This window comes from Cryphonectria parasitica (assembly GCF_011745365.1).
Source record: "Cryphonectria parasitica EP155 unplaced genomic scaffold M406scaffold_13, whole genome shotgun sequence".
NCBI classification, from domain to species: Eukaryota; Fungi; Ascomycota; class Sordariomycetes; order Diaporthales; family Cryphonectriaceae; genus Cryphonectria; species Cryphonectria parasitica.
The window spans coordinates 2,056-74,144 of NW_024468921.1; the positions used below are offsets into that span (position 1 = coordinate 2,056).

General features: G+C 28.7%; 4 protein-coding genes across 4 annotated transcripts; 2 read left to right on the plus strand and 2 right to left on the minus strand.

Annotated features, from left to right (window-relative positions):
* Nucleotides 1-30,057: 30,057 nt before the first annotated feature.
* M406DRAFT_243427 (uncharacterized protein) lies at nucleotides 30,058-30,219 on the plus strand (the record flags this gene model as incomplete). The annotated part of the gene is made up of 1 exon (XM_040916214.1): nucleotides 30,058-30,219. A coding segment is annotated over one exon (162 nt), but the record flags the coding sequence as incomplete, so codon positions are not given.
* Nucleotides 30,220-30,515: 296 nt separating this feature from the next.
* M406DRAFT_270266 (uncharacterized protein) lies at nucleotides 30,516-35,044 on the minus strand (the record flags this gene model as incomplete). Its single annotated transcript, XM_040918068.1, has 2 exons — nucleotides 30,516-30,629; nucleotides 34,955-35,044. Coding segments are annotated over 2 exons (204 nt in total), but the record flags the coding sequence as incomplete, so codon positions are not given.
* Nucleotides 35,045-61,367: 26,323 nt separating this feature from the next.
* On the minus strand, nucleotides 61,368-61,532 carry M406DRAFT_270251 (uncharacterized protein; the record flags this gene model as incomplete). The annotated part of the gene is made up of 1 exon (XM_040918067.1): nucleotides 61,368-61,532. A coding segment is annotated over one exon (165 nt), but the record flags the coding sequence as incomplete, so codon positions are not given.
* Nucleotides 61,533-71,308: 9,776 nt separating this feature from the next.
* M406DRAFT_270247 (uncharacterized protein) lies at nucleotides 71,309-71,524 on the plus strand (the record flags this gene model as incomplete). The annotated part of the gene is made up of 1 exon (XM_040918066.1): nucleotides 71,309-71,524. One exon carries the CDS (start codon nucleotides 71,309-71,311, stop codon nucleotides 71,522-71,524), a length of 216 nt encoding a protein of 71 aa, XP_040770843.1.
* Nucleotides 71,525-72,089: the final 565 nt, after the last annotated feature.

The window sequence follows — 72,089 nt, forward strand, 5'->3', positions numbered from 1 at the left end:
GAATCAAAGCTGTAATACTAATCGTTTCTTAGCTTCTGCTGATTAGTTTCTTTATTTCTTAGTATTCTTTGTAATTACTAATTTTCTTCTTTTAGCAGAGCGTTTAATTCGTAAAAAGTGCAAGATTTTGAGCAAGAAGGCTGAGGCAGAGTTAGCAAATGCTGCTGCTCTATAAGCCTTGCTAGCATTGCAAGCTTATCTTGATTATACATGGAAATAGCGAAAGCTGTTAGAGGAATGTACTGCAGAAATGATTTGTTATAGCTTCAATTTCTTGAAGGGATTTGCTGATAAGGAAAATCGCAGTCTTTGTAAAGAGAAGATCCGTCTGATGTTTCAGAGGCATCTTAAGATTATTAACTAGAGTTTCTTGGATTTGAAAGGTTTTGTAATAGATTAGTCAGGCTTTCTGGAAAGTGAGATTCCTGAAGCTTCCGAGTTTCGGTTTGGGGCGGAGCGATCATCTTAGATACTAGTTTCCTTTCTTCTTCAATACTCAGCTACTTTTTCTTGAGCATTCTTAACATTTTTCTATAATTCCTATGAATTTTTGCTTGCTAAATAATTCTTCCATTTAATGAGATATTCTCTTATGCTATCTGTGCCTCTATGCTTAAGAATCTTCTTCATTTTATATTCTGATTTATTATTTTCTATTTCTGCTATATTATTTGCTAGTATTTTCTGTGCTGCTAATTCCAGTAATAAGATATGGAAAACTAAGTATATTCTTATTTCATGAGATAATACTAACTTGTAATTAACTGGAGAAATCTGCTGCAAGATTTTGAATAATTCTAACTTCTTATAATTAAGTTTATTGCTAAATTTGATTGTTTTGATATTTTTCCGAAGTAGATAAATCTTATCTCTTTTCTATAAGATTAGTTTCTTAATTCTTTTAGAGTTTGTATATTATATCATTTATTCCTGAATGAATTATAGTTCTAATCAGAGTTTCTTCTAAACTTTCTTAATCTTTTTAATCCTTTTATTTGCAGCTTCTATATCTGCTTCTAGCAGTGCTTTATAATAAGCTATTGGATTATATCTGTAGAATATAAAGAATAATAATTTCTTTATTATGCTTATATCTGTATTATTATAAGCAAACTGTATAAGAAGCAATAAATTAACTCAGTTATTCTGTTTCTAATTGATATAGTATTAAAGATATTATTTAATAATCTAATTCATTCTTTCTATCTATTCATCTATTTGCAGATAAAATGCTATAGATATTTTATAGTATATTCCGAGCTGTTTTATAAGCGAAATTCAAAACTTTGAATTAAACTTTCTATCTTTATTAGAGATTACTTCTTCTAATATACTATAATTAGCAATGATTATTCTAAGGAATATATATACAAGTTCCTCTGCTATACTACTTTTCTTATAAGAGAGAAAATAAGTATACTTGCTCAATCTGCAAACTATTACTAGAATGCTATTATATTGCATCTTAGTTAAGAGTTCTTGTAAGAAAGATAGCTTAATAATAAAGTTTAGATTGATGGATTGCTAAATAGTTGTAAGTATTGATAAGGGATATAGTAATCTATAAAGCTTATATCTTTCTGCTTTATTCTTCTTGTAGCTATTGTATTATTATAAGATATTCTCAATTCTTTTTTTAAAGCTTAGTAAGTTTCAGTATCTTTTGATATATTTATAAATTATTCTAACTCTCTAATACTCATATACTGATATACTATATACATTCTTAATATAGTTATTTTGTTTATTCAGAATTATTAATTCTGAATCCCTTTTCAAAGATTCAATTCTGAGAACAGCATTCAGTTCTTTATATACATTAACGAGATTTCCTGATTTATCTTAAGCAAAGATGTTCTATATATTCGAAGAGTCTGCATTTTAATAATCTGATCTTCTGCTAAGAGCATCTGCTTATCTGTTTTCCAAGCTTTTGCAGTATACAATCCTGAAGTTGAATTATAAGAGGAATTCTGCTTATCTAATTTATTGCTTATTCAAAATCTTAGTTGTTATAAATATAATTAGATTCTTGTAATCCGAATAAACTATAATTAGATATTATATGCTAATAAGATAGTATTGCTACTTTTCGAAAGCTTTTACTATTGCTATAAGTTTCTGATTAGGAATTCTATAGTTGATTTCCAAGCTATTCAACTTCTTTGAAAAGTTGCTTATAATTCTTAGATATTCTTAGTTATCTTGCTAGCTAAGTTGTTCTCCGAATGCATATCTCAATACATTAGTTTCAATTTTAAAGAGTTTATAAGGATCTGCTTTATACAGAATTAGCTTTGAGATAATATGCTTGATAATCTTATTAAAAGCTTCTTATGCTTTAAGAATTTATTTGAAAAGCTGTTCTTTCTTGATAAGATTTGTAAGAGAATATGCGATTCAGCTATAGTTCTTAATGAACTATTTGTAGAAGTTGATATATTCAAAAAAAAACTTAATATCCCTAATATTCCTGAAAACTAGCTAATTCCTAATAGCTTCTATCTTGTTTTTCTATAGCTTAATGCATTCTAGCTTAATTATGAATCCGAGATAGTTAATCTTCTGTATATAAAAGTAATTCTTTGCAGATTTTATAAGAAGTTTTGCATTTTAAAGCATTTGCAATACTGTTTTCACATGCTTCTTATATTCTTCTAGTATTCGAGAGTAAATAAGGATATTATTAAAATAAGCAATGATAAACTAATCTAGATATTCGCATAGAATGTAATTAATTATTTTCTGAAATAAAGCTAGAATATTCATTAGATCAAAGAGCATAACTAAATATTTGTAGTATCTATAGCATATTCTGAAAGCAGTTTTCCATTCTTCTTTTTTCTTTACTCTAATCAGATTATAAGCTTCTTTTAAATCTAGAACTGTAAACTATTATACTTCTTGCAGCTTATTTTATAATTCCTTAATAAGTAGCAATAGATATCAGTTTTTAATTATAATATTATTAAGTTGCTTATAATCAATATATAGCTTAAGCTTGCTATTTTTCTTAAATATAAACAGAATAGAATATTCTGCTAATAATTGCAATAATTATATATATTCTTTCTTAAGATTCTCATTAAGATACTTCTGAAGTATCTCTAGCTGCATCTTATCTAATCTGTAGATAAGAAAGAATTTGAGCTGTTTCCCTTCTTATAGCAGAATCTTATAGTTATATAAGCTATATTCTAGCAATCTCATATCTAGTTCTTCCTGAAATAGTTTCTTGAATTTATAGTATTCTCATAATATATCTGCAAGTATTGATTCTGATTTCTGTGCTGTTTCTGCTATCTGAAGGAATAGTAAATACTGTTAAGCATGCTTCTTTTCTAATAGCGTTTCTAAGAGCTTTGAGCATTTGCTTCAGGCTGAACCGAGTGCTTAAAAGCCTGATTTCGAGATTTTTCTCATATAGATTTACAATTTATATTCTAAAGCTTATTCTTATTGCTCTGGAGCGAACTAATTTGCTGAGAATCTTGCTTCCATTATTCTGCTAATCTATTAGCGCTTTAGCATTATTTGGATTTGCTTGTTACTAAATCCTTCTTCTTGAACTACTAGCTCTGCTAGTTTGAAAATATATAGGAAGTTGTATAAAGCTTCTTTTTCTAAGTATTCTTCAATTACTAGCTTTGATTCTGCATTATTAATTATAACTATTTCTTTAGATACAGCTTGTTCTTATAAGATCTAGCTAGTAGTTTAATCAATTCAAGAATTATGCTTCTTGAGCTATAAAAGCTCTATAATCAGCTTATATTATACTATATCTGTAATATCAAAGAAAGCTCTAGTTATATATTCTTGAATTAAAATAAATAGATAATTAGTTTTCTTATTGATTATTCCTTAATTATATGCAATAAGTTGTTCTTTTATAGTACTGAGAATATATAAGCGCTTCTTCTATTTCTATTGTAGTTATGCTTGATTAATAATATATGGGAATATAAAGTTTCTCTAAGCGCTACTATTCAATAGTATGCTGTATTTATATTCTTGAATATATATATTAAACTTAATATAAGCATAATCTGTTCTAAATACTTTATATAGAAACTATTCTAATTTAATTATCTGCAGTTTCTTTATAAGCAATTCTATTCTTTTAGATTTATTAAGAGCTGCTTATTCTTCTAAGCTTACTTTGCTGCTTTCCAAGCAAGCTTCTTAGCTTGTTTTTACTTGTATTATTATTATTCCTGGTTTTTCTTCTGTTAATGCTAATTGCAAATCTTATCATTAATATAAATTATATAGAATATTATCTTATACTGCTATTATTCTATCTTTTTATTTATATATTATATAGAGCAATTATTCGGTAGCTCAATATATGTATTATAATATTGCTTGTTAAGCATTTTCCTAAAGTAAAGTTTCTGTTCTTTAATAGCTTAAAGAATTTATTCTGATTTTTTAATAGGAAATTATTTATATTGCATCTTATTTAAGAAATGCATTCTGCAGCTATAATAGATGCAGAAAATCTAAGCTAGTTTATAATATAGATTGTAAAGTGAACTAATCCGAAGATCTTTGTTTTATTATGCTTCAATATTTTGCAAGAGAATGCAAGTAAAGAGCTCTTCCAGCCTTATTTTATAAACAAGATATTCAATTTATATTGTTTTCTTATTTCATTCAATACTGAAGAGAAACTTTCCTTTAAGCTTATTAAGCATATTGTTTGCAAGAAGCTTCTATAAGCTGCTAGGTTATTTGCTCTAGCTTAATCCTTCTATTGCTTGAAAAGCATTCTTTATATTGCTTAGATATTTATACTAGTAGCTAAAAAAATATTATTCCTTATTCATATTCCTGATTATAATACTTAGTATAAGCAATGAAGAATGTTAAAGAATATTATTGCTAAGCTCTTCTTCCAATGCTTAAATGCTTTATTCTACAATATTAGAACAGTTCGAATTATTATTTGTAGAAATGCTAAGCATGCATTTTCATTCTGCTATTGCTATTTGTTTGCAGTATCTAGATTTCTAAGGAAATCATTCTGAATCTTTCTTACTCAAAAGATGTATTAAGCAGTTATTATTATAGCAGAATGTTTAGCTAAGACTTCTATAATTAACAGAGTTTAATACTTGCTCTGAGAAAGTGTTTTTGCTTAGTTGATTGAGTTCCTATTATTAAGCAATATTCATCTAATATTCTTTCTGAATTAATTGCTATTTATTCTTTTGAAGTTGATAGCAATTATATACAATATATTCTTATTTATTGCAATTATAGCAAATAATACTATTCTTTTTACTATATTGCTTATTAGCTATATTGAGTTTTATAGAATTAGCATATATAGTGCTGCTTTAAGCTATACTGCTATATTAATTGCTATTCTTATTTTGGAGTTTCTTGCTTATATTAGCTAAAAATCTTCAAATTTAGCTTTCTTTCTTCTTAAACTTCTCTATTTATTATTTATATAAACAGTTATTAATGCAGATAGCTTAATTGGAGAATATTATAAAGTTCTCCAGCTAATTCTGCTTAGAGATTTCATTTTTAATATTATTCTTAAATCTCTTGTAATAATGCTTTATAAGATTCTTATCTTTCTATAGAAATTGTACTAAGAATTGCTTAAATCTAATTATATAAGCAGAAGCTAACTTAGTCTGCTTAAGATTTATAAGCTGCTAAGCTATAATACATTCTTTATTGAAATTATCAAAGATTTCCTTGAAAGCTTTCTCGAAGCTTTCAAAAGAATTAAACATATTCTTAGTATTCTGAATATATATATTGAGATTGTTCTAATGCTTCAAGTAATTGTATAAAGAAGGCTTATATTAGATAAGAGCATTCTTTTCGAGATAAATCTCTGCAAGAATAACTTTTTCAGATTTCTTAGTAAACTAAGTCTTATAATGCAGAAAATATACTCTGCAGTAAGTAAAGAATTCATATAGTATCTTTTAATTGCTATTATATATAGTAAGCTTATTCATCTTATATGCTTTTTCAGTACTATTAATAGCTGTAGAAGTGAACTGCGCTTATTAAGCTTATTAAGCTAGCTAAGCTTATTAGTTAGTAATAATAACGCTTTAAGCCTGCTATTATTCATACAGATTCTGAATATACTAGATAAGCTGATATATCTAGTTAATTAGTTCTTTCTGAGTAGAGGTATATAAGAACGAAGAGATTTCTGGAAAAACTATTGTATTTCATATTATTCAAAGGGATAATACTGAACTATTCTTGAACAAGAATTATTAAAATGTAATAAGTACTGCAGCAATCCGAAGATTTCTAAGTATATAAAGAGATTTATACTAATAAGAGCAGTATTAAAATATCAAGTTCTTAAATATGAAACTATATAAGTCTTAATAAGCAATGCAAATATTCATTACTTTTAGAGCTATTCAGTATATAAAACTGAATACTTAGATTAACAACTGAAAAGCTATATATAAGATCTATCTAATAGAAATGAATATATTCTTATATATTGTTATGACTCATTTAACATGCAGATTACGAAAACAGATCACAAGCAAACAAGAACCAGATATTATAACTCAATATCAGACAATTCACAAGAATTATGTAACTCAGAGTTAGAATTACAAGCCAACCAATCAGAAGAGCTCACCTGTGCTTACCAAGCCTCAGTAAGCATCACTGAGTAGCAGTAAGCCTCAGTGAGCATCAGCAAGCCATACTGAAGAGCTGAATATATAATCATATATTCATTACTATTAGATAGATCATCATATATAGCTCTTTAGTTATTAATCTAAGTATTCAGTTTTATATACTGAGTAGCTCTAAAAGCAATAAATACTTGCATTGCTTATTAAAACTTATACAATTCCGTATTCAAGAACTTAATACTTTAATACTGCTCTTATTAGCATAAACCTCTTCGTATACTTAGGAATCTTCGAATTGCTGCAGTACTCATTACATTTTGATAACTCTTGTTCAAGAATAGTTCAGTATTATCTCTTTGAGCAATACAGAACACAATAGCTTCTCCAGAAATCCCTTTATCCTTATGCATTTCTACTTAGGAAGAACTGATTAATCAGGTATACTAGCTTATTCAGCATATTCAGGACCTGCGTGAATAACAGCAGGCTCAGAGCGCTATCATTGCTAATCAACAAGCTCAGCTAGCTCAACAGGCTTAGCAGGCGCAGTCTACCTTTATAACTATCAGTAGCGCTGGAAAAGCATACAAGATGAATAAGCTTGCTATATATGATAGCAACCAGAAAACGCTGCATAAATTCCTTACCCACTGCAAGACATATTTCTTGCATTATACAATTCAGTTCATCATGAAATCTGAAAAGATTATTCTTGCAGAGATTCATCTCGAGAAAGATGCTCTTATTTAATATAAGCCTTCTCTATGCAATCACTTGGAGCATCAGAATAATTTCAATATATATACTCAGAATATTAAGAATATATTTGATTTCTTTAAAAGCTTTGAAAAAGCTTTTAAGAAGATCTTTAGTAATTCTAATAAGAAATATATTATAGCTTAGCAGCTTATGAATCTCAAGTAAACTAAGTTAGCTTCTGCTTATATAATTAGATTTAAGCAATTCTTAGTACAATTTTCATAAGAAGATAAGAATCTTATAAAGCATTATTATAAGAAATTCAAGGATAATATTAAAAATGAAATCTCTAAGCAGAATTAGCTAAAGAACTTTGCAACATTCTTCAATTAAGCTATTTATATTAATAACCATCTATATAAATAACAGATAAAGAAGTTTAAAAAGGAAAGAAGCTAAATTTAGAAGTTTCTAGCTAATATAAGCAAGAAATTCCAAAACAAGAATAGCAGTTAATATAGCAGCATAGCTCAAAGCAGTATTATATATACTGATTCTATAAAACTCAATGCTGCTAATAAGCAATATAGCAAAAGGAATAATATTACTTGCTATAACTATAATAAATAAGAATATATTATATGCAACTGCTATCAACTTTGAAAGAATAAATAGCAATCAGTTTAGAAAGAATGCTAGATAAATATTGCTTAACAATAGAAATTCAATCAACTAAGCAAAAACATTCCCTTGGAGCAAGTATCAGACTCTATTGATTACGGAAATTTTAGCTGAACATTCTACTATAACAATAATTGCTTAATATATCTTTCGAGTAAGAAAGATTCAGAATGATTCTCTTAGAAACCTAGATGCTGCAGATAAATAGCAATAGTAGAACAGAAATGCATATTTAGCATTTCTACAAGTAGCAATTCGGATTGCTTTGATATTGTGAAACAGAGTATTCAGGCATTGAAAGAAGAGCTTAGCAACAATATCCTTTGCTATTCCTCATTATCTGTATTAGATATTATAATTAGAGAAATGAATAAAGAATGATATTCTCTTAGTTATTAGTATGAATATCTAAATAATACTGAAAATATCTTTTAAGCAACAGAAGAATCAAGCTAGAACAAATAATCTAGCAGCTTGCAGAAGCTCTCTGCAAACAACATATTCAATAAGCTTAAAGAAAGATTTCCCTTCAGCATTGAATGGAATAAGAAAACAATACAGATCGAATATCTTGTTTACAGAATAGAGCTAAAAGAGCTCTTTATCTATATTTCTTTGCAAAATATCGAAGCATAAGAAGATGAGAATCCTCGGATCAGCCTACTTCACAACCTATACTACGAATTAGCTTGAATCTTCTGCATCTATCATAGCTGCAGAATGCATTTCTTAGACAAGATGCAATACAAATAATTCCTTATCAAAGAACTAGAACAAATCCTTCAAGCTGTTGAAGAACAGAAATTCTGCTTCAGAGAGATTCTTAATAGATAGCACTATAATGCATACATCAGATTATTAAATAACTACTTTATATAATGTATAAACAAGGAAATAAAATGATAGCAGTATAAGATAATATTCTGCACGATTTACATTAATAATAAGATTTGCAACTAGCATTAACGAAAGAAAGATTAGAAATAATGATGATATGAGCAATAGCAAGCTAAGAAGCTTGCTTAAGAAGTAGCAAGGCAGGCTTAGAAAAACAAATAGTTCTCAATAAATTCAAAAGAATAGGATTGCTTATAAAGAAACTGCAGATAATCAGACTGGAATAGTTTCTATATAAAGCTTTTAGAATGAATTATGCTTATATTAAGTTCAATATATACATTTAAGAATATAAATATAGCATACTATTAAATAGTAGCGCTTAGAGAAACTTTATATTCTTATATATTATTAATCAAGTATAATTATAATAGAAATAAAAGAGATACTTATATACTCTCAGCACTATAAAAGAATAATCTGTTACATATAATTAAGAAATAATTAATAAGAAAACTAATCACTTATCTATTCTAATCCAAGAATATATAATCAGAGCTTTCTTTAACATTACAGATATAGCATAGCATAAGCTGATTATAGAACTTCCATAGCTTAAGAAGCACAATTCTCGAATCGATTGAACTACTAGCCAGATCTCATAAGAACAAGCTGTACCCAGAGAAATAGTTACAATCAACAGCGCAGAATCGAAGCCAGTGATTGAAGAACACTCAGGAAAAGAAGCTTTATACAACTTCATACATATCTCCAAGTCAGCAGAGCTAGCAGTTCAAGGAGAAGGATCTAGTGATAGATGAATCCAAATAGTACTAGAGCGCTAACAGATTAGCAAAATAATGGAAGCGAGATCCTTAGCAAGTTGGTCTGCTCTGGAGCAATAAGGAAAAGCTTCAGAATATGAACTATGAATCTACACAGGAAAAACCTCGAAACCAGGCTCTCGAGCGCTTGGTTCGGCCCGAAGCGAACGCTCAAGACCCTCAAAAACGCTATTAGAAAAGAAGCACGCTCAACGGTACCTACTGTTCCTCCAGGTAGCAGAAACAGCACAGGGGCTTCAGAAACCTCGCTTTCCAGGAAACCCGACCAATCCACCACTGCATTCTCCACATCTACAGAATTCCAGTCGAAACCTCCAGAGGAAGAATTCCCAGGAGCAACAACAGGCCCCGCGGAAACCACAGCCTGCACCTCAGCAGCTACACACTCGCACTCCTCCTCCTTCAGGCCCTCATTCACCAGCTTTATCCCCTTCTCCTGAAGAAAGCGTCGCTGCTTCTTCAGCTGTAACAAACAAGCCAGCGATTCATTCATACAGGCCTGAAATTCCAACAACCGCTCCTCCTCCTCAAGCTCGCACTCATCAATACAGATTAACTTATCAGTAACCCGGAATACTAAGAGGAAAGGCTTTAGTTAATGAAGAAAAGATATTCAGAAGGAAATACTAATAAGAAGAAACGAGCATGCAACCTGCATTGCAGGAACGACTCCGCTTGATGCATTGCGAACAACTCTTTATTCTATTTACCATCTTACATAATACCTCTTCTTCCAAATACAAAGAATATAGCATCACCTCGTATCCATTGGATTCAATATAATCGAAACATTCCCAACAAGCAAGGCTCTTCTTGGAAAGAATAGAGGAAGAAGATTTACCAATGCAAGAATTTAAGATTCTGTTCGATATCTCGATTAGGAAGGCATAACCACGCATACGGAAGACTTGCTGAATACTTACAGAAGATTGTTGAGAATAACAACTGATAGAAGGGAAATGATGTTATAATCCATCCAATATGCAGATCACGAAAACAGATCACAGGCAAACAAGGACCAGATATCATAACTCAATATCAAACAACTCATAAGGATTACATAACCCAGAGTTAGAGTTATAAGCTAACCAATCAGAAGAGCTCACCTGTGCTCACCGAGCTTCAGTAAGCATCACTGAGTAGCAGTAAGCCTCAGTGAGCATTAGCAAGCCACACTGAAGAGCTGAATATATAATCATACGTTCATTACCATTAGATAGATCATCATACATAGCTCTTCAGTTGTTAATCTAAGTATTCAGTTTCATATACTGAGTAGCTCCAAAGGCAGTAAATACTTGCATCGCTTATTAGAACTTGTACGGTTCCGTATTCAAGAACTTGACACTTTGATACCGCTCTTGTTAGTGTTGTGGTGGCCAGGGTGGTAGTCCGTGGAACATGGAGTACAGTGGGTTAAGGGTCCTTATACATATAAAGAATACCACCCACTTTTCAAATTCTTTAGCTATAAGCAACAATGAAGCATCCTTTCTCTTCTTTTCAATTCTGAACCCTTTGGACAGGTCTAAGACAGGTTTTTCACCCTGTTCTTGTGCCCGTGTAGCCTTAGTTTGCTGTCCTCATCTGCATAGGCACGCTTGGATTGTACGAGCTCTTGCCCATTGCTTCAGCAGCTATTTGTCCCTTTTTCTTTCGAGAGCGATAGCGCTCTAGTTCTGGTTTAATGGTGCGGTAAGTGTGGACTTAGCTGTTCAGGCTGATAGCTCAGGACTGTTGTTGTCATAGTTTGTGAGAATCAGCAAAATCAGCAAGTCAATCCTATGAACAGGCATACTCTTTTCCCTGCTAAACTTTTATCTTTTTGTTAATCCTATACTGAACTGACAGTCTGTGCAATATATCCAGGCTTTGAATTATTCCAGAGATCTCTTGCAAAGAGGAGATGGGTGAGCAAAGAAGGAATGATATGAGTTCCAGTTGAAGGTTGGGGAGCGGAGTGCTGAGCTAGCAAGCTAACATTACGAAGAAACGAATTCCCTTATGCAACATTTTATACATCGAATAACATTCAAAGTCTCAGTCCAGTATACTCCAGATCTGTATAGATTGCAGACAGTTTAATTATGCTAGAAGTGAATCTGTAGTTAAATTATAGAGTATGATGCTCTTGGTGGATGGAACTCTGCAAAAGGGAGCAGCATGAGCTGCAAGATCTGTAACTCCTGCAGTAGTCCGATTAGCACGCTCTATCTGGTTACATCTGGCTACATTGATTCTTTGAATTAAAAGCTTGCTGGTTGCATTATCTCGGAGAGAGAGAAAACAAGAGAATGGAAATGAGAAAGTATCAGTGCATACTGGGAATAGAGATTGAGAATTACAACAACATCAGTTGATATCGAACTCTAATTAGTATCTTATACCTGGCTAGAAATGCTTCTATTGATTAGCAGAACTTTTGATAAAGAAAATCCTAGTATAGTACAGAATAACTGATTCAAGCTTTTATTATTTACTGCAAGATCAGCTTCATACATTTCCCGCTCACGGATTGAGTCTTCCTTAAACATCTGAACTTCCTTAATCTGGATAATACTATCTTCCGCAGTATATGGAAAGCATTCTGGCTGTGATGCTCTTAATTCGAGAATCTCGAGCTAGGAAAGTAAAGAAATATCGGAGAAAACGATAATCGCAGAGGAACATAGCTTCTACATCTAAAGAGTTCTTTAATCAGATACCCAGTTTCTCCAACTATCTAGCCAATAACTACTATGGTTAGAACTTCAGATTTCTCTTTCACAGTGAGCTTGCTGGTAGTGGATTGATGTTGTTTGCTTGTATGAAAGTCTTCTTATAGCTGAAGCAATTCAATTAGTGGCATTAGATCAAAGGGATTAATAATACTTAAGTACTCAACTTCATAAAAAGCTTCTATGCAGATACAATTATTGCTGAAGAAGTGGAAAGATTTATTACAAGTATCAAAACTTGGAATGAATAGAAGAAGCGATTATTAGTTGCTTATTGCTCTTAGGACTATCTCCAGGTATATATCTCCAAGCAGAAGCATCTGAATATTATTAATAACTGTTTCATTATCAATGCTGCTAGCTTTTGATTATTCATTATGAACTATAATAATGCTCTTATTTGTTTTAAGATTAGAGATAGTTAATCTATAGCAGAAGCATGAATAAAGCTTTCTTCAATCTGAATCAAGCATCTCCAAGCTAATTATAATATTACTGCTGAAAGCATTAGCAACAAGAAATGATCTTATCTTATAGAAAAGCTATTGAAAGTTCATTGTAAAGCACTCCAAAAGAAGACTTAAGACTAACTTGCTTTTAATACTATCAACCTTCAACTTTATCAACAAGCTTAATTCCAAGATCCTTCTATATCTTCATTTCAGCTAATCCTTAACCAGATATAGCTCATTCCTATTCTATATCCAATACATAATGCTTTCAGTTAATCAATGAATCTATCGGAATAAGCAGTAAGGCTATTATACTATTAATTGTCTTAATAATTAACTTGTAATTAATAAGCTTAGCTTGAACTAACTAAGCAGATCTTAAAAGCTGAATCTACTCAGAAGAGCAACTAAGAATATAACTAGTTAGCTTTAATAATAAAGTAATTCTGCATTAATCAAATTATAATAGCAAAATCCTTAAAGCTGCAAACTAATGCTCTTAAACAGATGCAAAATGTTTTATATAACTAAACTAAAGCTCTATAGAAGATCTTACAACTAATCAGACATTCCCAAACTGTTTCTGCAAGAAATCCTCTCCAGGGAAATACAAATTCCTTGTAGATGAGTATTATCTATACAAGTTCGGAGAATGAGAGGAAGCAGTACTCTAAAGCATAGCAAGCAGAGATTAATGAAATCCTGAAAAAGAATAGAACTCTATGCAGATGCTATAGCTATAGATTAAAGTTCCATAGAGCTCATAAATGCATGGAACTCTGTACTGTTATAAATTATAGCATTTGCTATACTCCAGCATTAGCAAAGCTAGAGTAGCATCTTAGCAATTGCTCGGAGTTTCTAGACTTTAGATTAAAACCAGTATTATATAGCTAGATTATATTCGCTCGAAATAATTCTAAAAGCAGTATAATCCGTCTGATTCTCAATCTTTATAAGGATTAGCAGCTAAAGGGTATTGAAAATCCTTAGATCTCTTGATATGTTAGCTTGATTCAAGAGAATGAGAAATAGCATGAAGATCCTAAGATAGCTAAGAATAAGATACTATAAGAAGAAACTAATCCTATTTCCAGATGCAATAATTAGTATAGAATCAATAATATTGAGATTCTTAGCAATGCTAATAAGATTCAAATGAGGAAGTTATATCTTACTCTAGCTCAAGCTGAACTGTATCTATCAAAGCTTCTTAGCATTAATGCTGTAAATATTGAGCTTGTTCAAGCTTAGATAAATGCGGATGAAGCAAAGAAATGCTGTATTAAGAAAGCTGGATATGATGATAGTAAGATTGGAAAAGATGCAAGTATGAGAACTATTGAGATCCCTATACATTTCAGGAATATTGAATCAGAGGAATTCAATAAGCAATTCAATAGTCTGGATAGAGAGCTAACAGTTCAGGCTATTAATAACAAGCTTCTAAATCAGTTTCTAGATTACTTATTGAAAGTTTTAAGCTGGAAGATAATAGTTATATTATCAGAATGAGAAGCTCATCTAATTTACAGTCTTCAAGGAATTAGCTCTAAAGCTCGAAAAGTTGTTAATCTCAATAATCAAACCAGCTCGGATCTGCACAAGATAGATACTGCTGGATCAGCTAATTTATTGCAGCATAAACCCGGAATCTCAATGCTTTTCCAGCTTGAAGAGCTTATTAATAGTTAGATTATCAATATTTGGGATATTACTGAGTATCTTTCGAGACTAGCTTAACTATCTGCAATTCAAGCTTTATCTCTTATTGCTAAATCTAGCTATATCAAGCTTACTATTAATATGATTCGAGCTTTTAACAAATTCTCATTTCCTTCTATAATAGCTTTCATAACTGCTTTTAGCAGCATCTGAAATAGAAGCATTACTCCGATAGCATATATTCCTTTGCAGCTGGGAGATAAAGAGAATGAATCTGTATAAGCAATGCTAAATACAGATGCTGAAATAAGCTTAGTAGCTCTCTCTCTATATTCAAACATGCGCTTATCTTATGTGCTAATATTAAATATTATCTTACGTATGTATAATAAATCAGATATAGTGCTTATTAGAATTCTTGAAACCGATATTTTCTGTAGCAGTTTCTCTGAATAGGTAATATTCTATATTGTTAACAACAGATTAATATTATCAAATCATTCTATGCTGTTAGGAATGCTATTTGTAATACAGACTAAGCTTTTCTTTGATTACTCCATTCCTGGATTTCTCCATGCAAGCTTTGCCTTTGAAGAAGTATAACTGATTACTACAATTAGCGATCAGAAACTCCTTAAAGGGAAGGATTTATACAGAATTATACCAAAAAACTAAGTGCTAGCAGCTACTCTGAGAGATGCAGAGCTGTTAGCGGAGAAGTTGTTCCAGAGTGAGTGTTGTTAAAGAAAAGAGATACAGCTGTAATATCTATATCTGAACGAGATATTGCAGCTGTTATGAATGAATTAATAGTAGAACTGATGGAAAGGAAGTTGAAAGAGAGTTGCTTCATGGTGAATAAGGAAGGAGCGATCTAAGGGTTTTGCTTATATGGAATGTACAGCAGCTAGCGCTATTCATGCTAGCTATGTTATATAGGAAAGGAAAGAAAAGATATTTTAAGCCTGATTAATACTCTTTACAAGCTCAAAAACAAGAAGATTAAGCTAATTAATAATTCCCAGCCTGATAGTTCAGTATCGAAAGGAATAATCAGATGAAAGTCTGCTAAGGTTGAGGAGATAAAACGAGCTTAGCAATCTACAAAGCCTACTAAGTATGATGAGTGGATTGAACCCAAGTTCAGCAATCTGAATTCTGATCAGCATCTGAGATCTAATCAGTGAGCTGCTATGCAAGAAAAAAACTGTAAAGAGTTTTCTGAAGCTGAGAAGGAAATGTTCAAACATATGTTGAGAAATAGAATCAAAGCTCTTGCATGGAACTTTACTAAGATTGGAAAGATTATTGAGAAAGTAGCTTCCTTGCAAGAAATCAGAACTGTACTCTACAAGGTTTTTCAAGCAAGATATATTCCAATCCTTAATGCTCTCAGGCTAAAGTTGATAGAGCTTCTGAAACAACATATCAAGCGGAAGATCATTAAGAAAAGCTATGCATTATACAGAAACAACTAGTTTCTAATTATTAAAAAGGATAATAGCTTATGCCTGATCAATAATGCTCAAAAATATAACAAGCACAGCTTCAAGAATGCCTTTATACTGCCTGCTTCAGATGAATTCTCGAAGGAGTTCGCTATATGCAAAATTCTTTTATTGCTCAACTTCTTTTCCGGATACAATCAAGTACAATTGCATTCTAATAGCAGAGATATAATGATCTTCTTAACGTTCTTAAGCCTGTTCAGAATGTATATTTTACTTCAGAGTGCTACCAACTCTATTGCTCAGTTTATAAGAATAATGATTAAACTTCTATATAATCTTATTTCTTATATATGCTAGCTTTTTCTTAATAATATTCCTATTTGTAGTTCTATAACAATCTATAAAGATAAAGAGATTCCGAGCTTTTCCGAAATATATAAATATATTGCTGAGTATATTAGAAATCTTAATAAGATTCTTATAAATGCAAAGCTAGCTGAAGCTACAATCTCAGCATTCAAGTTAGAATAGTGCTAAGTGAAAGTTAATATAGTTAGTTATATTATCAGTTCCAGCGGATAATAATCTCAGAACAGAAAGATGGAAAAGCTTCTAGCTTGAATAGAATGCAAGAATATTAAAAATATCCGCTTTTTCATTGAACTGATTATTTATTATACAGCTTGAATTTGGAACTTTGCAATCATTATCTGATTACTCTACAATCTTTTCAAGAAAGATATTGCATGAAGATGGAAGAAGGAATAGAAAGAAGCTGTTGCTATACTTATTCGAATACTCATATCTCATCCAGTTATTATTTCAATTAATTATAGCACTAATGCTAGAAAGATTGTTCTTATGATAGATGCAAGCCTGTTAAGCTAGAGCGCTGTACTAATGCAGATAATAGAGAATAAACGAAAGCTAGTATGTTTTATTAGCGGAATCTGAATAGTTGCAGTACAGAAGTACGATGCTACTAAGAGGAAGTATTGCACTATTCTCTATACTCTACAATCTCTTCAGCAGCATCTCTATAATTGCTATTTCATTCTAGAAACCAATACTTGCATTCTGATAAACCAACTTAATAAAGGAATAAATAATATATCCAGTGCTCTTCTGAACAGATGAGTAGCAGTAATTAAGATATTTAACTTTATTATTAAATATATTTCTAAGTTAAAGAATCCTATAGCTGATATCCTTTCTTAATCTCTATACTTAATGCTATCTAAGGAAGATAAAGATAGCAATATTAAGAACTAGTATAATGCTTAGCTTAATAGCATAAACTCAGATAAAGCTAATCTAGTATTATTGCTAAATCTAATTCTTTAGTAGATGGAATAATTGAAATAGTATGTAGAGTTCTTATGCTACAAAATCATTCTATTAAAACTCTCTAAGAGGGATTGCAAGAACTTCATAATAGAAGCATTAAAGCATTAAGTACTTGATTAAGCTCTGTAGCGCTATACTGATACGAAACTCCTATGCTGATAAATAGTAAATGATTCTGATCTTTATTGCTGAATCATTAGAGAATGTTATACTAAGTTTGAATATTGAGATTGAGACTTTATAGTAGCTTGTATCAAGCAATTCTATTACTAGAGAGGTTTCTGAACAGATGTAGCTAATGCTGTTTCGGATTGCAAGAAGTATGCAAAGTTTGATCCAAAGATGTGAAAGAAAGAAGTAATCCTAACTCTTTCAAGTTAATTCTTTATAAGAATCAGTATTAATATTCAATATATAGCTGAGAATAGCGATTATAGATATCTTGCAGAAGCTTGCTATGATCTGATCAGCTATATACTTGCAAGATCTCTCAAGAAAGCTATAGCTGCAGAAATGAGAAAGTTTATTTTGAAAGAAATTATTCTTATATTCGAATACTCTCTCAAAATTACTGTTGATAGAAAACTAGAAAACAAGGCTGAGATAGCTAAGACCATTAGAGCTCTTGAGATCCTGCTTATTCAGATCTTCAGTTACAATTCCCATATCTAAAGATAAGTAGAAGCTAATTATCTTTCCTTAGCAAGTGCTCTTGCTAAGCTAGCTAATGCTTAACTCTGGAGATAGAAGCAGTATTTGAAACTCGCACTTTTTACTGAAAGAACTACAATCCGCTAGTTGTATAGATATAGCTTCTTCTATTTGATTTTCGGTTGAAAGCTGCTTATTCCAATTGAAACTGAAATCTTAATATAAAGAGTTCTTATATGAACTGGAAACTAATTCCCTCAGAAAGCATTTGAAATGCAGTTGAGGATAATTGCAGCTAAGGAAGATGATATGCAGAAGGCAATTGAAGCTGTTCAAGCATACTATCAAAAGATTGCAGCTAAAAGTTAAATGCAGAATCTAATACGAAAATCTCAACTAAATATTAAAGATCTCATGCTTATCTATAATTATATTCGGAAAATAAGCTACTCGCATAATACTAAGATTTCTTATAAGTAAAAGAATCCATATCTAATTGCTCAGATCCTAGATAAACATGCTTATAAGCTCAAGATTACAGACAGAGTTCTGCTAAAAAGCATATATTCAGCTATTAATTTCAAAAAGTTTATATGAAATATGAATAGCATTTGGGAATTCAAAATGCTTATGCTCTGAGAAGAAGATATTGAGCTTCAATTTAGCTAATTATTAGCAGAAAAGCTAGATTCGATGAAAGCTCTCTAGTAAGAGGAACCAGATAATAATATCCTCGAAGTTCAGAAAGCAGATTCAAGTAATAATATCATATTCTGAGTTCCAGATATTATTAAGCACAATCTTACATCTAGCTAGATCAGTTCTGATTCAGAAACTATTAATCTAGCAACTGAAGCGGATAATAATGCTGAGAATGGAAATGGAGTTAGTAATAGTAAACATTTTACACAAACAGCAGAGAAGGAAAAACGAGAATAGAAGAAAGCAGATAGAAGTAGAATATTTATACCAATCCTAACTAAATCAGCGTTTTTAGCTTATAAGGGAGGTTGATTTCTTTCTATTCATATTTCCTTTTTGTTTGCAAAATACGTTTTCTTTTTATCTTTTCTATTCCATCTTGTATATTTTGCTAGGAAAGAAGGAACGAAATATCGTCTGCTATCACTTGCTATAGAATACTATAAACCCATTTAAAAATTTCAAAGCATTCAGCACAGAGTATGTTGACTAGCTCTAAAGCTATTTTCATTGTTCAAAAATTGCAGTATATTGGAATGCAATGCATGAAAAATGCAGAGCGCTAAAGAAATACTGCAATCTATAAAGATTCCTTACTTTTATATATTATTCTCATTACTAGAATATCTGTAAATATCATCTAATAGCTTTCTTCTTATTCTATTCAGATCCATATTATTCGTATCATTCGCTGAAGAATTATTATTAAAAATAGAGAAAGAATCTTGAGACTGAATAAACTTAGCTCATTTCTCGATACAAGATCCTACTACAGCTTTGCTCTTGCCTTTATTCTTGCTGCAAGATATAGATTGTGGAGCTATCTGTCCAGATCTAGATACTCCCTTCTTGAGAGCAGAAGGAGCAGTACTCTTCTTACTAATCTATACAGATAAAGTTAGCAGTAATCTTCTTAAGTATTGCAACTATAGTTGATTATAAGACTTATAATATCCTGTGAATATCATTTTCTTAATATAAGAGAAACTTATTTGATCTAGTTATATATAATATCTTTATTCCGTATAAGCTTGTATTAAGCTTTGATAATATGCTTAATATTAGCATTGAAGTTAACTTGAGAATCTATCTCGATTATATATTGAGAGCTAAGTTAGTAAAACAAGTGCTAATACTGCAAGAAGAATAATAATTAGTATATATTCAAATTTAATTAAAGATATTGGAATAGAAATCTTATTCGTATATTGTGCTTTTTAATACAAAAGAAGTTTTTAGTATAGTTATATCCAGATTTTGTATAATAAATGCAATTACTATATTTCCTATTGAAGAAGCTCTCTATTGAAATGCATTCTAGGAAAAGCTAGTTAATATTAATCTGCTATTTCTGTATAAGCATATAAGCAGTAGCATACTAATAGGAGCAGCAATTGCAAAGGATTAGATTATGCTAATTATAGAACTGAACGAGAAGGGAATTTACTTGCTTAGAGCGGGAGAAGATGCAGATAAGATATTTGCTAAAGAGCTTCCAACTAGCTTTATATATCATAATAGGATTCAGTTTAATAGAATTCTTATTATTCAGCTTTGTGAAATAAGCAGCAAAGCTAGAGCTTGATAGTAAGTTGTTTCAAAACATGATATCGCTTTGAATATTCCAAGAAGTATATATCAAGCTAAGATCTTCCTTAATAGTATTGAAATCTATAATATTAAGAAAGTTAATATGAATATTCTTAAGCTAGTAATAGTTGCTGCTCTGAGAAGAAGAAACCGAAGAAGAAAATCAGATTCAGATCTTATCAATCTCTTGAAGAGCAGTATTTACCTGCAAAGAGAAAACAGCATCAGTAATAATTCGAGATATCTTAAGTGTATTGCAGAGCTGAGCAAGGGAAGATTGATAGAAGGAGAAGTTGTTATACAAAGAATGAATTGAAAGGCAAGATAAACTGAAGGAGAGATTGTTGAACAGTTTGCTGAAGGTTGATAAGATAGTAATGAATAACAAATATACTCAATTGAGTTACTATGTCTTCTATTCAGTTTATTGCTGAACAGCTTCTATCTGGCTAAGGATAAAGCTGTTTGCTTTGTAATAAACGGAAAGCAGTGAATTACTTGAGTAGTTACTAAATAAGATAAATTGACTATTTCATTTATACTTGCAGCTAGCTATTCTTCTTCCTTCTTCAACCTCTTTACAATTATTTTTCTTAAGTATATACACACTCTTTTTCTTTCTTATTAACGCTGCTCCAAATCTGTATACTGATATTAGAGCAAATTATTAACTGCTCTGCTTATATAATATTATCTTTCTTAACAGATCCTTAGGCTGAAGCTGCATTCTTTTCTATCTTTCTTTCTCAGTTAATACCCTCTCAGTTCCTTGATTTTATATCTTTGCAAATCCTTCTTGCAATTGCTTATCTTCTGATAAAGCTATTCTTCTCTTTTCACTTTTCTTTCAATTCAGCAGCAATAGCCGAATTCAAGTACTCTCTATTCTCATCTATTCAGCATAGCTGAGGAAACTGAATAATTAAGATTTACTGCTTTCGAACTATCTTTCCCAGAGCGCTATATCCAACTGAAGTAATTAAAAGTCATTCGCTCTACTTCAGTCTAAGGGATGAAGAAAATTATCTGGCAGCAGGATTTGTTAAGAAGTACTTTCCAGGATTATCCTCTTGCAAGTCGTACTTGCCTATAATCTTCAGCGCTAATTCTTCCAGATATCTTCTCGATATCTATAATCTGGTTGGATTCTTAGATGCAGAAGTTTCTCAAGATATTAGTTTGCAGTATACTGTAGCTGCCTTTTGTTATTACGCTCAGTATAATCAATAAGATATATTCTTGATAGAATGCTTTTATATTCTATCAATAGCTCATCTATTTAGCTCTTCTGATATTCTTAATAAGCAGAATCTGCTTAAATATAAAGCTAGATAAAAGCATTTATAAGTTCTTCTCTCAGTTAATACAGCAACTTCAGCTTATACTCTATCTTAGCTCAATATAAAGACTGAAAAAGGATTTTATATTGCTATATACAAATCCAACAATATTCTACTAGCTTATACAAGCAAGCATTATTTGAATAGTTAGCTCAGAAGTATTAAAGCTAATCAGGATTGGGATTTCGAGAATATTCCAACTATGCTGCTAGATAACGATTCGAATGCAGCTCTGCTTTATGTAATCGAACTGTTTCGCCTTCAAATTCTGAAATCTACTGATTTCTATCAATCATCTAGTAGCTATTCAGACTAGAAGCAAGCTCTCTATCTTAATTATAGAAAGATTGTACAAAATGTGAAAGAATGGAGTGCAGAGATGGCTATAATGAGCTTGCATTGCTAAGCTTTCTCCTATAAGCTGGGATATAGTAATTATATGCGATATTCTAATTAGCTATTAAGAAGGAGTGCTTTATTTCAAAAATATAAGGCTGTATAAGTAGAAGCTGATAGGGTACTGAATATAATCTATAAGCTGAATATTATCTTCTTCGTAGGAGGAGTTACAAACTTGCCTGAACTGTTTATTGAAAGCGATTTTGATAGAATGAGAAGAGATATATCAGCTTTTGCTCTGAAAGATTTCAGAGCGAGTAGAGCATCTAGCTTAGTTCTGTTAAAACAATAGTTCTGAGAGAGCATAGCTTCAGCTAGCCTGATCTTGCATTTATCAAGAGGATATAGTATCAGCTCAGAGTTAAGTTAACTCCTATCCGGAACTTCTACTAATCTTTACTTCTCTTTACCTTAAGGAATGCCTGTTGATTCAGAACTGATAATCAATCTGTTAATGCAGCAAATAGCTAGGCTTGGATGTATTACTGAAGCTCTATTGCATCAGAGACTGAGAAGCAGTAATATCATGCTTTTCAGTTTTTCTAATAGATCTTAGGAGCTTTGTATGCTTCTATGAAATAAGCTTTATAGCTTTAATCCTATTAGGCTCTCAGTGGATTCTCCGAACTGAATAGAGTTCGATTATACTATCAAGATGGATATGTATGAAGCGGACTATAAAAGAATCTGTTGAATAAGAATGCAGAATCAGAAGAGAACTGCTGCTGCTGCTGCTGCTTAAGCAGAGTTTAAGAGCAGATGAGAATAGAGAAGAGATCAGTATTAGAATCTATCCAGATCGTACTTGTATTACAAATAGACTGAAGATGAATACTAATACTTCTACATTGATTTAAATAATAGCTTAAGCAATAGAGAAAAGCATAAGGATTGAATTGGGAAGATGATTTGATTTGCAGTATTTCCTTTAGCAGTTTGCAATGAATTCTTTATTTCTTTACTTCATCTCTCTCTGATCAAACCTAGCATACCATTGGATTTGTTGCAACTTTGGAAGAAAGTTGCTAGGGAAGAACTGTTGTAGTAGCCAGAGTAGTAGTTCGTGGAATATGGAGTACAGTGGATCAAGGGTTCTCATACATATAAAGGATACTATTCACTTTTCAAATTCTTTAGCTATAAGCAACAATGAAGCATTCTTTCTCTTCTTTTCAATTCTGAACTCTTTGGACAGGTCTAAGACAGGTTTTTCACTCTGTTCTTGTGCTCGTGTGGCCTTAGTTTGCTGTTCTCATCTGCACAGGCACGCTTGGGTTGCACGAGCTCTTGCCCATTGCTTCGGCAGCTGTTTGTCCCTTTTTCTTTCGAGGGCGACAGCGCCCTAGTTCTGGTTCATTAGCATAAACCCCTTCGTGTACTTAGGAATCTTCGGATTGCTGCAGTGCTCATTACATATATTCTACTCTTTAGTCCTATTAGTAGTATTGGTTATTAGATCTCTTGGATTATCTGAATAATCCAACTGATTCGGATTATCATGGATTAGCTACTGATTCATTCTGATCCTGTAATCCTAACCCTTGCTTATGTAAGCCTTAGTTTTTGAGATGTTGTATTCTTCTCTGTTTTTTCGAATAGTTGTTCCGGGTGTTCTGGCTGGTGATCTGCATGTTGGATGGGTCATAACATTATAACTCATCCAACATGCAGGTCATGAGCAAGCAAGGATCAGGTATCAGGAACCCAGCGCTCTAACCAAGCGCTGACTACGCAATCCAGGGTTAGAGTTATAAGCATAACCAATCAGGATGAATAGCTTTGAATATGTGCTATTCAGAGCTAGCGGAATAGCTTGGATATATTGCTATCCAACATATCCCTACTGAAGAGCAGAATATATAAAAATACATTCATTACTACTAGATAGACTATTAGAATATAGCTCTTTAGTAATCAATCTAAGTATTTATTTGTTGCATATTTGAATAGCTTCAAAAGCAAATGATTAGCACTTGCACGGATTACAGTACTCGTTCTGTATTTCAGTAGTTATCATTTCAATATCGCTCTTATTAGCATAAACTTCTTATATATATCAGAATCTTCGGATATTGCAATATATTATTATATTTTAATTACTCTTGTTTAAGAATAGTTCAGTATTATTCCCTTGAGCAATACAGAATATAATAGCTTCTCAAGAATCCTTCTTATCCTTATGCATCCCTACTCAGAAAGAACTGATTAATCAGATATACTAGCTTACTCAGCATATCCAGAATCTGTGCAATCAGCAGCAGGCTCAGAGCACTATCATTACTAACCAGCAAGCTCAGCTAGAGCAGCAAGCTCAACAAGCTTAGCAAGCATAGCTCATCTCTATAATCATCAATAATGCTAGAAAAATGTATAAGATGAACAAGCTTATTATATATAATAGCAATCAAAAGATACTGCATAGATTTCTTACTCATTGCAAGATATACTTCTTGCATTATATAATCCAGTTTACTAAGAAATCTGAGAAAGTTATTCTTATAGAAACTTATTTCGAAAAAAATATTCTTATCTAATATAAGCCTTTTCTATATAATTATTTAGAGCATCAGAATAATTCCAATATATATACTCAGAATATCAAGAATATATTCAATTTCTTTGTAAGCTTCGAAAAAGCTTTCAAGAAAATCTTTAATAATTTTAACAAAGAATACATTACAGCTTAGCAGCTTATAAATTTTAAATAAACTAAGTTAGCTTCTGCTTATATAATTAGATTTAAATAACTCTTAGTATAATTCTTATAGAAAGATAAAAATCTTATAGAGTACTATTATAAGGAATTTAAGAATAATATTAAAAATGAAATCTTTAAACAGAATTAGCTAGAGAACTTTGCAATATTCTCGAACTAAACAATTCATATTAATAACTGTTTATACGAATAATGAATAAAGAAGTTTAAAAAGAAAAGAAGCTAAACTTGGAGATTTCTAGCTAATATGAGCAAGAAACTTCAATACAAGAACGAAGCTCAATATAGCAGCACAGCTCAGAGCAGTACTACGCATTGAATCAGAACTAGGGCGCTGTTGCTCTCGAAAGAAAAAGGGATAAACAGCTGCTAAAGCAATGAGCAAGGGCTTGTGCAATCCAAGCATGCTTATACAGATGAGGATAGCAAACTAAGGCTATACGAGCACAAGAATAGAGTGAAAAACCTGTCTTAAATCTGTCCAAAGAATTCAAAATTGAAAAGAAGAGAAAAGAATGCTTGATTGTTGCTTATAGCTAAAGAATTTGAAAAGTGGATGATATCCTTTATATATATGAGAATCCTTTAACTCACTATACTTCATGTTCCACGGACTACCACCCTAGCTACCATAACAGCATGCTAATCTCATAAAGCTCAACACTGCTAATAAGCAGTATAGCAAGAAGAATAATATTACTTATTATAACTGCAATAAACAAAGGCATATCTTATATAATTGCTATCAATCCAGGAAAAGCAAATAGCAATCTGTTCAGAAAGAATGCTAAATAAATATTGCTTAACAACAAAAACCCAATCAACTAAGTAAAAACATTCTCTTGGAGCAAGTATTAAATCCTATCAATTATAAAAGTCTTAGCTGAATATTCTGCTATAATAACAATTGCTTAATATATCTCTCAAATAAGAAAAGCTTAGAATAGTTTTCTCAAAAATCTAAATACTGCAAGCAGATAGCAATAGAAGAATAAGAGCATATGCTTAATACAACTGCAAATAATAATAATTCAAATTATTCTAATATTATTAAACAAAGTATTTAAATGCTGAAAATAGAACTTAGCAATAATATTCTTTATTATTTCTTATTACTAATGCTAAGTATTATAACTAGAGATATGAATAAGAAATGATATTCTTTTAGCTATTAATATAAATATCTAGATAATATTGAAAATATTTCTCAGATAATAAAAGAATCAAGCTAGAGCAAATAATCTAGCAATCTATCAGAGTCTTTTATAGATAGCAAATTTAATAGCTCTATAGAAGTTTGAAAAGAAAGATTTTCCTTTAGCATCAGATAGAATAAGAAGATAATATAGATTGAGTATCTTATTTATAGGATAGAATTAGAAGAGCTCTTTATCTGCATTTTCTTGCAAAACATCGAAATGCAATAGAATAAGAATTCTCGAATTAGCTTATTTTATAGCTTATATTATAAGCTAGCATGGATCTTCTGTACTTATTACAGTTATAGAGCATATTTCTTGAAGAAAGTATAATATAAATGATTTCTTATCAGAGAATCAGAATAAATCCTTTAAGCTATTAAAGCAGAAAAGCTTTGCTTTAGGAAAGTTCTTAATAGATAATATAATAATATATATATCGAACTACTAAACAACTGCTCTAGATAATATATAAATAAGAAAGTAGAATAGTAGTAATGCAAGATAATGCTCTGTATAATTTATATCAATAATAAGATTTGCAACTAGTATTGATAGAAAGATGATCAGAGATAATAATAATATGAGCAGAAGCAAGCTAAAAAGCTTGCTTAAGAAGCAGCTATGCAAGTATAAAAGGAGAATAAGCAATTCTCAAAGATTTCAAAAAGCTAGAATTGCTTATAAAGAGACTGCAGATAATCAGATCGAAACAGTTTCTATATAAAGCTTCTAAAGCAAACTATACTTATATTAAACTCAATATATATATTTATAAATATAAGTATAGCATACTATTAGATAGTAGCGCTTAAAGAAACTTTATATTTCTATATATTATTAATTAAGTATAACTACAATAAAAATAAAAGAAGTAATTATATATTCTCAGTATTATAAAAGAACAACTTATTGCATACAACCAAGATATAATCAATATCAAGACTGATTATCTATTTATTTTAATTTAAGAATATATAATCAGAGTTTCCTTTGATATTACAGATATAATATAGCATAAGTTGATTATAAAGCTTTCATAGCTTAAGAAGTATAATTCTCAAATTAATTAAACTATTAGCTAGATCTCATAAGAACAAGCTATATCCAGAAAGATAGTTGCAATTAATAGTATAGAATGGAATTCAGTTATTGAAGAATATTCGAGGAAAAAAGCTTCAAATGAATTCATATATATCTTCAGATTAGCAGAGCTAGCAGTTCAAGAAGAAGAATCTAGTACTAAGCGAATCCAAATAGTATTAGAATACTAACAGATTAGCATAATAATAGAAGCGAGATCCTCAGCAAGTTGATTTGCTCTGAAGCAATAAGGAAAAGCTTCAGAATGTGAATTGCAAGTTTACAAGAAAATCTTGAAACTAAGCTTTTAAACATTCAGTTTAGCTTAAAGTAACTACTTAAAGCTTCTGAAAGCGCTACTAATAACTAGCAAAAAGAAGCATGCTTAATAGTACTTATTATTCCTCCAAATAGCAGAAACAGAATATGAATCAGAATCAGATATATTATAAGAATATTATAAATTTAAGAAATTATTCTAAGAAGAATTAAATATAGAATTATTAGAATATAGCTTATATAATTATAAGATCTTATTATAAGAAGAAAAATAGCTTAAGTTTTTCCTTATTTATAAATTAAATAAAATATAACTCGAAATATTTAAGAAATATCTTAATAAGAATCTTAAAAAGAAATATATATAATTATTGCAATTATTAATAGAATATTCTATCTTATTTATATTTAAAAAGAATAGCAAGCTTAAGCTATATATTAATTATAAATAACTTAATAATATTATAATTAAGAATTAATATCTATTACTATTTATTAAGAAATTATAAGATAGATTGTAAGAAGTATAATAATTTATAGCTCTAGATCTTAAGCATGAGAGCGAAATAAGGAATAATAATGCTTTACTAGTGCATGCATTCTAAGCAATCCTATTATCTAGCTTTAGAAGCTATTCCGAGATTGCAATAGCATAAATAACTGCGCTAAGCTGCGCAATCTTCGTAATCATGCTGCATCTGCACTGCGCTAGCGCTAGGGCAACCTTCATAATATCATATAACTTACTGGCAGAGGGAAACTTGGCTCTCTAGAGCGAGACATTTCAATAATAAGGACTAACTGATGAGAGAACTATTGATAAGTATGAAGGGATCTGTGGATTTGTGCAAGAGCAGCTCGGGCGTGTAGTTTCTGGGGATAGGAATCTGGAAGAGGGAGGATTCTGTTAGGGCTTGTATGCGTATAAAGGAAATAGGTAGCTCTTGCGATCTCTGATAGCAGTTCAGAGCTGCTGCAAGAGCTTTGCTCTGAAGCAGCGCTCTCGTATAATGCTGCATAGCTATCAGGCTATTGTTATCTCATCTAGTCTAGGCTAATTGTATATATAAGAGAAAGGGGAATAACAGATCTAGCAGCGAAAAAGAGGAGGAGGGAGATAGGTTCAGTAGTCCCTTTGAATGGAAGCGTTAACAGAGCAGCTTGGGAGCAGCTCACACCCCTTCACCTCACTTGTGTGCCCTTTTTACCCTGACATTACTATTCTTTATACTCTATAGATATAATTCAATAGCTTACTATAAAGTATTGCTAGAAGTAGATACAGAAGCTGCAGATAAGAGAATTAAGAAAATCAGAAAAGTTTAGAAAGAATTCTAATTAGAACTATAATTCATTCAAGAACGAATAATACAGTATACAAACTCTAAAAGAATTAAGAAATTAATTCTATAAAAGAAAGATAAAGCTTATTTATTTCGAAAAAATATTAAAATAACTAGATCTAATAATAAACTTAATTATAAGAAGTTAGAATTATTCAAAATCTTGCAACAGATTTCTCTAATTAATTATGAATTAGTATTATCTTATAGAATGAGAATATATCTAATATTTTATATCTTATTGCTAGAATTAGCAGCATAGAAAATGCTAATAAATAATACAGCAGAAATAGAAAGTAATAAACTAGAGTATGAGATTGAAAGAATTCTCAAGTATAAAGATATAAATAATATGCAAGAATATCTTATTAAGTAAAAAGAATATTCAGCAAGCAAGAATTCATAAAAACTATAGGAAAATGTTGAAAATGCTTAGAAAAAGATAGCTGAGTATTAAAAAAGGAAAAAAACTAGCATTTAGAACGATTATTCTGCTTTAGACCGAAATCTAAAAGCTTTAGAAATCTTGCTTTTCAGAAAACTAGACCAGTTTATTACAAAATTCCTTATATCTACAGAATTTCAATCAAACCTTTCAAAAGAAGAATTCCTAGCAGCAGTAGTGTAATGAGCACTGCAGCAATCCGAAGATTCCAAAGTACACAAAGAGGGTTTATGCTAACAAGAGCGGTATCAAAGTGTTAAGTCCTTGAATACGGAACCGTATAAGTTCTCAATAAGCGATGCAAGTATTCACTGCCTTTGGAGCTATCAGAGTAGAGAGTAATCTGATACTTAGATTAACAACTAAAGAGCTATATACTGTATCTATCTAATAATAATGAATATATTCTTATATATCCGGCTCTTCAGTATAGCTCACCTTAGCTTACTACTGATTCAGATGATTCAGGCTTACTGAATTATCTAATAATTCAGTAATCCATCCCTGTTATAACTCTAATCCTGAGTTGTATAATCAATGTTTAGTTAGAACGTTGGATTCTTGATATCTGGTTCTTATTACTTGTAATCTGTTTCGTAATCTGTATGTTGGATGGGTTATAATATCATCTCCCTTCTATTAGTTGTTGTTCTCAATAATCTTCTGTAAGTATTCTAGCAAGTTTTCTGTATGCATGATCTTGCTTTCCTAATTGAGATGTTGAACAGAATTAACAAATCTTATATCTTCAAGCTTCATTCTCGAAAAACTGAGAAATGTAAAAGTCTCCTTTCCGCTATTCTTTAAAATCCTTTTATTATGCCTTCCTATTCTTTCTATAAGGATTGGGGCATTCTTTCCTATTAGATTTCTTCTCTCGATTCTTTCTATTACGCTGAATGCATTCAGCTCAATTATTCCCAATGCAATGTTCAGAGCGTTAATCCCTCAGAACTGTACAAGATTGCTATCTAGCATCAAGAGCTGAAGGATAAGTTGCAGGCTGCTAAGGAAAAGGTTCTTCGGTTGCATAAGCAGAAAAGGATGTGGTTTGAAAAGATGATGCGCGCTGTCCGCTGCAGCATTAACAATGTGGAAGAGCTGGATTGCATCGAGGCGGAGGAGGCTGAAGAGGAATGTTGCTGCGCTGTTATCGCTGTGCAGGAGGCTGTGCTTAAGGAGTTAGCTGTAGCTGCTGAAGATTCTTTCTTCGAGGGTTTTAACTGAAATTCTGTGAATGTAGGGAATGCAGTAGTAGACTGATCGAGTTTCCTAAAGAGTAAGATTTCTGAAGTTTCTGGGTTTCGATTCGGAGTGGAGCAATCGTTCTAGATGCTGGTTTCCTTCCTTTTCCAATACTCAGCTACTCTTTCCTGAGCGTTTTTAATGTTCTTTTGTAGCTTTTATGAATTTTCGCTTGCTGAGTAATCTTTTCATTTGATAAGATATTTTCTTGTGCTGTTTGTATTTCTATGCTTAAGGATTTTTTCTATCTTATACTCTAGTTCGTTATTTTTCACTTCTGCTATATTATCTGCTAATATTTCCTATATTGCTAGTTCTAGCAGTAAGATATGGAAAACCGGATATATTTTTATTCTATAAGATAATGCTAACTTATAATTAACTGAGGAAATCTATTGCAAGATTTTGAATAGTTCTAACTTCTTATAATTAAGTTTATTGCTAGATCTGATTATTTTGATGTTTTTTCGAAGTAGATAGATCTTATTTCCCTTCTGTAGAGTTAGTTCTTCAATTCTTTTTAAATTTGCATATTATATTATTCGTTTCTGAACAAATTATAGTTCTAATCAGAATTTCTTCTGAATTCTCTTAATCTTCTTAATTCTTTTATCTATAGCTTCTGCATCTGCTTTTAGCAGTACTTTATAATAAGCTATTAGATTATATTTGTAAAGTATAAAGAATAATAATTTCTTTATTATACTTATATCTGCGCTATTATAAGCAAACTGTATAAGAAGTAATAGATTAATCTAATTATTCTATTTCTAGTTAATATAGTATTAAAAGTATTATTTAATAACTTAATTTATTCTTTCCATTTATTCATCTGTTTGCAGATGGAATATTATAAATATTCTATAGTATATTCCAAGCTATTTTATAAGCGAAGTTCAAAACTTTAAGTTGAACTTTCTATCTCTATTAGAGATTACTTCTTCTAGCATGCTATGATTAGCAATAATCATTCTGAGAAATGTATATGCAAGTTTCTTTGCTGTATTGCTTTTCTTATAGAGAAGAAAGTAAGCATATTTGCTCAGTTTGCAAACTATTACTAGAATGCTATTATATTATATCTTAGTTAAGAGTTTTTATAAAAGAGATAGCTTAATAATAAAGTTTAGATTAATGAATTGCTAAATAGTTATAAGTATTGATAAGAAGTATAGTAGTTTATAAAGCTTGTATTTTTCTGCTTTATTCTTTTTATAGCTGTTGTATTGTTATAGAATATTCTTAATCTTTTTTCTAAAGCTTAATAGATTCTAATATCTTTTAATGTATTTATAGATTACTCTAATTCTCTGATGCTTATATACTAGTATATTATATATATTCTTAATATAATTATTTTATTTGTCTGAAGTTATTAATTCTAAATTCTTTTTCAAAGATTTAATTCTAAAAATAGCATTTAGCTTTCTATATATATTAATAAGATTTTCCAATTTATCTTGAGCAAAGATGTTCTATATATCTGAGGAATCTATGCTTTAATAGTTCGATCTTCTGCTAAAAGCATCTGCTTATTTATTCTCTAAGCTTTTGCAGTATATAATCTTGAAGTTAAATTGTAAGAGGAATTCTGCTCATTTAACTTGTTGCTTATTCAAAACTTTAATTATTATGAATATAGTTAGATTCTTGTAATCCGAATGAACTATAATTGAGTACTGTATGCTGATAAGATAGTATTGCTACTTTTCGAAGACTTTTATTATTGCTATAAGCTTCTAATCAGAGATTCCATAGTTGATTTCTAAGCTATTTAACTTTCTTGAGAAGTTGCTTATAATTCTTAAGCACTCTTAATTGTCTTGCTAATTAAGTTATTCTCTGAGTATATATTCTGATGCATCAGTTTCAATTTCAAAGAGTTTATAGAAGTTTGCTTTATACAGAATTAGCTCTGAGATAATATACTTGATAATCTTATTGAAAGCTTCTTATGCTTTGGAAGTTTATTCAAAGAGTTGATTCTTTTTAGTAAGATTTATAAGAAGATGTATAATCTAGCTGTAATTCTTAATGAACTGCTTATAGAAGTTAATATATTCGAGAAAAGATTTAATATTTCTGATATTCCTGGGAATTAGCTAATTTTTAATAGCTTTTATCTTATCTTTCTGTAGCTTAATGTATTCTGGTTTGATTATAAATCCAAGATAATTAACTTTTTGTATATAAAAATAGCTCTTTGTAAGCTTTATAAGAAGTTTTGCATCTTGGAATGTTTACAATACTGTTTTTATATACTTTTTGTATTCTTCTAGTATTTAAGAGTAAATAAGAATATTATTAAAATATATAATAATGAATTAGTTCAGATGCTTGTATAGAATATGATTAATTATTTCCTGGAATAAAGCTGAAGCATTCGTTAAACTGAAAAGTATAATCAAGTATTTATAGTATTTGTAGTATATTCTGAAAGCAGTTTTCCATTTCTTTTCTTTCTTTACTCTAATCAGATTATAAGCTTCTTTCAGATTTAGAATTATAAACTACTATACTTCTTGCAATCTATCTTATAGCTTCTTAATGAGTAGTAATAAATATTAGTTCTTAATTATAATATTATTAAATTGCTTATAATTAATATATAGCTTGAGCTTGCTATTCTTCTTTAGTATAAATAGAATAAGATATTCTGCTAGTAATTGCAATAATTATATATATTTCTTTTTAAGATTTTTATTAAGATATTCCTTAAGTGCTTCTAGCTGTATTTTGTTTAGTTTATAGATAGAAAAGAACTTAAGCTATTTTTCTTCTTATAATAGGATTTCGTGATTGTATGAGCTGTATTCTGATAATCCTGTATTCAGTTCTTTTTAAAATAATTTCTTGAACTTGTGATATTTTTATAGTATGCTTGCAAGTATTGGTTCTAGTTTATATGCTGTTTCTGCTATCTGAAGGAATAGTAGGTATTGTTGAGCATGCTTCTTCTCTGTTAGCGTTTTCGAGGGCTTTAAGCGTTCGCTCTGAGCTGAACCGATCGCTCGAGAGCCTGATTTCGAAGCTTTTCCTTGTTGCTTCGGAGCGGACCGATCTGCTGAGAGCTTCGCTTCCGTTGTTTTGTTAACCTGTTGGCGCTCTAGCACTATTTGAGTTTGCTTATTACTAGATTCTTCTCCTTAAACTGCTAGCTCTGCTGGTTTGAAGATAGATTTGAAGTTGTCTAAAGCTTCTTTTCCTGAATATTCTTTAATAACTAGCTTCGATTCTGCATTATTGTAATGAGCACTGCAGCAATCCGAAGATTCCTAAGTATACAAAGGGTTTATACTAACAAGAGCGGTATTAAAGTGTTAAGTTCTTGAATACAGAACTATACAAGTTCTAATAAGCAATGCAAGTATTCACTGCCTTTGGGGCTACTCAGTATATAAGATCGAATACTTAGATTAATAACTGAAAAGCTATATACTAAATCCATTTAATAGTAATGAATATATTCTTATATATTTAGCTCTTCAGTTCTAACTAATCTGATTATATTATAATTTCTTATAATTATTTTTCCGAATATATTAACTATATCTATAGCTAATATAGTTGCGCTAGCAATTCTAATTCGGATTATATAATTCTGATTAATATCCAATATTGGATTGTAATATCTGATTTCTTAATTAATAAAGCTTATTCTATAATCTGTATATTGAATAAATTATAACATTATTTCTCTTCTATTAGTTATTATTCTTAACAATCTTTTATAAGTATTCTAGCAAGTTCTTCATATATATAATCTTGTTTTCCTGATTGAAATATTAAACAGAATCAACAAATCCTATATTTGCAAATCTTCTTCTGTTCCAAAGAGTATTTAAGATCAAGATCTCTTGATTTCCTGCTTCTTGGAAAATTTTATTAAGATGCTTATCTGTTTCTATTGCAAGGATTATAGCTTTGGATTCTGCAAGATATTTTCCGGAAATTCTTCTTATTGTATTAAATGCATTTGATTGAGCTGCTTTAAGTGCAATATTATAAGCTCTTTCTTCAAGAAGCTTTGCAATATTGCTACTTAATATTGAAAGTTGGAGAATGAGATTGAGAAGAGAAAGACTAAGCTTCTCTGTTTATGCTAATAAAAGCGGATATAGTTTGAGAAGATGAAATGTGCTTTATATTGTAGTATTATTTATATAAAGGAATTGGATTGTATGAAAGCTGAGGAGATTAAGGCTGAGAAGGTGCATATTGCTGTTGAAGTGCAGGCTGTAGTAGCAGAGGAATCTGCTGTTATAGCTAGAGATTCTTCTTTTAAAAGTTTCGATTGGAATTCTGTGAATTTGAAAGGTTCTGTAGTAGATTAGTTGAGCTTTCTGGAGAGTGAGATTCTTGAAGCTTCTAAGTTTTAGTTTGGAATGAAGTGATTATCTTAGATACTAGTTTTCTTTCTTTTCTAATACTTAGCTATTCTTTCTTAAGCATTCTTAATATTCTTCTGTGATTTCTATGAATTTTCGCTTGCTGAATAATCTTTCTACTTGATAAGATATTCTCTTGTATTATTTGTATCTTTATACTTAAGAATTTTTTCTATCTTGTATTTTGATTTATTATTTTCTACTTCTACTATATTATTTATAAATATTTTCTATATTACTAATTCTAGCAGTAAGATATGAAAAACTGAGTATATTCTTATTTTATAAGATAATACTAACTTATAATTAACTAGAGAAATCTGTTGCAAGATTTTGAATAGTTTTAACTTCTTGTAATCAAGTTTGTTACTAAATCTGATTATTTTAATATTTTTTCGAAATAGATAAATCTTATTTCCTTTCTATAGAATTAGTTTCTTAATTCTTTTAGAGTTTGTATATTATATTATTCATTCTTGAATAAATTATAATTCTAATTGGAGTTCTTTCTAAACTTTTCTGATCTTCTTAACTCTTTTATCTGCAGCTTCTATATCTGCTTCTAGCAATACTTTGTAGTAAGCTGTTGAATTGTATTTATAGAATATGAAGAATAATGATTTCTTTATTATACTTATATTTATATTATTATAAGCGAACTATATAAGGAATAATAAATTAATTCAGTTATTCTATTTCTAATTAATATAGTATTGAAAATATTATTTAATAATTTGATTCATTCTTTCTATTTATTCATCTATTTGCAGATGAAATGCTATAGATATTCTGTAGTATATTCCAAGCTATTTTATAAGTAAAATTCAAAACTTTAAGTTAAACTTTCTATTTCTATTAGAGATTACTTTTTCTAATATGCTATAATTAGCAATAATTATTCTGAGGAATGTATATGCAAGTTCTTCTGCTATACTGCTTTTCTTATAAAAGAGAAAATAAGCATACTTGCTTAATCTGCAAACTACTACTAGAATGCTATTATATTATATCTTAGTTAAGAATTCTTATAAAAGAAATAGCTTAATAATAAAGTTTAGACTAATGAATTGCTAAACAGTTATAAGTATTAGTAAGAAATATAGTAATCTATAAGATTTATATCTTTCTGCTTTATTCTTCTTACAGCTATTGCATTATTATAGAATGTTCTTAATTCTTTTTCTAAAGTCTGATAGATTTCAGTATATTTTAATGCATTTATAAATTGCTCTAATTTCCTAATATTCATATGCTAATATACTATATATATTCTTAATATAATTGTTTTATTCATCTGAGATTATTAATACTGGATTCTTTTCCAAGGATTTAATTCTGAAAGCAGCATTCAGTTCTCTGTATGCATTGATGTTATGACTCATCCAATATGCAGATCACAGGATAAGCCCTACTAACCAAGGAACCAGATATTACAATCTAACATTGGATATCAATCAGAATTATATAACCCGGATTAGAATTGCTAGCGCAACTATATTAGCTATAAACATAGTCAACATATTCGGAGAAATAACTATAAGAAATCATAATATAATCAGATTAGTTAAAACTGAAGAACTGAATATATAAGAATACGCTTATTACTATTAAATGAATCCAGTATATAGCTCTTCAGTTATCAATCTAAGTATTCAGTTTCATATACTGAGTAGCTCCAAAAGCAGTAAATACTTGCATTGCTTATTAGAACTTGTATAGTTCTGTATTCAAGAATTTAATACTTTAATACTGCTTTTGTTAATATAAATCTCTTTATATACTTAGAAATTTTTGGATTACTGCAATGCTTATTATATTTTGATAATTCTTGTTCAAGAATGATTTAGTATTATTCTCTTAAGCAATACGGAATATAATAGCTTCTTTAGGAATCTCTTTGTTCTTATGCGCTTCTATTCAGAAAGAACTGATTAATCAGGTATATTAGCTCATTCAGCATATTCAGAATCTGTACGAATAATAGCAAGCTTAGAGCATTATTATTGCTAACTAATAAGCTTAGCTAGCTTAATAAGCTTAGCAAGCGCAGTCTATTTCTGCAATTATCAATAGCGCTGGAAAAGCATATAAGATGAATAAGCTCGCTATATATAATAGCAATCAAAAGATGCTACATGGATTCTTTATCTACTGCAGAGCATATTTCCTGTACTACAAGACTTAGTTCACTAAGGAATCTGAGAAAGTTATTCTTGCAGAAACTCGTTTCGAAAAGAATATTCTCATCTAATATAAGCTTTCTCTATATAATTACTTAGAGCATTAGAACAATTCCGGTACATATATTCAGAGTACTAAGGATATATTCAATTCTTTTGAAAGCTTTAAGAAAGCTTTTAAGAAAATCTTTAATAATTTCAATAAGAAATATATTACAGCTTAGCAGCTTATAAATCTCAAGCAGACTAAGTTAGCTTTTGCTTATATAATTAGATTTAAGCAATTCTTAGTACAACTTTTATAGAAAGATAAGAATCTTATAAAGCATTATTATAAGGGATTTAAGAATAATATTAAAAATAAAATCTTTAAGCAGAATTGATTAGAGAACTTTGCAATATTTTCTAATCAAGCTATCTGCATTAATAACTATTTATATAAATAATAAATAAAGAAGTTTAAGAAGGAAAGAAGCTAGATTTGAAGATTTTCAGCTAATATAAGTAAGAAATTCCAAAATAAGAATAGCAGTTGATATAGCAGTATAGCTTAAAGCAGTACTATACATGCTAATTTCATAGAACTCGATATTGCTAATAAGCAATATAGCAAAAAGAATAGCATTACTTGCTATAATTGCAACAAATAAGAATATATTACATGCAACTATTATTAACTCTGAAAGAACAAATAGCAATTAGTTTAGAAAGAATATTAAATAAATATTGCTTAATAATAGAAATCCAATCAACTAAGCAAAAACACTCCCTTGAAGCAAGTATTGGATTCTATTGATTATGGAAGTCTCAGCTGAACATTCTGCTACAATAACAACTGCTTAACATACTTCTTAAGTAAGAAAAATTCAGAATAGTTTCCTCAGAAATCTAAGCGCTGCAAATAAATAGCAATAGCAGAATGAGAATGTATATCTAGCATTCTTATAAGTAGCAATTCGGATTGCTCTAATATTGTAGAATAGAGTATTCAGGTATTAAAAGAAGAGCTTAGCAATAATACTCTTTATTATTTCTCATTATCTATGCTAAGTACTATAATTAGAGATATGAATAAGGAATAGTATCCTCTTAATTATTAATATGAGTATCTAAATAATACTGAAAACGCTTCTTAAGCAATAGAAAGATCAAGCTAGAATGAGCAATTCAATAGTTTATCAGAATCTCCTATGAATAATGAACTCAAGAGATTTATAGAAAAGTTTCCCTTTAGTATTGAATGAAATAAGGAAATAATATAGATTAAATATCTTATTTATGAGATAGAACTAGAGAAGCTCTTTATCTGCATTTCCTTGCAGAATATCGAAATATAAGAAGATAAGAATCCTTGAATTAGCTTACTTCACAATCTATACTACAAATTAGCTTGAATCTTCTGCACTTATTATAGCTGCAGAATGCATTTTTCAGACAAAGTGCAATATGAATAGTTTCTTGTTAGAGAATTAGAACAAATTCTTTAAGCTGTTGAAAAATCAGAACTTCGCTTCAGAGAAATTCTTAATAAATAGCACTATAATATATATATTAAGCTATTAGATAACTATTCTATGCAATATATAAATAAGAAGATAAAATGATAATAGTATAAGATGATATTCTGTATAATTCATATTAGCAATAAAGTTTGCAATTAGTATTAATAGAAGAAAGATTAGAAATAATAATGATACAAGCAAAAGCAAGCTAAAAAGCTTGCTTAAGAAGCAGCGAAGTAGGCTTAGAAGAATAAGCAGTTCTTAACAAATTCAAAAGAACAGAATTGCTTGTAAAGGAACTGCAGATGATCAGATTAGAACAGTTTCTATATAAAGCTTCTAGAATAAATTATGCTTATATTAAGTTTAATATATATATTCAAGAATACAAATACTGCATACTATTAGATAATAGCGCTTAGAGAAACTTCATATTCCCATATATTATCAATCAAGCATAACTACAATGGAAATAAAAAAAGCGCTTATATACTCTCAGTACTATAGAAGAATAATCTATTGCATATAATCAAGAAGTAATTAATAAGAAGACTAATCATTTATCTATCTTAATCCAAGAATGCATAACTAGAGCTTCTTTTAATATTATAAATATAGTATAGCATAAGCTGATTATAAAGCTTTTATAGCTTAAAGAATACAATCCTCGAATTAATTGAACTACTAGCCAGATCTTATGAGAATAAGCTATACTCAGAGAGATAGTTACAATCAACAACGCAGAATCAAAGCTAGTAATTGAAGAATATTCAGGAAAAGAAGCTTTATACAACTTCCCATATATCTCCAAGTCAGCAGAGCTAGCAGTTTAAGAAGAAGAATCTAGTAATAAGCAAACTCAAATAATGCTAAGGTGTTAATAGATTAGCAAAATAACAGAAGCGAGATTCTTAGCAAGTTAGTTCGCTCCGGAGCAATAAGGAAAAGCTTCAGAATATAGATTGTAAACTTATATAGGAAAAATCTCGAAACCAGGCTCTCGAGCACTCGGTTCAGCCCAGAGCAAATGCTTAAGGCTTTCGAAAATGCTATCAGAAAAGAAGCATACTTAACAGTATTTACTATTTCTTCAGATAGCAGAAACAGTATAGAAACTAGAACTAATACTTGCAAATATACTACGAGAGTATTACAAATTCAAGAAACTGTTTCAGAAAGAATTGAATACGAGATTGCTAGAATATAGCTTATACAACTACGAAATCTTGCTATAAGAAGAGAAACAGCTTAAATTCTTTCTTATTTATAAACTAAACAAGATATAGCTAGAAGTACTTAGGAAGTATCTTGATAAGAATCTTAAGAAAGAATATATATAATTATTGCAATTATTAGCAGAATATCTTATTCTATTTATATCTAAGAAAAATAGCAAACTTAAGCTATATATTAATTATAAGCAATTCAATAATATTATAATCAAAAACTGATATCTATTGCTATTTATTAAAGAACTACGAAATAGATTGCAAAAAGTATAATGATTTACAGTTCTAAATCTGAAAAGAGCTTATAATCTAATTAGAATAAAGAAAGAAGAAGAATGGAAAACTGCTTTCAGAATGCGCTATAAATACTATAAATATTTGATTATGCTCTTTAGTTTAATGAATATTCTAGCTTCATTCCAAAAAATAATCAATTATATTCTATATAAGCATCTGAATCAGTTCATTATTGCTTATCTCAATAATATTCTTATCTACTCTCGAATACTTAAGAAATATAAGAAATATATAGAAATAGTATTACAAATGCTCTAAAATGCAAAACTCCTTATAAAACCTGCAAAGAATTACTTTCATATACAAAAGATTAACTATTTCGGATTTATAATCAAGCTAGAATGCATTAAGCTACAGAAAGATAAGGTAGAAGCTGTTAGGAATTAGCTAGTTCCTAGGAATATCAGAAATATTAGATCTTTCCTCGGATATATCAACTTCTACAAGCAGTTCATTAAGAACTATAGCTGAATTGCACATCCTCTTACAAATCTTATCAAAAAAGAATAGCTTTTCGAATGAATCTCTAAAGTATAAGAAGCTTTCAACAAAATTATCAAGCATATTACCTCAGAACCAATTCTGTATGAAGCAGATCTCTATAAACCCTTTGAAGTTAAGATTAATACATCAGAATATGTGTAATGAGCACTGCAGCAATCCGAAGATTCCTAAGTATACAAAGAGGTTTATGCTAATAAGAGCAGTATCAAAATATCAAGTTCTTGAATACAGAACCATACAAGTTCTAATAAGCAATGCAAGTATTCACTGCTTTTGAAGCTACTCAGTATATAAAACTGAATACTTAGATTAATAACTGAAGAGCTATATACTGAATCCATCTAATAGTAATAAACGTATTCTTATATATTCAGCTCTTCAGTTCTAACTAACTTAACTATATTATAATTCCTTATAATTATTTCTCTGAATATATTAACTATATTCATAATTAATATAGTTATGCTAGCAACTCTAATCCGAATTACATTATCCTAATTAATACTTAATATTGAATCATAATACCTAATTTCTTGATTAGTAGAGCTTATTCTATAATCTATATATTGAATGAATTATAATATCATCTTCCTTCTATCAGTTATTATTCTTAATAATCTTTTGTAAGTATTCTAGCAAGTTCTTTGTATATATAATCTTGCTTTTCTGATTGAGATATTGAACAGAATTAACAAATCCCGTATTCGCAAATCTTCTTTTGTTTCCAAGAGTATCCAAGATCGAGATCTCTTGATTTTCCGCTTTTTGAAAAATTTTATCAAAATATCCATCTATTCCTATTGCAAGGATTATGATTTCAAGTTTTACAAGATATTTTCTGAAAACTCTTCTTATTATATTGAATATATTCGATTAAGCTATTCCAAGTGCGATATTATAAGCTTTTTCTCCGAGAAGCTTTGCAATATTGCTACTCAATATCGAAAGTTAGAAAACGAGATCAAGAAGAGAAAAACTGAGCTTCTCCGTTTGCATTAGCAGAAGCGAATATAATCTAAGAAGATGAAATATACTCTGCATTGTAGCATTATTCGTATAAAGGAATTGGATTGTATGGAAGCTGAGAAAGCTGAGGCGAAGAGAGTGTATATTGCTGCTGAAGTGCAAGCTATAATAGCAGAGGAGTCTGCTATTGTAACTGAGGATTCTTTCTTTGAAGATTTCAATTGGAACTCTGTAGATTTAAGAAGTTCTGTAGTAAATTGATCAGGCTTTCTGGAGAGTGAGATTCTTGAAGCTTCTAGATTTCGGTTTGAGGCGGAGCGATTATCTTAGATGCTAGTTTTCTTTTTCCAATATTCAGCTATCTTTTCCTAAGCATTTTTAACATTTTTCTGCAGTTCTTAAGAATTTTCGCTTGCTGAATAATCTTTCTATTTAATAAGATATTCCCTTATATTATCTGTACTTCTATACTTAAGAATCTTCTTTATTTCATATTCTGGTTTATTGTTTTTCATTTCTGCTGTATTATCTATTAGTATTTTCTGTACTGCTGATTCCAGCAGTAAGATATAGAAAACCGGATATATTCTCATTCTATGAGATAATGCTAACTCGTAATTAACTAGGAAAATCTGTTGCAAGATTTTGAATAATTTCAACTTCTTATAATTAAGTTTGTTGCTGAATCTGATTGTTTTGATATTTTTTCAAAATAAATAGATCTTATCTCCCTTTTATAGGATTAGTTTCTCAATTCTTTTAAAGTTTGTATACTGCATTATTTATTCTTAAACAAATTATAGTTCTAATTGGAATTCTTTCTAAACTTTCTTAATCTTTTTAACTCTTTTATTTGCAGCTTCTGCATCTGCTTCTAGCAGTACTTCATAATAAGCTATTGAATTATATTTATAAAGTATAAAGAATAATAATTTCTTTATTATGCTTATATCTGCATTATTATAAGCAAATTATGCAAGAAGTAATAGATTAACTCAGTTATTCTATTCCTAGTTAATATAGTATCAAAGATATTATTTAATAATCTGATTCATTCTTTCTATCTATTTATCTATCTGCAGGTGAAATGCTATAAACATTCTGTAGTATGTTTCAAGCTGTTTCATAAGCAAAGTTCAAAATTTTGAATTAAACTTTCTATCTCTGTTAGAGATTACTTCTTCTAGCATATCATAATTAGCAATAATCATTCTGAGAAATGCATATATAAGTTTCTCTACTATACTGCTTTCCTTATAAAGAAGAAAATAAGCATACTTGCTTAATCTACAAATTACTATTAAAATGCTATTATATTACATCTTAGTTAAGAGTTCTCATAAAAGAAATAACTTAATAATAAAATCTAAACTAATGAATTGCTAAATAATTATAAATACTAGTAAGGATTGTAGCAGTCTGTAAGGCTTATATCTTTCTGCTTTATTCTTTTTGCAGCTATTATATTATTATAGAATGCTTTCAATCCTTTTCCTAAAATCTAATAAATTCCAATATCTTTTAATATATTTATAAATTGCTTTAACTCTCTAATATCTATATGCTAATATATCATATATATTCTTGATATAGTTATTTTATTTATCTGGAATTATTAATTCTAAATTCTTTTCTGAAGATCCAATTCTAAAAGCAGCATTTAGTTCTCTATATGCATTAATAAGATTTCCTAACTCATCTTAAGCAAAGATGTTCTATATATCTGAGGAATCTGCATTTCGATAGTCTAATCTTCTGCTAAGAGCATCTGCTTATCTATTCTCCGAGCTTTTGCAGTATACAATCTTGAAATCAAATTGTAAGAGAAATTCTGCTTATCTAACTTATTGCTTATTCAAAATCTTAGTTATTATAAATATAATCAGATTCTTATAATCTGAGTAAATTATAATTAGATATTATATGCTAATAAGATAGTATTGCTATTTTTTGAAAGCTTTTACTATTATTATGAATTTCTGATTAGGAATTCTATAATTGATTTTTAAGCTATTTAACTTCTTTAAAAAGTTGCTTATAATTCTTAAATATTCTTAATTATCTTGCTAACTAAATTATCTTTCAAATATATATCTTAATGCATTAGTTTCAATTTTAAAGAGTTTATAGAAGTTTGCTTTATATAGAATTAGTTTTAAGATAATATGCTTAATGATCTCATTAAAAACTTCTTATGCTTTGGAGATTTATTTGAAAGATTATTCTTTTTTAATAAGATTTGTAAGAGAATATGCAATTTAGCTATAGTTTTTAATGAACTGCTTATAGAAGTTAATATATCCGAGAAAAGATCTAACATTCCTGATATTTCTAGAAACTAGCCAATTTCTAATAGCTTTTATCTTATTTTTCTATAGCTTAATATATTCTAGCTTGATTATAAATCCGAAATAGTTAACTTTTTATACATAAAAATAACTCTTTGCAGATTTTATAAGAAGTTTTGCATCTTAAAGCATTTGCAATACTGTTTCCACATATTTCTTGTATTCTTTCAATATTCAAAAGTAAATAAGAATATTATTAAGATAAGCAATAATAAACTAATTCAGATGCTTGCATAGAATATAATTGATTATTTTCTGAAACAAAGCTGAAGTATTTGTTAGACTAAAAAGCATAATCAAATATTCATAGTATTCATAGCATATTCTGAAAGCAGTTTTCCATTCTTTTCCTTCCTTTATTCTAATTAGATTATAAGCTCCTTTCAGATTCAAAACTATAAACTATTATACTTCTTGTAATCTATCTCATAATTTCTTAATAAGTAGCAACAAATATCAGTTCTTAATTATAATATTATTGAATTGCTTGTAATCAATATATAGCCTAAGCTTGCTATTCTTCTTAGATATAAATAGAATGAGATATTCTGCTAGTAATTATAATAATTATATATATTCTTTCTTAAGATTCTTATCGAGATACTCCCTAAGTACTTCTAGCTATATTTTATCTAGTTTATAGATAAGAAAGAATTTGAGCTGTTTTTCTTCTTATAGCAGAATCTTGTAGTTATATAAGCTGTATTCTGGTAATCCTGTATTCAATTCTTCTTGAAATAGTTTTTTGAATTTATAATACTTTCATAATATGTTTGCAAGTATTGATTCTAGTTCTTATACTATTTCTGCTATCTGAAGAAACAGTAAATACTATTGAATATGCTTCTTTTCTAATAGCGTTTTCGAGAGCCTTGAGCATTCGCTTCAAGCTGAACTGAGTACTTAGAAGCCTAGTTTCGAGATTTTTCCTGTATAGTTCTACAATCTACATTTTAAAGCTTTTCCTTGTTGCTCCAGAGCAAGCTAACTTGCTGAGAATCTCGCTTCTGTTGTTTTGCTAACCTATTAGCACTCTAGCACTATTTGAATTCGCTTATTACTAGATTCTTCTTCTTGAACTGCTAGCTCTGCTGGTTTGAAGATATATATAAAGTTGTATAAAGCTTCTTTTCCTAAGTATTCTTCAATCACTAGCTTTAATCCTGTACTGTTGATTGTAACTATCTTTTTAGATACAGCTTGTTCTTATAAAAGCTAGCTAGTAGTTCAATCAATTTAAGGATTGTGCTCTTTAAGCTATGAAAGCTCTATAATCAGCTTATGCTATACTATATTTGTAATATCAAAGAAAGCTCTGATTATGCATTTTTGAATCGAAATAAATAGATAATTAGTCTTCTTATTGATTATTCCTTGGTTATATGCAACAGATTATTCTTTTATAATACTGAGAATATATAAGTATTTCTTCTATCTCTATTATAGTTATGCTTAATTAATAATATATAAAGATATAAAGTTTCCCTAAGCGCTACTATTTAATAATATACTATATTTATATTCTTAAATATATATATCAAACTTAATATAAATATAATCTATTCTAGAAGCTTCATATAAGAACTGTTCTAATCTGATTATCTGCAGTTCCTTTATAAGCAATTCTGTTCTTTTGAGTTTATTAAGAACTATTTATTCTTCTAAGCCTGCTTCACTGCTTCTCAAGCAAGCTTCTTAGCTTGCTTTTATTCATATCATTATTATTTCTAATTCTTCTTTTGTTAATACTAATTGTAAATCTTATTATTAATATAAATTATACAGAATATTATTTTGCACTGCTACTATTTTATTTTCTTGTTTATATATTGCATAGAGCAGTTATTTAGTAGTCTGATATATATATTGTAGTACTATCTGTTAAGAATCTCTCTGAAGCAGAGTTTCTGTTCTTCAATAGCCTGAAGGATTTATTCTGATTTTCTAACAGAAAATCATTTGTATTGCATCTTATCTGAGAAATGCATTCTGCAGCTATAATAGATGCAGGAAATCTAAGCTAGTTCATAGTATAAGTTATGAAGTAAGCTGATCCGAGAGTTCTTATCTTCTTATACTTCGATATTTTGCAAGGAAATGCAGATGAAGAGCTTCTCTAGCTCTATTCTATAAATAAGATATTTAATTTATATTGTTTCCTTATTTTATTCAATGCTAAAGAGAAATCTTCTTGTAAGCTTCTTGAGTTCGTTGTTTATAAGAGACTTCAGTAAATTATTAGATTGATTATTCTAGCTTAATCTTTCCATTGCTTAAGAAGCATTTTCAGTATTATTTAAGTATTTATATCAGTAATTAAGAAAGTATTATCTCTTATTTATATCTCTGATTATAGTGCTTAGCATAAGCAATAAAGAATATTAAAAAGTATTATTGCTAAGCTCTTCTTCTAATGCTTAAATACTTTATTTTATAATATCAGAGCAATTCGAGTTGCTACTTGTAAGAATGCTAAGCATGCATTCTTGCTCTGCTATTACTATTTATCTGTAGCATCTAGATTTCTAAGAAAACTATTCTGAATCTTCCTTATTCAAGAAGTATATTAAGCAGTTATTATTATAGCAGAATATCCAGCTAAGATTTTCATAATCAATAGAGTTCGATATTTGCTTCAAGAAGATGTTTTTGCTTAGTTGATTGGATTTCTATTATTAAGCAATATTTATCTAGCATTCTTTCTAAACTAATTGCTATTTATTCTTTCAAAGCTAATAGCAGTTACATATAATATATTCTTATTTATTATAATTATAGCAAGTAATATTATTCTTCTTGCTATACTGCTTATTAGCTGTATTAAGTTCTATAGAACTAGCATATATAATGCTGCTTTAAGCTATATTGCTATATCAATCATTATTCTTGTTTTGAAATTTCTTGCTTATATTAGCTGAAAATCTTTAAATCTAGCTTTTTCTCTTCTTGAACTTCTTTACTTATTATTCATATAAATAGTTATTAATACAGATAGCTTAATTGGAGAATATTGCAAAGTTCTCCAGCTAATCCTGCTTAGAGATTTCATCTTTAATATCATTCTTGAATCCCTTATAATAGTATTTCATAAGATTCTTATCTTCCTACAGAAATTGCACTAAGAATTGCTTAAATCTAACTATATAAGCAAAAGCTGACTTGATCTGCTTAAGATTCATAAGCTGCTAAGCTGTAATATATTCTTTATTAAGATTATCAAAGATTTTCTTGAAAGCTTTCTCAAAGCTTTCAAAGAAATCAAATATATCCTTAGTACTCTGGATATGCATATCGGAATTATTCTAATACTCCAAATAGTTATATAGAGAAAGCTTATATTAGATAAAAGCATTCTTTTCGAAACAAATTCCTGCAAGAATAACTTTCTCAGATTTCATAATAAACTAAATTGCATAATACAAGAAATACGCTTTATAGTAAGTAAGGAATTTATGCAGCATTTTCTAATTGCTATTATATATAGCAAGCTTATTCATCTTGTATGCTTTTCCAGCGCTACTAGTAATTGCAGAGATAAACTGCGCCTACTAAGCTTATTAAGCTAGCTAAGCTTATTAATTAGCAATAATAGCGCTCTAAGTCTGCTATTATTTGCACAGATCCTGAATATGCTAAATAAGCTAGTATACCTGATTAATCAGTTCTTTCTGAATAGAAGCACATAAGAATAAAGAAATTCCTGAAGAAGCTATTGTATTCTGTATTGCTCAAGAAGTAATACTAAACTGTTCTTAAATAAGAATTATCAAAATATAATAAGCACTGCAACAATCTGAAGATTTCTAAGTATACAAAGAGGTTTATACTAATAAGAGCAGTATTAAAGTATCAAGTTCTTGAATACAGAACTGTACAAGTTCTAATAAGCAATGCAAGTATTTACTGCTTTTAGAGCTACTCAGTATATAAAACTGAATACTTAGATTAATAACTGAAAAGCTATATACTGAATCCATCTAATAATAATGAATATATTCTTATATATTCAGCTCTTCAGTTCTAACTAATCTAACTATATTACAATTTCTCATAATTATTTCTCTGAATATGTTAACTATATCCATAATCAACATAGTTGCGCTAGCAACTCTAATCCGAATTATATTATCCTGATTGGTATCTAATATTAAGTTGTGATACTTAGTCTCTTGATTAGTGAAGCTTATTCTGTAACCTGCATGTTGGATGAGTTATAATAATATGCACTTGGAGAATAACTTAGCTAGCAAAATGATTAAGAATATCTAAGGATTATAAGCAACTTTTTAAAGAAGTTGAATAGCTCGGAAATCAACTACAGAATCCCTAATCAGAAACTTATAGCAATAGTAAAAGCTTTCAAGAAGTAGCAATACTATCTTATTAGCATACAACACTCGATTATAATTCACTTGGATTACAAGAATCTAATTACATTCATAATAATTAAGATTTTGAATAAGCAACAAGTTAGATAAACAGAATTCCTTTTATAATTCGATTTCAAGATTATATACTGCAAAAGCTTAGAGAACGAATAAGCAGATGCTCTCAGCAGAAGATTAGACTATTAAGATGCAGATTCTTTGGATATATAGAATATTTTCGTTCAAGATGAATTAGGAAATCTTGTTAATGCATACAGAGAACTGAATGCTGCTCTCAGAATAGAATTCTCGGAAAAGAATCCAGAATTAATAACTCCAGATGAATAAGATAATTATATTAAGAATATATATAATATATCAGCATACGGATATTAGGAAGTTAAAGTAACTTATAAATGCATCAAAAGATACTGGAATTTATTAAATCTTAGAAAAAGAATTGAGAGCATTTTATAATAATGCAATAGCTGCAAGAAGAATAAAGTAGAAAGATATAAGTCTTATAAATTACTGTATTTCTTACTAGTATTTATAATTATTTAGCAATCTATCAGTTTAGACTTTATTATTAAGCTATTTCTCTAGAATTCTTAACTAAGATATAATATAATAGTATTCTAGTAGTAATTTGCAAACTAAGCAAGTATGCTTATTTTCTCTTCTATAAGGAAAGCAGTATAGCAGAAGAACTTGTATATGCATTTCTTAGAACGATTATTGCTAACTATAGCATACTAGAGAAAGTAATCTCTGATAGAAATAGAAAGTTTAATTCAAAGTTTTAAACTTTATTTATAAAATAGCTTGAAATATATTATAGAATATTTATAGCATTTTACTTATAAATAGATGAATAAATAGAAAGAATGAATTAAATTATTAAATAATACTTACAATACTATATTAATCAGAAACAGAACAACTAAGTTAATCTATTACTTCTCATATAGTTCGCTTATAATAGCACAGATACAAGCATAATAAAGAAATTGCTATTCTTTATACTCTATAAATATAATCTAATAGCTTATTACAAGACATTGCAAGGAGCAGATGCAGAAGCTGCAAATAAAAGAGTTAAGAAGATTAAGAAAGTTTAGAAGAAACTCTAATTAGAATTATAATTCATTCAAGAATAAATAATGCAATATGCAAATTCTAAAAGGATTAAGAGATCAATTCTATAGAAAGAAGATAAGATTTATCTATTTCGAAAAAATATTAAAATAACTAGATTTAGCAATAAGCTTAATTATAAGAAGTTAGAACTATTCAAAATCTTGCAATAGATTTCTCCGATTAACTATAAATTAGTATTATCTTATAGGATAAGAATATATTTAATTTTCCATATCTTACTGCTGAAATCTGCAGCATAGAAAATATCAGCGGATAATACAGCAGAAGTAGAAAACAATGAATCAGAGTATGAGATAGAAAAGATTCTCAAGCATAGAAGCATGAACAGCACGAGGGAATACCTTATCAAATGAAAAGGCTACTCAGCAAGCGAAAACTCATGAGAACTACGGAAGAACATCGAAAACGCTCAGGAAAAGATAGCTGAATATTGAAAGAGAAAAGCTAGCATCTAAGATCTCTCTGCTCCGAACCGAAATCCAGAAGCTTCGGAAATCTCACTCTTCAGAAAGCCCAACCAATCTACTACAGAACTCTCCAAATCTACAGAATTCCAGTCGAAATCTTCAAAGGAAGAATTCCCAGCTATAATAACAGATTTCTCTGCTATTACAGCTTGCACTTCAGCAGCAATACATACTCTCTTAGCCTCAGCTTTCTCAGCTTTCATACAATCCAATTCCTTCATGCAAGTAATATTATGATGCAGAATACATTTTATCTTCTTGAACTATATCTGCTTTTATTAGTACAGATAGAGAAGCTTGATTTCTCTCTTCTCAATCTCATTTTTCAACTTTCGATATTGAATAGCAATATTATAAAGCTTTTCGGAAGAAAAGCTTAGAATATTATACTTAGAACAGCTTAGTTAAATGCATTTGATATAACAAGAAGAGTTTCCGGGAAATACCTTGCAGAATCCGAAACTATAATTCTTGCAATAGAAACAAACAAGCATTTTGATAAAATTTTCCAAGAAGCAGGAAATCAAGAGATCTCGATCTTGAATACTCTTTGGAATGAAAGAAGATTTGCAAATATAGGATTTGTTAATTCTGTTTAATATCTCAATTAGGAAGGAAAGATCATGCATACGAAGAACTTGCTAGAATACTTATAGAAGATCGTTGAGAATAATAATTGATAGAAGAAAGATGATATTATAACTCATTCAATATGCAGATTACAGAATAAGCTTTACCAACTAAGAAACTAGATATTACAATCCAATATCAGATATTAATTAGGATTATATAATTCAGATTAGAATTACTAGTACAATTATATTAGCTATGAATATAATCAATATATTCAGAGAGATAACTATAAGAAATTATAATATAATCAGATTAGTTAGAACTAAAGAGCTGAATATATAAGAATACGCTTATTATCATTAGATAGATCTAGTATATAGCTCTTCAGTTATTAATCTAAGTATTCAGTTTCATATACTAAGTAGCTTCAAAGGCAGTGAATACTTGCATTGCTTATTAGAACTTGTATGATTCCGTATTCAAGGACTTGATACTTTGATATCGCTCTTGTTAGCATAAACCCCTTTGTATACTTAGGAATCTTCGGATTGCTGCAGTGCTCATTACAATTGATAAGATTTTCTAACTCATCTTGAGCAAAGATGTTCTATATATTCGAGAAATCTATATTTTAATAATCTAATCTTCTGCTAAGAGCATCTGCTTGTTTATTTTCTGAGCTTTTGCAGTATACAATTCTGAAATCGAATTGCAAGAGGAATTCTGCTTATCTAACTTATTATTTGTTCAAGACTTTAATTGTTATGAATATAGTCAGATTTTTGTAATCTGAATGCACTATAATTGAATATTATATGCTAATAAGATAGTATTGCTATTTCTTAAAAGCTTTTATTATTGCTATAAGCTTCTAATTAGGGATTCTATAGTTGATTTCTAGCTTATTCAGCTTCTTTGAAAAGTTGCTTATAATCTTTAGATGTTCTTAGTTATTTTGCTGATCAAGTTATTCTCCAAGTACATATTCTGATATATTAGTTTCAATTTCAAAGAGCTTATAGAAATCTACTTTATATAGAATTGGCTCTGAGGTGATATATCTGATAATTTTATTGAAAGCTTCTTATATCTTGGAGATTCATTTGAAAAGCTGCTTCTTTTTAGTAAGATTTGTAAGAAAGTATGCAATTCAGCTATAGTTTTTAATGAACTGCTTATAGAAGTTAATATATCTAAGAAAAGATCTAATATCTCTAATATTCTTAGAAACTAGCTAATTTCTAATAGCTTTTATCTTATCTTTCTATAACTTAATATATTCTAGCTTAATTATAAATTTAAAATAGTTAATCTTTTGTATATGAAAGTGATTCTTTGCAGATTCTATAAGAAGTTTTGCATTTTAAAGCATTTGCAATACTATTTTTATATGCTTCTTATATTCTTCTAGTATTCAAGAGTAAATAAGAATGTTATTGAAATAAGCAATAATAAACTAATTTAAATACTTGCATAGAATATAATTAATCATTTTCTGAAATAAAGCTAGAGTATTTATTAAACTAAAGAGTATAATTAAATATTCATAGTATTTGTAGCATATTCTGAAAGCAGTTTTCCATTCTTCTTTTTCTTTTATTCTAATTAGATTATAAGCTTTTTTTAGATTTAAAACTATAAATTATTATATTTCTTATAATCTATCTTATAATTTCTTAATAAATAGCAATAAATATTAATTCTTAATTATAATATTATTGAGTTATCTATAATTAATATATAATCTAAGCTTATTATTTTTTTTAGATATAAATAGAATAAGATATTCTGCTAATAATTATAATAATTATATATATTCCTTCTTAAGATTCTTATTAAGATACTTCTTGAGTACTTCTAGTTATGCTTTATTTAGTTTATAGATAGAAAAGAACTTAAGCTGTTTTTCTTCTTATAGCAGAATCTTGTAATTATATAAGCTGTATTCCGATAATTCTATATTCAATTCTCTCTGGAATAGTTTCTTAAACTTGTAATATTCTTATAGTATATTTGCAAGTATTGGTTTTAGTTCTTGTATTGTTTCTGCTATCTGGAGAAATAGTAGATATTATTAAGCATACTTCTTTTCATTTATTGTTTTTAATAATATTTTTGAAAGCTTTAAGCATTTGCTCTAAGCTGAACTGAGCGCTTGAGAGCTTGATTTCGAGATTTTCCCTGTATAGATTTATAATCTATATTCTAAAACTTTTCCTTGTTGCTTTAAAGCAAACTAACTTGCTAAGAATCTCGCTTCTATTGTTTTGCTAATCTGTTAGTACTCTAGCATTGTTTGGATTTGCTTATTATTAGATTCTTCTTCTTGAACTGCTAGCTCTGCTGATTTAGAAGTATATATAAAGTTATCTGAAGCTTCTTTTCTCAAGTATTCTTCAATAACTAGCTTTGATTCTGTATCATTGATTGCAATTATCTCTCTGAGTATAGCTTGTTCTTATGAGATCTAGCTAGTAGTTCAATTGATTCGAGAATTATGCTCTTTAAGCTATGAAAGTTTCATAATTAGCTTATATTATACTATATTCATGATATTAAAGGAAGCTCTAATTATATATTCTTGAATTAAGATAGATAGATAATTAGTTTTCTTATTGATTATTTCTTAATTATATATAATAAGTTATTCTTCTATAGTGCTGAGAATATATAAGTATTTCTTTTATTTTTATTGTAGTTATATCTGATTAATAATATATAGAGATATAAAGTTTCTCTGAGTATTACTGTTCAATAATGCGCTATACTTGTATTCTTAAATATCTATATTGAACTTAATATAAATATAATCTATTCTGAAAGCTTTATATAGGAACTATTCTGATCTGATTATCTGCAGTCTCTTTATAAGCAATTCTGTTCTTTTGGAATTATTAAGAACTGCTTATTCTTCTAAGCTTGCTTTGCTGCTTCTCAAGCAAGCTTCTTAGCTTGCTTTTACTTATATTATTATTATTTCTAATCTTTCTTCTATTAATGCTAGTTGCAAATCTTATTGCTAATATAAATTATATAGAATATTATCTTATACTGCTACTATTTTATCTTCTTGTTTATATATTATATGAAATAATTATCTAATAGCTTAATATATACATTGTAGTACTATTTATTAAGAACTTCTCTGAAATGGAATTTCTTTTTTTTAATAGCTTAAAAGATTTGTTCTGATTCTCTGATGAAGAACTATTCGTATTGCATCTTATCCGAAAAATGCATTTTGCAGTTATAATAAATGCAGAAAATCCATGTTAGTTCATAGTGTAGATTGTAAAGTAAGCTGATTCAAGGATTCTTATCTTATTATGCTTTAATATTTTGCAAAAGGATATAGATAAAGAGCTTTTCTAGCTCTATTTTATAAATAAGATATTCAATCTATATTGTTTTCTTATTCTATCTAATGCTGAAAGGAAATCTTCTTATAAGCTTCTTAGATTTATTATTTATAAGAGATTCTAGTAAATCGTTGAGCTATTTACTCTAGTTTGATTCCTTTGTTATCTGAAAAGCATTTTCAGTATTAATTAGATATTTATACCAATAATCGAAAAAGTATCATTCTTTATTCATATCTCTAATCATAGTGCTTAGCATAAGCAATAAAGAATATTAAAGAATATTATTGCTAAGCTCTTCTTTCAATATCTAAATACTCTATTCTGCAATATTAAAGCAATCCGAATTGCTACTTATAGGAATGCTGAGCATACACTCTCATTCTGCTGTTGCTATTTATTTGTAGCGCTTAGATTTCTAAGAGAACTATTCTGAATCTTTCTTATTCAAGAGATATATTAAGCAGTTGTTATTATAGCAGAATATTCAGCTGAGACTTCTATGATTAATAGAATTCGATACTTGCTCTAAGGAAGTATTTTTGCTTAGTTGATTGAGTTTCTGTTGCTAAGCAATATTTACTTAGTATTCTTTCTGAATTAGTTGCTATTTGTTTTTCCGGGATTAATAGCAATTGTATACTATATATTCTTATTTATTATAATTATAGCAAGTAATATTATTCTTCTTGCTATACTGCTTATTAGCTGTATTGAGTTTTATAAGATTGGCATATATAGTGCTGCTTTAAGCTATACTGCTATATTGATTGCTATTCTTGTTTTAAAATTTCTTATCTGTATTAGCTAGAAATCTTTAAGTTTAGCTTTCTTTCTTCTTAAACTTCTCTATTCATTATTTATATAAATAGTTATTAATATGAATAGCTTAATTAGAGAATGTTGCAAAGTTCTTCAGCTAATTCTGCTTGAAAATTTTATCTTTAATATTATTCTTAAATTTCTTATAATAATGCTTTATAAGATTCTTATTTTCCTACAGAAATTATACTAAGAATTGCTTAAATCTAACTATATAGATAAAAGCTAATTTAGTTTGCTTGAGATTTATAAGCTGCTAAGCTATAATGTATTCTTTATTAGAATTATTAAAGATTTTCTTAAGAGCTTTTTCAAAGTTTTCAAAAAAATTAAATATATTCTTAGTATTCTGGATATGTACATTGAGATTATTCTAATGCTCTAAGTAGTTGTATAAAGAAAGCTTGTACTAGATGAGAGTATTCTTTTCGAGATAAATCTCTGCAAAAATAATCTTTTCAGATTCTCTGATAAATTGAGTCTTATAATATAAAAAATATGCTCTGCAGTAAGTAAGGAATCTATGCAGCATTTTTTGGTTGCTATTATATATAGCAAGCTTATTCATCTTGTATACTTTTCTAGCGCTACTGGTGATTGCAGAGATAGACTGCGCCTGCTGAGCCTGTTGAGCTAGCTAAGCTTATTAGTTAGCAATAGTAGCGCTCTGAGCCTGCTGTTGTTCGTGCAGGTTCTGAATATGTTGAGTAAGCTAGTATATCTGATTAACTAGTTCTTCCTGAATAGAGATATATAAGGATGAAGAGATTTCTGAAGAAGCTATCATATTCTGTATTGCTCAAGAGAATAATACTGAACTATTTTTGAATAAGAGTTATTAAAATGTAATAAGCACTGCAGCAATCCGAAGATTTCTAAGTATATAAAGAATTTATACTAACAAGAGCAGTATTAAAGTATCAAATCCTTGAATATAGAACTATATAAGTTCTAATAAGCAATGTAAATATTTACTGCTTTTGAAGCTACTCAGTGTATAAGATTGAATACTTAGATTAACAACTGAAAAGCTATATACTAAATCTATCTAATGATAATAAATGTGTTCTTATATATTTAGCTCTTCAGTTCTGACTAATCTGATTATATTATAATTCCTTATAATTATTTCTCTGAATATGTTGACTATGTTTATAGCTAACATAGTTGCGCTAGCAATTCTAATCCGGATTATATAATCCTGATTGGTATCCGATGTTGGGTCGTGATATCTAGTCCCTTGGTTGGTGGAGCTTATCCTGTGATCTGCATGTTGGATAAGTTATAACAATTATTGATTGCAATTATCTCTCTGAATACAGCTTGTTCTTATAAGATCTAGCTAGTAGTTTAATCAATTTGAGGATTATACTTCTTAAGCTATAGAAGTTCCATAATCAGCTTATGCTGTACTGTATTCATAATATTGAAAGAAACTCTGATTGCATGTTCTTGGATTGAGATAGATAGATAATTAATCTTCTTATTGATTACTCCTTAGTTATATGCAACAGATTGTTCTTTTACAGTGCTGAGAGTATATAGTTGCTTCTTTCATTTCTACTGTAGTTATGCTTGGTTGATGATATATAGAAATATAAAGTTTCTCTGAGTGCTACTATTCAATAGTGCACTATACTTATATTCTCGAATATATATATTGAACTTAATATAAGCATAATTTGCTTTAAAAGCTTTATATAGGAATTGTTCCGATCTGATTATTTGCAATTCCTTTATAAATAATCTTATTCTTTTAAATTTATTAAGAACTGCTTATTCTTCTAAGCTTGCTTTACTACTTCTTAAGTAAGCTTCTTAGCTTATCTTTACTTATATCATTATTATTTCTAATCTTTCTTCTATTAATGCTAATTGCAAATCTTATTATTAATATAAATTATACAGAACATTATTTTGTACTGCTACTATTCTATTTTCTTATTTATGTATTGCATAGAACAGTTGTTTAATAGTTTGATGTATATATTATAATGCTATCTATTAAGAACTTTTCTGAAGCAGAGTTTCTGTTTTTTAATAGCTTGAAGGATTTGCTCTGATTCTCTAATGGAAAACTATTTGTATTATATCTTGTTCGAGAAATACATTTTGCAGCTATAATAGATGCAGGAAATCTATGCTAGTTTGTAATATAGGTTATGAAGTAAGCTGATCTGAAGATTCTCGTCTTATTATATCTTGATATCTTGTAAGAGAATGCAAATAAAGAACTCTTTTAGCTTTATTCTGTAGATAAGATACTCAATTTATATTATTTCCTTATTTCACTCAATACTAAAGAGAAACCTTTCTGTAAGCTTGTTAGATTCATTGTTCATGAGAAGCTCTGATAGATTGCTAGATCATTCGTTCTAATCGGTTTCTTTTGCTGCTTGTAAAGCGTTTTCGGTATTATTCAGATATTTATACTAATAACTAAGAGAGTATTATCTCTTATCTGTATCCCTGGTTATAGTGCTTAGCATAAGTAATAATAAATGTTGAAGAGTATTGTTGCTAAGCTCTTTCTCCAACGCTTGAATGCTACATTCAATAATATTGAAGCAGTTTAAGTTATTACTGCTTGTAGTAATGCTGAGCATATATACTCGCTCTGCTATTGCTATCTATCTGCAGCACTTAGATTTCTAGAAGAATCATTCTAAGCTTTCCTTACTCAAGAGATATATTAAGCAGTTATTATTATAATAGAATATTCAGCTAAAACTTCCGTAATTAATAGAATTCGATACTTGCTCCAAGGGAATATTTTTGCTTAGTTGATTGAGTTTCTATTGCTAAGCAATATTCATCTAGCATTCTTTCTGAACTAGTTGCTATTTATTCTTTCGGAATTGATAGCAATTATATGCTATATATCTCTGCTTGTTGCAGTTATAGCAAGTAATACTGCTCTTCTTGCTGTATTGCTTATTAGCTGTATTGAGCTCTATAAAGCTAGTATGCATAATGCTGCTCTGAGCTATATTGCTCTGTTAACTGCTATTCTTATATTAGAGTTTCTTGCTTATATTAGCTGAAAATCTCTAAATCTAGCTTTCTTCTTTCTTAAACTTTTTTATTTATTATTCATATAAACAGTTGTTAATGCAGATTGCTTGATTAGAAAATATTGCAAAGTCTTCTAGCTAATTCTGCTTAAAGATTTCATTCTTAATATCATTCTTGAATCTCTTATAATAGTATTTCATAAGATTCTTATCTTTCTATAGAAGTTTTGCTAAGAGCTATTTGAATCTAATTATATAAGCTAAAGCTAATTTAATCTATTTGAGATTTATAAGCTACTAAGCTGTAATATATTCTTTATTAGAATTATTAAAGATCTTCTTAAAAGCTTTCTTAAAGCTTTTAAAGAAATCAAATATATTCTTAATACTCTAAGTATGCATATTGGAATTATTCTGATACTCTAGATGATTGTATAGAGAAAGCTTATATTAGATAAGAGCATTCTTTTCGAGATGAGTTCCTACAAGGATAACTTTCTCAGATTTCCTAATAAACTGAATTATATGATGCAGAAAGTATGCTCTACAGTAGATAAGAAATCTATATAGTATCTTCTAATTGCTATTATATATAGCGAGTTTGTTCATCTTATATACTTTTTCAGTGCTACTAGTGATTGCAGAGATGAACTGTGCCTGCTGAGCCTGTTAAGCTAGCTAAGCTTGTTGGTTAGCAATAGTAGCGCTCTGAGCCTGCTATTGTTCGCGCAGATTCTGAATACGCTAAGTAAGCTGATACATCTGATTAATCAGTTCTTCCTGAGTAGAAGCGCATGAAGAGATTCCTGAAGAAGCTATCGTATTCTGTATTGCTTAAGAAGTAATACTGAACTGTTCTTGAACAAGAGTTGTTAAAATGTAATAAGCATTGCAGCAATCCGAAGATTTCAAAGTATACAAAGAGGGTTTATACTAACAAAAGCAGTATCAAAGTATTAAGTTCTTGAATACGGAACTGTACAAGTTCTCAATAAGCGATGCAAGTATTCACTGCCTTTGAAGCTATTAGAGTAGAGAGTAATCTGATACTTAGATTAATAACTGAAGAGCTATATACTGCATCTATCTAATAGTAATGAATATATTCTTATATATCCAGCTCTTCAGTATAGCTCATCTTAGCTCACTACTGATTCAGATGATCCAGGCTTACTGGATCATCTAATGATCCAGTAATCCATCCCTGTTGTAATTCTAACTCTGAGTTGTATAATCAATGTTTAGTTAGAACGTTGGGTTCTTGATATCTGATCCTTGTTACTCGTGACCTGTTTCGTGACCTGCATGTTGGATGAGTCATAACAAGTAGCAAACTCCTTTGCAATTACAGAACAAACTCCAGCAGCAATACAAGCTCGCTTCTCTCTAGCTTTCTCATGCTTTAGCTTCTTCATACTGAAAAAGCCTTGATAAACAGCTTTTATTATTCTTTCAAATTACAGATGCTTTTGCTTTCGCAAACATTCCATCTCTGTAGCAGCATTGCATAGCTGCTTCTCAGTATTCTCGAGTTAGTTCTCCAAGTATTAATATTGGATGCCTATCTAATGAATTTCCGCTATACTCAGCCTCTGAATGTTGTACTGGGAGCAGCTTAGGCGAATACATTCAGTGCAACAGAAGGAATCTTCAACAGAGATTTAACAAAACTGAATACTATAATCCTTGCAGAAAGAATAGAAAGGCATAATAATAGCATTTTGAAGGATTAAGAAAAGAAGAGAATCCTTTTATTTAGTCTTCTCAGCACAAGAATAAGATTTGTTAATTCTATTTAATATCTCAATTAGGAAAGCAAGATCATATATACGGAAGACTGATTAGAATACTTATAAAAGATTATTAAGAATAATAACTGATAAAAGGGAAATAATATTATAATTTATTCAATATGCAGATTATGAATAGATTATAAGTAATAAGAACTAGATATTAAGAATTCAATATTCTAATAAAATATTAATTATATAGCTCAGAATTAGAGTTACAAGCATAACTAATCAGAAAGAATAGCTTTGTATATATGCTATTCAAAGCTAGCAGAATAACTTAAATATATTGCTATTCAATATATTCATACTAAAGAGCTGAATATATAATCATACATTCATTACTATTAAATAGATTATTATATATAGCTCTTCAATTGTTAATCTAAGTATCAGATTACTCTCTTACTCTAATAGCTTTAAAGGCAGTGAATACTTGCATAGTTATCCCAGTTGTATTTCTGTATTCAAGGCTTATACTTAGCACTGCTCTTGTTAGCATAAACTCTTTGTATACTTTGGAATCTTCGGATTACTGCAGTGCTTATTACATACTTGCTCTAAGAAAATGTTTTTGCTTAGCTGATTGAATTGCTATACTTATATTATATTAAGCTATTATTCTTTAGAAACAGATTTTTATTATTAAAGCTTTTTAAGCTAGCAATAATCTTATATAATATAGCTTAGTGTAATGAGCACTGCAGCAATTCGAAGATTCCTAAGTACACGAAGAGGTTTATGCTAATAAGAGCGGTATTAAAGTGCCAAGTCCTTGAATACGAAACTATACAAGTCTTAGTAAGCGATACAAGTATTCACTGCCTTTAAAGCTACTTAGTATATGAAACTGAATACTTAGATTAACAACTAAAGAGCTATATACTGAATTTATCTAGTAATAATGAATGTATTCTTATATATTCAGCTCTTCAGTATAGCTTATTAAGATCGCTAGCAAGTCTAGCAATTCAAGATATAAAGCTTATTAGGATTACTAGCAAGCTTAACAATCCTTCCTTCTTTACAATTCTAACTCTGGATTATATAATCAATATTTTATTAGAATATTAGATTCTTAATATCTGATTCTTATTATTTGTAACTTATTTTCATAATCTGCATATTAGATAGATTATAATATTATTTTCCTTCTATTAGTTATTATTTCTAATAATCTTCTATAAGTATTCTAGCAAATCTCCATATTTATAATCTTGCCTTCCTAATCAAGATGCTGAATAGAATTAATAAAGTTGCAAAACTGAAATTCTCGAATTCTCGCTTTAATAAAAAGAAGCAGAAAGATTTCCTTCTTCAGTTTATTCTTTCAAATAGTTTCGATATACATCCCTATTCTTATTGTAATAATTAAAGCTTGCAATTATATATCGTTTTTTCTTATAATTCATTCTATTGCTTGGAATGCATTTCTCAGAATTGCATCAAGTATAATATTCTAAAGCTAACGAATGCTGCTGAATTCCTTCTTATCTCTACTTAGTATTAAAAGCTAGAGAATGAAATAGAAGAGTTGGAATTGAAATTGCTTTAATTATATTAATAAAAGAAGATATAATATAAGAAGATATCTTAAGCTATTTATTGAAATCTTAAGAATCTTAAAGAGCTTAAGAAAGAGAAAGCTGAGAAAGCTGAAGCTAAGAAAGTGCATATTGCTGCTGAAGTGCAGGCTGTAGTAGCTGAGAAATCTGCTATTGTAGCTAGAGATTCTTCTTTTGAGAGTTTTAACTGGAATTCTGTGAATCTGGAGAATTCTGTAGTTAACTAATTGAGTTTCCTGGAGAATAAGATCTCTAAGAGCTCTGGATCTCGATTTGAGATGAAGCGATCATCTTAGATGCTAGTTTTCCTTTTTCAATATTCAGCTATTTTTTTCTAAGCATTTTTAATATTTTTCTGCAGTTCTTAAGAATTTTCGCTTGCTAGATAATCTTTTTATTTAATAAGATATTTCTTTGTATTATCTGTACTTCTATGCTTAAGAATCTTCTTTATCTTATATTCTAATTCATTATTTTTCACTTCTGCTATATTATCTATTAATATTTTCTATACTGCTAGTTTCAGCAATAAAATATAAAAAACTAAGTATATTCTCATCTTATAAGATAATACTAACTTGTAATTAACTGAGAAAATCTGTTGCAAGATTTTGAAGAATTCTAACTTCTTATAATTAAGTTTGTTGCTGAATCTGATTGTTTTAATATTTTTTCAAAATAGATAAACCTTATCTTCCTTCTATAGAATTAGTTTCTCAATCCTCTTGGAATTTGTATATTGTATTATTCATTTTTGAATGAATTATAATTCTAATCGGAGTTCTTTCTGAACTTTCTTAATCTTTTTAATTCTTTTGTTTGCAGTTTCTATATCTGCTTCTAGTAGTACTTTGTAATAAGCTATTAGATTGTATTTATAGAATATAAAGAATAATGATTTCTTTATTATACTTGTATCTGCATTATTATAAGCAAACTATATAAGAAATAATAGATTAATTCAGTTATTCTATTTCTAATTAATATAATATTATAAGTATTATTTAATAACTTAATTCATTCTTTCTGTTTATTTATCTGTTTATAAGTAAAATGCTGTGAATATTCTGTAGTATATTCCGAGCTGTTTCATAAGCAAAGTTCAAAACTTTGAATTGAACTTTCTATTTCTATTGAAGATTACTTTCTCTAGCATGCTATGATTAGCAATAATCATTCTGAGGAATGTATATACAAGTTCCTCTGCTATACTGCTTTTCTTATAGGAGAGAAAATAAGCATACTTGCTTAGTTTGCAAACTACTACTAAGATACTATTATATTGCATCTTAGTTAAAAGTTCTTATAAAAGAAATAGCTTAATAATAAAGTTTAAACTAATGAATTGCTAAATAGTTATAAGTACTGATAAGAAGTATAGTAATCTATAAAGCTTATATCTTTCTATCTTATTCTTCTTGCAGCTATTGCATTATTATAGAATATTCTCAATTCTTTTCCTAAAGCTTAATAAATTTTAATATCTTTTAATACATTTATAAATTGCTCTAATTCCCTGATATTCATATGCTAGTATACTGTATACATTCTTAATATAATTATCTTATTCATCTGAAATCATTGATTCTGAATTCTTCTCTAAGAGTTTAATTCTGAAGATAGCATTCAGTTCTCTATATGCATTAACAAGATCTTCTAACTCGTTTTGAACAAAAATGTTCTATATATTCGAGGAATCTGTATCTCGATAGTCTATTCTTCTGCTAAAAGTATCTGCTTATTCGTTTTCCGAGCTTTTGCAATATACAATTTTGAAATCGAATTGTAAAAGGAATTCTGCTTATCTAACTTATTGCTTATTCAAAACCTTAGTTATTATGAATATAATTAGATTCTTGTAATCTAAATAAACTATGATTAAATATTATATGCTAATGAGATAGTATTGCTATTTCTTGAAAGCTTTTATTATTATTATAAGTTTCTAATTAGGGATTTTATAGTTGATTTCCAAGCTATTCAACTTCTTTGAGAAGTTGCTTACAATCCTTAGATACTCTTAGTTATCTTGCTAGCTAAGTTGTTCTCTGAGTGTATATTCTGATATATCAGTCTTAACTTCAAAGAGTTTATAAAAGTCTGCTTTATACAGAACTAGCTCTAAGGTAATGTACTTGATAATCTTATCAAAAGCTTCTTATACTCTGAAGATTCATTTGAAGGATTGATTCCTTTTAGTAAGATTTGTAAGAGAATATATAATTCAGCTATAATTCTTGATAAACTGTTTATAGAAGTTAATATATTCGAGAAAAAACCTAATATTCCTAACATTCTTAAGAATTAGCTAGTTTCTAATAGCTTCTATCTTATTCTTCTGTAGCTTAATACATCTCAGCTCAATTATAAATCCGAGATAGTTAACTTTTTGTATGTGAAAGTAGCTCTTTGCAAGCTTTACAAGAAGCTTCGCATCCTGAAGTGTTTGCAATACTATTTCCATATATTTCTTATATTCTTCCAATATTCAAGAGTAAATAAGAATATTGTTAAGATAAGCAATAATAAACTGATTTAGATATTTGTATAGAATATAATTAATCATTTTCTGAAATAAAGCTGAAGTATTCGTTAAACTAAAAAGCATAATCAAATATTTGTAGTATCTGTAGCATATTCTGAAAGCAGTTTTCTATTCTTCTCCTTCTTTTATTCTAATCAGATTATAAGCTTCTTTTAGATCTAGAATTATAAATCATTATACTCCTTATAGCTTATCTTATAATTCCTTAATAAGTAGTAACGAATATTAGTTCTTAATTATAATATTATTGAATTGCTTATAGTTAATATATAGCTTAAGCTTGCTATTTTTCTTAGATATAAACAGAATAGAGTATTCTGCTGATAATTGCAATAATTATATATATCCTTTCTTAAGATTCTTGTTGAGATACTTCCTAAGTGCTTCTAGCTATATCTTATTTAATTCATAGATAGAAAAGAACTTAAGCTATTTTCCTTCTTATAGCAGGATCTTATAATCATATAAGCTGTATTTCAGTAGTCCTATATCCAATTCTCTCTGGAATAGTTTCTTAAATTTGTAATATTTCTATAATATATTTGCAAGTATTGGTTCTGATTTCTATGCTATTTCTGCTATCTGGAGGAATAATAGGTACTATTAAGCATGCTTTTTTTCTGATAGCGTTTTCGAAAGCTTTAAGCGTTCGCTCCGAGCTGAACCAAGCGCTTAAGAGCCTAATTTCGAGATTTTTCCCGTATAAGTTTACAATTCATATTCTGAAGCTTGTTCTTATCGCTCTGAAGCAGACCAACTTGCTGAAAGTCTTGCTTCCATTATTTTGCTAATCTGTTAATGCTCTAATACTGTTTAAGTTTGCTTATTACTAGATTCTTCTCCTTGAACTGCTAGCTCTGCTAACTTGAAAGTATGTATGAAGTTGTATAAAGCTTCTTTTTCTGAGTATTCTTCAATTACTAGCTTCAATTCTGTGCTATTGATTATAATTATCTCTCTAGATACAGCTTGTTCTTATAAGATCTAGCTAGTAGTTTAATCAATTCGAGAATTATACTTCTTAAGCTATAAAAGCTTTATAATCAGCTTATACTATGCTATATTCATAATATTAAAGGAAGCTCTGATTATGCATTCTTGAATTAAGATAAATAGATGATTAATCTTCTTATTGATTACTCCTTAGTTGTATGTAATAGGTTGTTCTTTTATGATGCTAAGAATATATAAGCATTTCTTTCATTTTCATTATAGTTATGCTTGATTAATAATATATAGGAATATAAAGTTTTCCTAAGCGCTACTATTCAATAGTATGCTATATTTATATCCTTGAATATATATATTGAACTTAATATAAGCATAATTTATTCTAAAAGCTTTATATAGAAACTGTTTCAATCTAATTATCTGCAGTTCCTTTACAAGCAATTCTATTCTTTTAAATTTATTAAGAACTATCTATTCTTCTAAGCTTGCTTTGCTGCTTCTTAAGCAAGCTTCTTAGCTTATTTTTGCTTATATTATTATTATTTCTAATCTTTCTTCTATTAATACTAATTGCAAATCTTATTATTAATATAAATTATATAAAGTATTATTTTGCATTATTATCATTTTATTTTCTTATTTATACATTGCATAGAGCAATTATCTAGTAATCTAATATATATATTGTAATGCTGTTTATTGAGAATCTTTCTAAAGCAGAGTTCTTATTCTTCAATAGCTTGAAGAATTTATTCCGATTTTCTAATAAAGAACTATTCGTATTGCATTTTGTTTGAGAAATGCATTCTGCAGCTATAATAGATACAAAAGATTCAAATTAGTTTATAGTATAGATTGTAAAGTAAGCTAATCTAAGAATTCTTATCTTCTTATATCTCGATGCTTTGCAAGAGAATGTAGATAAAAAGCTTCTCTAACTCTATTCTATAAATAAGATATTTAATTCATATTGTTTTCTTATTCTATTCAATACTGAAGGAGAATCTTTCTATAAGCTTCTTGGATTTGTTATTTATAGAAAACTCTGATGAATTATTAGATTGTTTATTTTAGTTTAATCTTTTCATTGCTTGAGAAGCATTTTTAGTATTATTTAGATATTTATATTAATAACTAAAAGAGTACTATTCTTTATTCATTTCTCTGGTTATAATATCTGATATAGATAATAAAGAATAGCGAAGAATACTATTATTAAGCTCTTTCTTCAGCGCCTGAATGCTTTGTTCAATAATATCGAAGCAGTTCGAGTTATTGCTGCTTGTAATTATGCTGAATATATACTCTCGCTCTGCTGTTGCTATCTGCCTATAGCGCTTAGATTTCTAAAAGAACTATTCTAAATCTTCCTTACTCAAGAGATATATTAAGCAGTTATTATTATAGCAGAATATTTAGCTGAAACTTCTATAATTAATAGAGTTCGATACTTGCTTCAAGAGAGTATTTTTGCTCAGTTGATTAGATTTCTATTATCAAGCAATATTCATTTAGCATTCTTTCTAAACTAATTGCTATTTGTTCTTTCGAAGTTAATAGCAGTTGTATATAATATATTCTTATTTATTGCAATTATAGCAAGTAATACTATTTCTCTTGCTATACTGCTTATTAGTAGCATCAAGTTTTATAAAATCTGCATATATAGTGCTATTCTAAGCTATACTGCTCTATTATTTGCTATTCTTATATTAGAGTTTCTTGCTTATATTAGCTAAAAATCTCTAAATCTAGCTTTCTTTCTTTTTAAACTTCTTTATTCATTGCTCATATAGATAATTATTAATACAGATTGCTTAATTAGAGAATATTGCAAAGTTCTCTAGCTAATTCTGCTTGAAAATCTTATTCTTAATATTATTCTTAAATCTCTTATAATAATATTCTATAAGATTCTTATCTTTCTACAGAAATTTTGCTAAAAGCTGCTTAAATCTGATTATATAAGCAGAAGCTAACTTAGTTTACTTGAGATTCATAAGCTGCTAAGCTATAATGCATTCTTCATTAGAATTACCAAAGATCTTCTTAAAAGCTTTTTCAAAGCTTTTAAAGGAATTAAATATATTCTTAATATTCTGAATATATGCATTAGGATTATTCTGATGCTTCAAGTGATTGTATAGAGAAGGCTTGTATTAAATGAGGATATTCTTTTTGAAACGAGTTTCTGCAAGAATAATCTTTTCAGATTCTATAGTAAACTGAGTTGTATAATACAAAAAGTATGCTTTGCAGTAAATAAGGAATTCATATAGTGTTTTTTGATTGCTGTTATATATAGCAAGCTTATTCATTTTGTATGCTTTTTCAGCGCTACTAATAGTTGCAAAGATAAACTATGCCTGCTGAGCCTGCTAAGCTAGCTGAGCTTGTTAATTAGCGATAGTAGCGCTTTGAGCCTGCTGTTGTTTATACAGATCCTGAATATGCTGAGTAAGCTAATACATCTGATTAACTAATTCTTCCTAAGTAGAAGCATGCAAGAATAAAGAGATTTCTAGAAAAGCTATTATATTCCGTATTGCTTAAGAGAGTAATACTGAACTATTCTTAAACAAGAATTATCAAAATATAATAAGTATTGCAGCAATCCGAAGATTCCTAAGTATACAAAAAGATTTATACTAATAAGAGCAATATCAAAGTACTAAGTTCTTAAATACAAAACTATACAAGTCTTAATAAGCAATACAAGTATTTACTGCTTTTAGAGCTACTTAGTATATAAAACTGAATACTTAGATTGATAACTGAAAAGCTATATACTAAATTCATCTAATAGTAATAAATGTATTCTTATATATTCAGCTCTTTAGTATAGCTCATTGGAATTGCTAGCAAGTTTAGCGATTCAAGATATAAAGCTTGTTAGAATCGCTAGCGAGCCTAATGATTCTTCCTTCTTTACAACTCTAACTCTGAGTTATGTAATTAATGCTTTGTTAGAACGTTGGGTTCTTGATATCTGGTTCTTGTTACTCGTGACTTGTTTTCGTAACCTGCATGTTGGATGAGTTATAATACTTAGTTTATTGCAATTATAACAGTTTTAATTATACATTTTCTTCATAGTTGCATTTAATTCTATAAATCTAGCATAAATACTTTCATTCTATGCTATACTCTATCAAAAGTTTTTATTCTAATTTCAGAATTGAAACTTTTTGCTAATATTTGGTTACAATTACTATATAAATTAGCTTTCTTTCTTCTTAAACTTCTCTATTTATTGTTTATAGAAATAATTATTTATTCTAATAGCTGCATTTGAAAATATTATAAAATTCTCAAGCTATTCTTATTTTATAATTTTATTCTTAATTTCATTCTTAAGTTTCTTATAATAATATTCAATGAAATTCTTATTTTCCTATAGAAATTATATAGGAAGCTGCTTGAATTTAATTATATAAGCTAATACTAATTTAGTCTGCTCAAGATTTATTAACTGCTTAGCTGCTATATATTCTTTATTAGAATTACTAAAAATATTCTTAAAAGCTTTCTTAAAACTCTTAAAGAAATTAAATATTTTCTTAGTAGCTCTAGCATATATATTAGAATTATTAGCATATTTTAGATAATTGCAAAAAGAAGATTTATATTAAATAAGAGTATTCTTTTCAAAGCAAATTTTAATAAGAATAATCTTCTTGGATTTCATAATAAACTAAGAAGTATTATGCAAGAAATATATCTTGTAGTAAATAAGAAATCTCTAAAAAAAGTTTCTAAATGCTATTATATATAATAAGCTTATTTATCTTATAGCTTTTATATATAAGAATTTAGAAGCTATACTGAATTTGTTTCTACTAAGCTTAAATAATGCTTTCTTGCTAATACTAGTTTAGCTAAAGTTCTTTAATATGCTGAATAAGAAAGCAAATCTAGCTAACTAGATTCTTCTGCATGAATTAATATAAGAATAAGAAAGAGATTTCTGAAGCTATTATATTCCGTATTATTTAGGAGAATAATATTAAACTATTCTTAAATAAGAATTATTAAAATATAATAAATATACTGCAATATTCAAAGATCTGAAGTATATAAAAAGTTTATGCTAATAAGAGCAATATTAAAGTAGAATTTACTAAATATAGAATATAATTATAATTTATACAAATACTATTTATTCATTTTTAAAGCTATTTAAATATATAATAAATAAACACTTAGATTAATAACTAAAGAGCTATATTCTAATAATCTATCTAGTAATAATGAATATATTCTTATATATCTAGCTCTTTAGTATGAATTGATAAATCTTCTGAATAATTCATTAATTCATAATATAAGGCTCTGAGGATCTCCTGAGTAATTCATTAATTCATGATATGAGGCTCTGAGGATCTCCTGAGTGATTCATTAATCCTCCTCCTATTACAACCCTAATCTTGAGTTATGTAATACTGCTTGTTGTTTAACGCTAGGTTGCAACACCTGGTCTTCGTTAGCGGAGCTTTTCCTGTAACCTGCGTGCTGAATGAGTTATAATACAGTTGTTATTATAGCAGAATATTTAGCTAAGACTTCTATAATTAATAGAATTTAATACTTGTTTCAAGAAAATGTTTTTGCTCAGCTGATTAGATTGCTATACTTATATTATATTAAGCTATTATTCTTTGAAAATAGATTTTTATTATCAAAGCTTTCTAAGCTAATAATAATCTTGTATAATATAGCTTAGCTTATTATAATTATAATAATTCTAATTATATATTTTCCTTATAATTACATTTAATTCTATAGATTCAGCATAAGTACTTTTACTTTGTACTATTATTATAACCCATCCAACATGCAGGTCACAGGATAGGCCCCACCAACCAAGGGACCAGGTATCACGACCCAACATCGGATACCAATCAGGATTATGTAACCCGGGTTAGGATTACTAATGCAATTATGTTAACTATGAACATAGTCAACATATTTAGGAAACGACTATAAGGAATCGGAACATAGTCAGGATAGTCAGAACTGAAGAGCTGGATATATAAGAACACGTTCATTACCATTAGATAGATTCAGTATGTAGCTCTTCAGTTATCAATCTAAGTATTTAGTCTTCTATACTGAGTAGCCCCAAAGGCAGTGAATACTTGCATTGCTCATCAGAACTTGTACGGTTCCGTATTCAAGAACTTGACACTTTGATACCGCTCTTGTTAGCATAAACCTCTTGTGTACTTCGGAATCTTCGGATTGCTGCAGTGCTCATTACAACTATGCTCTATTAAAAGCTTCTGTTCTAGCTTTGGAATTGAAGCTTTTTGCTAGTATTTAGCTGCAATTGCTATATAGATTAGCTTTTTCTTTTCTTAAACTTTTCCATTTATTATTTATAAAGATGATTATCAATTCTAATTGCTATATTTATAAATATTGCAAAGTTATTAAGCTAATCTTATTTAAAAATCTTATTCTTAATATTATTCTTTAATTCTTAATAATAATAATTAATAAGATTCTTATTTTTCTATAGTAATTATACTACAAGTTGCTTAAACTTTATTATATATACTAAAGCTAATTTAGCTTATTATAATTCTATTAGCTGCTAAGCTATAATACATTTCTTATTAGAATTATTAAAGATTTTTCTAATAGCTTTCTTAAAGCTTGCAAAGAAATCGAATATCTTCTTAATACTTTTAATATATGCATTAGAATTATTAGTATATTTCAGATAATTACAAAGAGTAAGCTTATACTAGATAAGAGCATTCTTCTTAAGATATATTCTAGCAAGAATTGCTTTCTCAGATTCTGTAGTAAACTAAGATATATTATACAAGAAGTAAGCTTTATAATAAGTAAGGAATTCTTGAAGAAGTTTCTAAGTATCATTATATATAGTAAGCTTATTTATTTTATAGCTTTTATATATAAGAATCTGAAAGCTATACTGAATCTGTTTCTACTAAATTTGAATAATGCTCTTCTGCTAATGCTAGCTTAGCTAAAGTTCTTTAATGCGCTGAGTAAGAAAGCAAATCTGGTTGATTAGATCCTTCTGCATGAATTAATATAAGAATAAGAAAGAGATTCCTAGAGCTATTATATTTCGTATTATTCAAGAGAATAATACTGAACTATTTTTAAATAAGAGTTATCAAAATATAATAAATATACTATAATATCTAAAGATCTGAAGTATATAAAAGATTTATGCTAATAAGAGCAGTATTAAAGTAGAATTTACTGAATATGGAAATATAACTATAATCTGTATAAGTGCTAATTATTCGCTTTTGAAGCTATTTAAGTATATGTAATGAGCACTGCAGTAATCCGAAGATTCCAAAGTATATAAAGGAGTTTATGCTAACAAGAGCGATATCAAGTATAAGCCTTGAATACAGAAATACAACTGAGATAATGATGCAAGTATTTACTGCCTTTGGAGCTATCAGAATAGGAGAGTAATCTGATATTTAGATTGATAACTGAAGAGCTATATACTGAAGCTATCTAATAGCAATGAATGTATTCTTATATATTCAGCTCTTTAGTTCTAACTATTCTAACTATATTCCGATTCCTTATAATCGTTCTCTGAATATATTAATTATATTTATAGCTAATATAGTTATATTAGTAATTCTAACTCTGGATTATATAATTACTGTTAGTTATTCGATGTTGAATTGTAACTCCTAGTTCTTTGTTTGATAGATTCCTTCTGCAATCTGCATATTAAATAAATTATAATATTATTTCTCTTTTATTAGTTATTATTCTTAATAATCTTTCATAAGTATTCTAATATATTATCTCTATATATAATCATGCTTTTCTAATTTATTATATTGAATAGAATCAACAAATCTTATATTTGCAAATTCTTCTTTATTCCAAAAAGTATTCAAAATCGAAATCTTCTAGTTTCTCACCTTCTAAAGAGTTTTATTAAAATGCCCATCTATTCTTATTATAAGAAGTATAGTTTTGAATTCTGCAAGATATTTTCTGGAAACTTTTTCTATTGTATCAAATGTATTCGTCTGAATTATTCCAAATGCAATATTATAAGTTCTTTTTCTAAGAAGCTTTGCAATATTGCTATCCAACATCAGAAGTTGGAGGATAAGATTAAGAGAAAGGAAACTAAGCTTCTCTGCTTGCATTAATAGAAATAGATATAATCCAAGAAGATGAAATGTATCTTGTATTGTAGCATTACTTGTATAGAGGAATTGGATTATATTAAGGCTGAAGAGGAGCGCTGCTATGCTGTTGTAGTTATGCAGAAGATAGCTCTTAAGAAGGCTGCTGTAATAGCTAGGGATTCTTTCTTTGAGAGGTTTAATTGGAATTCTGTGAATGTAAGGAATTCTGTAGTAAACTGATTTGGTTTTCTGGAGAGTGGGATTTCTAAAGCTTCTGGATTTCGGTTCGAGGCGGAATAATCGTTCTAGATGCTAGTTTCTTTTCCTTTTTTCAATACTCAGCTATTTTTTTCTAAGTATTTACAATATTTCTCTGTAATTTCTATAAATTCTCGCTTGCTAAGTAATCTTTTCATTTGATAAGATATTCTCTTATATAGTTTATACTTCTATACTTAAGAATCTTTTTAATCTTATACTCTGATTTATTATTTTCTACTTCTGCTATATTGTTTATTAGTATTTCTTATACTGCTAATTCTAGCAGTAAGATATAAAATACTAAGTATATTCTTATTTTATAAGA